We start from the raw sequence: 72,089 nt of genomic DNA, 5'->3' as shown, positions 1-72,089 counted from the left end.
ACTATAGTTCAATGTGAGGGCTCAAAGATGTGGTTCTCTCAGGCCCTTCAGTGCTGGAATTTCATGGGCCCCTTAAGGAATGGGTGCTGCAACAGGCTGCTTGGGAGGCTGTGTAGTGCCTGGGACTGAACCTAGGTCAACCTCATGAAAGTCATATATCATCTTCCTCCCTGAATTCTCTACCTGACCTGGATTAGTATTTTATATTGAACTTTGGGAGAAGTAAGAAAAGTGTTAACTTGGGAACATGGAAACTTGGGAACTCAAGGGTGTACTGTTGACTCTGCGGCTGTGGCGATTTCAGGTAAATAGTGGGATATAAATCTGGAATTTGTTGAAAGATTGAGAAGGAAGACATAAATTTGGGAGATGATAAGTATAGGGATATTAAAGTAATAAAGCTAGATGACATAGAAAATCAAAAGATAAAGAAGTTTTTTTGTTACCTTTTTAACATTGAAGAAGCCGTTTAAATTGTTTTCCCCAGACTTTGGGGTTAGACAACCTAGTATGCCTGGAGCCTGGAGGTGGTCTTATGCCAGGATACTTCATGGGCAAGGTCTCCCGGGTTTTTTAGGCCAAAGGTCTTTCTTTTCTATTTTCCCCATATTTTGCTGTACCTTTGCAAACAACAACAACCGCTGCCACACATACACATCTTTATATTGTATTTTTTATCATTTATTTTAAAAAAGAGCATGCTAAGCCTTCTGCTATTGTAGTAATGACTTTATTGAAGATACAATAATTTTCACAACTATACTTGCTACTGAACTTTTTTTGGTTAATTTTTCTATTCTTCCATTTTATTTTTTAGTTTTTCTTTTTCAAAAGCTTTGCTTTCCCTTCTCTTGAAACAAATGTATTATGACAGCGATGTCAACTAGGCGATGCATTTTTTTAAGTAAAAAAATGAAAAACCCCTCAAAACAAATTATCTTTCTGTAGCCCTTGAGCTGACACTTGCCCTATCTATCATTTCTGAAAACAACAACAATTTATGTCTTGTTGCTTTTTTATTTCTTCTTTCTGTCCTTCCATTCTATTCTGTTCTTTCTTCTCAATATAAAAAACCCAGCACCCAAATCCAGATGGACATTATCTGGGAATTTTGTGGGGGGGGGGAGTAGAGGGTCAGGTTTTAGGTTCGAGGAGCAGTGTAGGTAACAACTTGGGGTCCAGGGGATTGGTTACCTGAAGAGAATGGCAATAAATGTTGCTGGGCTTGTCATTGTGAGAAATAAGAGAGAACAATACAGATGAGAGGAAACTTGCAAAGAAGCCTGAGAGAATGAGAATGAAGGTTGGTGCAGATTCATAAGGTGAAGATATCATTATGGAGCAAAACATGGGATGTGTGATTGGTTTAGTTACTTATTAATCCATTAATCTCCTATAATAGCATTCAGTTATAGTCATTGATAAATTCATTGATTGATTCACTGATTCATTCATTCACTCACTGCCTATCAGTATCCCCTAAAAGGGTGAAAGTATCTGGGAGTTGAGTAACATCAATTACAATACACACACACTTTGTATCTAGAATTGGTTTCTAGTGAAATGGGATGTTCTGGAACTGGAGGAGAGAATTTAAAAAATGAATGTGGAACTTTTGGTACCAGGAAGTAAGAAAGTGAGTGGTTAGGAACACTGGTGGGCAGGGGAGAGACACAGCTTTAGTTCAGAGGGGCTTCTGGAGCTGGTAGAATATCCACTACATCTATGCACTGTGATTGAGATTAGGACTGGCAATTTGATCCACTCATAACCCTTTATTTGTTTGCTAAAGAAAGTTTTACATGGGTCCAAGAGATGTTTACCTTACACACAACCAACCCTATTTCTATTCTTGGCAATGCATATGATCCTCTGAGTAGCATCAAGAGTAAGACCTAAGCACTGCTGATTATGGACCCACTCATCCCCAAATAGAGATAGATATACTGATGAATGCAGATGCAAAGATCCTCAACAAAATCCTGGCAAATAGGATTCAATACCTCATTAAGAAGATCATCCACTACGATCAAGTAGGTTTCATCCCAGGAATGCAAGGATGGTTTAACATCCGTAAATCTATCAACATAATACACAACATCAACAACAAGAAAAATAAAAACCACATGATCATATCAACAGATGCAGAGAAAGCATTTGACAAGGTCCAACACCCATTCTTGATCAAAACTCTCAGCAAGATGGGAATGGAAGGAACCTTTCTCAATATAGTTAAGGCCATCTACCACAAGCCAGTGGCAAATATTATCCTCAATGGAGAAAAACTAAAAGCCTTCCCTCTAAATTCTGGCACAAGACAAGGCTGTACTCTCTCACCACTCCTATTCAACATAGCACTGGAAGTACTTGCTGTAGCGATTAGGCAAGAAAAGGATATCAAGGGAATCCAGATAGGAAAGGAAGAAGTCAAGCTCTCACTGTTTGCAGATGACATGATGCTCTACTTAGAAAACCCTAAAGACTCTACCAAAAAGCTTCTAGAAACAATAGACTCATATAGCAAGGTGGCAGGCTACAAAATCAACACACAAAAATCAATGGCCTTTCTATACACCAATAGTAATAAGGAAGAAATGGACATTAAGAAAACAACCCCATTCACAATAGTGCCACACAAACTCAAATATCTTGGAATCAACTTGACTAAAAAGGTGAAGGACCTATACAAAGAAAACTATAAAACTCTGCTCCAAGAAATAAGAGAGGACACGCGGAAATGGAAACACATACCCTGCTCATGGATTGGCAGGATTAACATCATCAAAATGGCAATACTCCCCAAGGCATTATACAGATTCAATGCTATCCCTCTAAAGATACCCATGACAGTCTTCAAAGAAGTGGATCAGGAACTTTTGAAATTTGTTTGGAACAATAAACACCCTAGAATAGCTAAAGCAGTCATTGGGAAAAAGAATATGGGAGGAATTACTTTCCCCAACTTTAAACTTTACTACAAAGCAATAGTTATCAAAACAGCATGGTATTGGAATAAGGACAGACCCTCAGATCAGTGGAATAGGCTTGAATACTCAGAAAATGTTCCCCAGACATACAATCACCTAATTTTTGATAAAGGAGCAGGAAATCCTAAATGGAGCAAAGAAAGCTTCTTCAACAAGTGGTGTTGGCACAACTGGTTAGCCACTTGCAAAAAATTAAACTTAGACCCCCAGCTAACATCATGTACGAAGGTAAAATCCAAATGGATTAAAGACCTCGATATCAGACCCCAAACCATAAGATATATAGAACAACACATAGGCAAAACTCTCCAGGACATTGAGACTACAGGCATCTTCAAGGAGGAAACTGCACTCTCCAAGCAAGTGAAAGCAGAGATTAACAGATGGGAATATATTAAGTTGAGAAGCTTCTGCACCTCAAAGGAAATAGTGCCCAGGATACAAGAGCCACCCACTGAGTGGGAGAAACTATTCACCCAATACCCATCAGATAAGGGGCTAATCTCTAAAATATACAAGGCACTGACAGAAATTTACAAGAAAAAAACATCTAATCCCATCAAAAAATGGGGAGAAGAAATGAACAGACACTTTGACAAAGAAGAAATACAAATGGCCAAAAGACACATGAAGAAATGCTCCACATCACTAATCATTAGGGAGATGCAAATCAAAACAACAATGAGATACCACCTCACACCACAGAGAATGGCACACATCACAAAGAATGAGAACAAACAGTGCTGGCGGGGATGTGGAGAGAAAGGAACCCTTATCCACTGCTGGTGGGAATGCCGTCTAGTTCAACCTTTATGGAAAGCAATATGGAGATTCCTCCAAAAACTGGAAATCGAGCTCCCATACGATCCAGCTATACCACTCCTAGGAATATACCCTAAGAACACAAAAATACAATACAAAAATCCCTTCCTTACACCTATATTCATTGCAGCACTATTTACCATAGCAAGACTCTGGAAACAACCAAGATGCCCTTCAACAGACGAATGGCTAAAGAAACTGTGGTACATATACACAATGGAATATTATGTAGCTGTCAGGAGAGATGAAGTCATGAAATTTTCCTATACATGGATGTACACAGAATCTATTATGCTGAGTGAAATAAGTCAGAGAGAGAGAGAAAAACGCAGAATGGTCTCACTCATCTATGGGTTTTAAGAAAAATGAAAGACATTCTTGCAATAATAAATTTCAGACACAAAAGAGAAAAGAGCTGGAAGTTCCAGCTCACCTCAGGAAGCTCACCACAAAGAGTGATGAGTTCAGTTAGAGAAATAACTACATTTTGAACTGTCCTAATATTGAGAATGTATGAGGGAAATGCAGAGCCTGTTTAGAGTACAGGCAGGGGTTGGGTGGGGAGGAGGGAGATTTGGGACATGGGTGATGGGAATGTTGCACTGGTGATGGGTGGTGTTCCTTACATGACTGAAACCCAAACACAATCATGTATGTAATCAAGGTGTTTAAATAAAAAAAAAAGAAAAAAAAGAGATAGATATAAACAATCCATTTACTGTTAATAAATCATGAAAATTATTTTAAAATAGCATCCATTACATGACCCCACATATGGTTATTTTTATTTGTCTTAGTTTTGGATCACAGTCGAGATCAGGGTTTATTCCTGTCTCTGCACTTAGGGATCACTCCTGGCAGAGCTAAAGGTCAGGGTCAGGTCAGTCAGGGGCCCAGAATGGTCAGGGGACCACTTGAGGCACCAGGGATTGAATCTTGATTTCTGTGAAGGGTGGTTGAATAGAATGTGTAATGAAATTCACAATATTTTGGACAATGACTTATAGAATTACTTCATTCAGTCTTTTAGAGCCATCGATTCTCAATTATCTGCCATTACTTTTATGCTGTCCAAAGGATAAAAATATTTAAAACTTTAAAGTTCTGCAAATTCTCTCATTTAAAAATTGCTGAGACATATTTAGCTTAATGTGAAGTTTGATTTTTCTGTCAGGAAAGTTATAAGTGAAGTAGTTATAAATGAAGTTATAAATGAAGCATATAAATATACCAGTTGTCCTAAGCCACATAATCATAGTAATTTATGAACACACAACCAAATAACCACAGTTTCCTGTTCAGGGTTATCAGGAATTTGAAATATATTTTGGCAGTAAAGTGACAGGCTATAAAATTAATATTCAATCAATTATGGTATTTTTTTTTTATTTAAACACCTTGATTACATACATGATTGTGTTTGGGTTTCAGTCATCAAAGGAACACCACCCATCACCAGTGCAACATTCCCATCACCCAAGTCCCAAATCTCCCTCCTCCCCACCCAACCCCCGCCTGTACCCTAAACAGGCTCTACATTTCCCTCATACATTCTCAATATTAGGACAGTTCAAAATGTAGTTATTTCTCTAACTGAACTCATCACTCTTTGTGGTGAGCTTCCTGAGGTGAGCTGGAACTTCCAGCTCTTTTCTCTTTTGTGTCTGAAATTTATTATTGCAAGAATGTCTTTCATTTTTCTTAAAACCCATAGATGAGTGAGACCATTCTGCGTTTTTCTCTCTCTCTCTGACTTATTTCACTCAGCATAATAGATTCTGTGTACATCCATGTATAGGAATATTTCATGACTTCATCCCTCCTGACAGCTGCATAATATTCCATTGTGTATATGTACCACAGTTTCTTTAGCCATTCGTCTGTTGAAGGGCATCTTGGTTGTTTCCAGAGTCTTGCTATGGTAAATAGTGCTGCAATAAATATAGGTGTAAGGAAGGGATTTTTGTATTGTATTTTTGTGTTTCTTAGGGTATATTCCTAGGAGTGGTATAGCTGGATCGTATGGGAGCTCGATTTCCAGTTTTTGGAGGAATCTCCATATTGCTTTCCATAAAGGTTGAACTAGACGGCATTCCCACCAGCAGTGGATAAGGGTTCCTTTCTCTCCACATCCCCGCCAGCACTGTTTGTTCTCATTCTTTGTGATGTGTGCCATTCTCTGTGGTGTGAGGTGGTATCTCATTGTTGTTTTGATTTGCATCTCCCTAATGATTAGTGATGTGGAGCATTTCTTCATGTGTCTTTTGGCCATTTGTATTTCTTCTTTGTCAAAGTGTCTGTTCATTTCTTCTCCCCATTTTTTGATGGGATTAGATGTTTTTTTCTTGTAAATTTCTGTCAGTGCCTTGTATATTTTGGAGATTAGCCCTTTGTCTGATGGGTATTGGGTGAATAGATTCTCCCGCTCAGTGGGTGGCTCTTGAATCCTGGTCAGTATTTCCTTTGAGGTGCAGAAGCTTCTCAACTTAATATATTCCCATCTGTTAATCTCTGTTTTCACTTGCTTGGAGAGTGCAGTTTCCTCCTTGAAGATGCCTGAAGTCTCAATGTCCTGGAGAGTTTTGCCTATGTGTTGTTCTATATATCTTATGGTTTGGGGTCGGATATCGAGGTCTTTAATTCATTTGGATTTTACCTTCGTACATGATGTTAGCTGGGGGTCTAAGTTCAATTTTTTGCAAGTGGCTAGCCAGTTGTGCCAACACCACTTGTTGAAGAGGCTTTCTTTGCTCCATTTAGGATTTCCTGCTCCCTTTATCAAAAATTAGGTGATTGTATGTCTGGGGAACATTTTCTGAGTATTCAAGCCTATTCCACTGATCTGAGGGTCTGTCCTTATTCCAATACCATGCTGTTTTGATAACTATTGCTTTGTAGTAAAGTTTAAAGTTGGGGAAAGTAATTCCTCCCATATTCTTTTTCCCAATGATTGCTTTAGCTATTCTAGGGTGTTTATTGTTCCAAACAAATTTCAAAAGTGCCTGATCTACCTCTTTGAAGAATGTCATAGGTATCTTTAGAGGGATAGCGTTGAATCTGTATAACGCCTTGGGGAGTATTGCCATTTTGATGATGTTAATCCTGCCAATCCATGAGCAGGGTATGTGTTTCCATTTCCGCGTGTCCTCTCTTATTTCTTGGAGCAGAGTTTTATAGTTTTCTTTGTATAGGTCTTTCACATTTTTAGTCAAGTTGATTCCAAGATATTTGAGTTTGTGTGGCACTATTGTGAATGGGGTTGTTTTCTTAATGTCTATTTCTTCCTTATTACTATTGGTGTATAGAAAGGCCATTGATTTTTGTGTGTAATTTTGTAGCCTGCCACCTTGCTATATGAATCTATTGTTTCTAGAAGCTTTTTGGTAGAGTCTTTAGGGTTTTCTAAGTAGAGCATCATGTCATCTGCAAACAGTGAGAGCTTGACTTCTTCCCTTTCCTATCTGGATTCCCTTGATATCCTTTTCTTGCCTAATCGCTATAGCAAGTACTTCCAGTGCTATGTTGAATAGGAGTTGTGAGAGAGTACAGCCTTGTCTTGTGCCAGAATTTAGAGGGAAGGCTTTCAGTTTTTCTCCATTGAGGATAGTATTTGCCACTGGCTTGTGGTAGATGGCCTTAACTATATTGAGAAAGGTTCCTTCCATTCCCATCTTGCTGAGAGTTTTGATCAAGAATGGGTGTTGGACCTTGTCAAATGCTTTCTCTGCATCTATTGATATAATCATGTGGTTTTTATTTTTCTTGTTGTTGATGTTGTGTATTATGTTGATAGATTTACGGATGTTAAACCATCCTTGCATTCCTGGGATGAAACCTACTTGATCGTAGTGGATGATCTTCTTTTTTTTTTTTAAATATACTTTTAAATATTACCTTTTATAAATTTTTTTTAACACCACCCCATCACCAGTGCAACATTCCCATCACCAATGTCCCAAGTCTCCCTCCTCCCCACCTGACCCCCGCCTGTACTCTAAACAGGTTCTCAATTTCCCTCATACATTCTCATTATTAGGACAGTTCAAAATGTAGTTATTTATCCAACTAAACTCATCACTCTTTGTGATGAGCTTCCTGAGGTGAGCTGGAACTTCCAGCTCTTTTCTCTTTTGTGTCTGAAAGTTATTATTGCAAGAATGTCTTTCATTTTTCTTAAAACCCATAAATGTGTGAGACCATTCTGCGTTTTTCTCTCTCTCTCTGACTTATTTCACTCAGCATAATAGATTCCGTGTACATCCATGTATAGGAAAATTTCATGACTTCATCTCTCCTGACATCTGCATAATATTCCATTGTGTTTATGTACCACAGTTTCTTTAGCCATTCGTCTGTTGAAGGGCATCTTGGTTGTTTCCAGAGTCTTGCTATGGTAAATAGTGCTGCAATGAATATAGGTGTAAGGAAGGGGTTTTTGTATTGTATTTTTGTGTTCCTAGGGTATATTCCTAGGAGTGGTATAGCTGGATCGTATGAGAGCTCGATTTCCAGTTTTTGGAGAAATCTCCATATCGCTTTCCATAACGGTTGAACTAGACGGCATTCCCACCAGCAGTGGATAAGAGTTCCTTTCTCCCCACATCCCCGCCAACACTGTTTATTCTCATTCTTTGTGATGTGTGCCATTCTCTGTGGTGTGAGGTGGTATCTCATAGTTGTTTTGATTTGCATCTCCCTGATGATTAGTGATGTGGAGCACTTTTTCATGTGTCTTTTGGCCATCTGTATTTCTTCTTTGTCAAAGTGTCTGTTCATTTCTTCTCCCCATTTTTTGATGGGATTAGATGTTTTTTTCTTGTAAATTTCTGTCAGTGCCTTGTATATTTTGGAGATTAGCCCCTTATCTGATGGATATTGGGTGAATAGTTTCTCCCACTCAGTGGGTGGCTCTTGTATCTTGGGCACTATTTCCTTTGAGGTGCAGAAGCTTCTCAGCTTAATATATTCCCATCTGTTAATTTCTGCTTTCACTTGCTTGGAGAGTGCAGTTTCTTCCTTGAAGATGCCTTTAGCCTCAATGTCCTGGAGTGTTTTACCTACGTATTGTTCTATATATCTTATGGTTTTGGGGGCTGATATCGAGGTCTTTAATCCATTTGGATTTTACCTTCGTACATGATGTTAGCTGGGGGTCTAAGTTCAATTTTTTGCAAGTGGCTACCAGTTTTGCCAACACCACTTGTTGAAGAGGCTTTCTTTGTTCCATTTAGGATTTTTTTGCTCCTTTATCAAAAATTAGATGATTGTATGTCTGGGGAACATTCTCTGAGTATTCAAGCTTACACAACATCAATAGCAAGAAAAATAAAAATCACATGATCATATCAATCGACGCAGAGAAAGCATTTGACAAGGTCCAACACCCATTATTGATCAAAACTCTCAGCAAGATGGGAATGGAAGGAACCTTTCTCAATATAGTTAAGGCCATCTACTACAAACCAGAGGCAAATATTGTCCTCAATGGAGAAAAACTGAAAGCCTTTCCTCTAAATTCTGGCACAAGACAAGGCTGTCCTCTCTCACCACTCCTATTCAACATAGCACTGGAAGTACTTGCTGTAGCAATTAGGCAAGAAAAGGATATCAAGGGAATCCAGATAGGAAAGGAAGAAGTCAAGCTCTCACTGTTTGCAGATGACATGATACTCTACTTAGAAAACCCCAAAGACTCTATCAAAAAGCTTCTAGAAACAATAGACTCATATAGCAAGATGGCAGGCTACAAAATTAACACACAAAAATCAATGGCCTTTCTATACACCAATACTAATAAGGAAGAAATGGACATTAAGAAAACAACTCCATTCACTATAGTGTCACACAAACTCAAATATCTTGGAATCAACTTGACTAAAAATGTGAAGGACCTATACAAGGAAAACTATAAAACTCTGCTCCAAGAAATAAGAGAGGACACGCGGAAATGCAAGCATATACCCTGCTCATGGATTGGCAGGATTAACATCATTAAAATGGCAATACTCCCCAAAGCACTGTACAGATTTAATGCGATCCCCCTAAAGATACCCATGACATTCTTCAAAGAAGTGGACCAGGTACTGTTGAAATTTATTTGGAACAATAAACACCCTCGAATAGCTAAAGCAATCATTGGGAAAAAGAATATGGGAGGAATTACTTTCCCCAACTTTAAACTTTACTACAAAGCAATAGTTATCAAAACAGCATGGTATTGGAATAAAGACAGGCCCTCAGATCAGTGGAATAAGCTTGGATGATCTTCTTAATGAGGTATTGAATCCTATTTGCCAGGATTTTGTTGAGGATCTTTGCATCTGCATATATCAGCGATATTGGTCTGTAATTTTCTTTTTTCATAGCATCTCTGTCTGGTTTAGGTATCAAGGTGATGTTGGCTTCATAAAAGCTATTTGGGAGTGTTTCCACTTGTTCAATTTCATGAAAGAGTCTTGCCAGGATTGGTAGTAGTTCCTCTTGGAAAGTTTGATAGAATTCATTAGTGAATCCATCTGGGCCTGGGCTTTTGTTTTTGGGCAGACTTTTGATTACCATTTTTTATTTCATCAATGGTGATGGGGGTGTTTAGATATGCTACATCCTCTTCTTTCAACCGTGGAAGATTATAAGAGTCCAAGAATTTATCCATTTCTTCCAGGTTCTCATTTTTAGTGGCATAGAGTTTTTCAAAGTAGTTTCTGATTACCCTTTGAATCTCTGTCATATCAGTAGTGATCTCTCCTTTTTCATTTCTGATACGAGTTATCAAGTTTCTCTCTCTCTCTTTCTTTGTTAGGTTTGCCAGTGGTCTATCAATCTTGTTTATTTTTTCGAAGAACCAACTTCTGCTTTCGTTGATCTTTCGGATTGTTTTTTTGGGTTTCCACTTCGTTGATTTCTGCTCTCAGCTTTGTTATTTCCTTCTCTTCCTATTTTTGGGTCCTTTTGTTGAGTACTTTCTAGTTCTATTAGCTGTGTCATTAAGCTACTCAGGTAAGCTCCTTCTTCCTTCCTGATGTGTGCTTGCAAAGCTATAAATTTTCCTCTCAGTACTGCTTTTGCTGTGTCCCATAAGTTCTGAGAGTTTGTGTCTTTATTGTCATTTGTTTCCAGGAACCTTTTTATTTCCTCCTTGATTTCATCTCGGACCCACTGGTTATTGAGCATGAGGCTGTTTAACTTCCAGGTGTTAAAGTGTTTCTTCTAAGTCCCTTTGGAGTTCACAAATAATTTCAGAACCTTGTGGTCAGCGAAGGTAGTCTGCAAAACTTCTATCCTCTTGATATTATGGAGGTATGTTTTATGTGCCAGCATGTAGTCTATCCTGGAGAATGTCCCATGTACATTGGAGAAGAATGTGTATCCAGGTTTCTGGGGATGGAGTGTCCTATATATATCCACTAGGCCTCTTTCTTCCATTTCTCTCCTCAGGTCTAGTATATTCTTGTTGAGTTTCAGTCTGGTTGACCTATCCAGTGTTGAAAAAGCAGTGTTGAGGTCCCCCCACAATTATTGTGTTGTTATTGATATTGTTTTTCAGATTTGTCAACAGTTGTTTTAAATATTTTGCTGGCCCCCTCATTTGGTGCATATATGGTTTAGGAGAGTTATTTCTTCCTGCTCTACATACCCCTTGATTAATATAAAATATCCATCTTTGTCCCTTACAACCTTCCTGAGTATAAAGTTTGCATTATCTGATATTAGTATGGCCACTCCAGCTTTTTTTATGGGTGTTGTTTGCTTGGATAACTTTTCTCCAGCCTTTTATTTTGAGTCTATGTTTGTTCTGACTATTCAGGTGCGTTTCTTGTAGGCAAGCAGAAGGTTGGATTGAGTTTTTTGATCCATTTAGCCACTCTGTGTCTCTTAACTGGTGCATTTAGTCCATTGACGTTGAGAGAAAGAATTGTCCTGGGATTTAATGCCATCTTTATATCGAAATTTGGTGTGTCTTTTGGTCAGTCTTGTCTTAGATTAGGTCTTTTCAGTTTTTCTCTTAAGACTGGTTTTGAGTCTGTAAAGTTTCTGAGCTCGTTTTTTGTCTGTGAAACCATGTATTCTTCCATCAAACCGGAAAGTGAGTTTTGCTGGCTACAGTATTCTAGGTGAAGCATTCATTTCATTCAGTCTTGTCACAATATCCCACCACTGCTTTCTGGCATTTAGTGTTTCTGGTGACAGGTCTGCTGTAAATCTCAAGGATGCTTGCTTGAATGTAATTTCCCCTTTTGATCTTGCTGTTTTCAGAATTCTGTCTCTATCTGTGGGATTCGTCATTGTGACTAGGATGTGTCTTGGGGTGGTTTTTCTTGGGTCTCTTTTGGTTGGTACTCTTCGAGCATGCAGGATTTGATAACATATATTCTTTAGCTCTGGGAGTTTCTCTTTAATGATGTTCTTGACCGTTGATTCTTCCTGGAAGATTTTCTTCCTGGGTCTCTGGGACTCCAATGATTCTTAAGTTGTTTCTGTTGATCTTATCATAGACCTCTATTTTCATCTGTTCCCATTCTTTGACTAATTTTTCCATTGTCTGTTCATTTGTTTTAAGTTTTTTTTCCAATCTCTCCTGTTGTATGAATTGTTATGTATCTCATCTTCCACAGCACCAAGTCTATTCTCAGCTTCTGATACCCTGTCCAGAGCTTATCCATTTTGTCATTCACTTCGTTTACTGATTTTTTCATGGCTGGTATTTGACATGTTATTTCAGTTTGGAGTTTGTGATTTCTGTCTTCATATTTTCTTGATTTTTATTAGTGTTCTGTTCTATTCTATTTCAATGGTTTTCTTTGAGTTCTTTGAGTATATTCCATATTGCTACTCTAAAGTCCTTATCCTGAGAGATTGATTAGTTGGTTGGTCGTTAACTGGTCATCAGAATTGTCATCTCATTCTCTATGTCTGATGCTGGCCTGCGTTGTTTTCCACATTGTCACACTTGTATTGTGGGTTTTTCTACGTGTTGTGGTGGTATTCATTGGTTATATGATGCAGGCAACACACTTCTCTGGCTTCCGCCCCTTTCTGGATGGGCCGACTTGCCTCCAAGGTAGGGGAGTTCCTCGTGGATGAAGCCTCACACAGGATCAAATCTTAGGCCAAGCACGCAGCAGAGAAGACAGTCTGGAGAGAAATTCTTGCTTCTGTGATCCAGTACAGTTCTTAGTGTGTTTTTTTTCTTCTTGTGATGGTGTTCTTTTTTTTTAGAAGAGCGCACGGCTGCGTAGCGAAGTGGAGCTAAGTGCCTTCTGGAGCCTCTTTTCAGCCCACTCTCAGGAGGTTTACGCAACAGGATAGCAGAGAGACACACACAGGCAGCACTCACAGTTTTTCACAGTCGGGCCCCACTGGTCAGGCGTAGTTTTCACTCGCTCGCTGGGCAGCTTCAGAATGCTGTATTTTTGGGGTTCACTTCCCAGGACTCTGAGGGAGAGTCACTGGCTCGCTGGGTAGCTTCCGAATGTAGTTTCTTTGGGGTTCGCTTCCCAGGGCTCTGAGGAGAGCTTCCAGAGTTCAGGAAAGACAGAGAAGGGTAGGACAGGGCTCCCTTCCGGTGCTCAGTTTCCTCAGAAGAAGCACAGCCGGGTGGAGACTCTGCAGGCAGAGCAATCAGCACTCTGCCTGGAGACCCCCACATCCAGCCATTTCTTACTCACTCACTGGCTCGCTGGGTAGCTCCTCCGAATGTAGTTTCTTTGGAGTTAGCTTCCCAGGGCTCTGAGGAGAGCTTCCAGAGTTCAGGAAAGACAGAGAAGGGTAGGACAGGGCTCCCTTCTGGTGCTCAGTTCCTCAGAAGAAGCACAGCCCGGTGGAGATTCTGCAGGTAGAGCAATCAGCACTCTGCCTGGAAACCCCCACCTGCAGCCATTTCTCACTCACTCACTGGCTCGCTGGGTAGCTCCCGAATGTAGTTTCTTTGGAGTTAGCTTCCCAGGGCTCTGAGGAGAGCTTCCAGAGTTCAGGAAAGACAGAGAAGAGTAGGACAAGGCTCCCTTCCGGTGCTCAGTTTCCCTCAGAAGAAGCACAGCCCGGTGTAGAGTCTGCAGGTAGAGCAATCAGCACTCCTGCCTGGAAACCCCCACATGCAGCCATTTCTCACTCACTCACTGGCTCGCTGGGTAGCTTCCGAATGTAGTTTCTTTGGGGTTCGCTTCCCAGGGCTCTGAGGAGAGCTTCCAGAGTTCAGGAAAGACAGAGAAGGGTAGGACAGGGCTCCCTTCTGGTGCTCAGTTCCTCAGAAGAAGCACAGCCCGGTGGAGATTCTGCAGGCAGAGCATTCAGCACTCTGCCTGGAAACCCCCACCTGCAGCCATTTCTCACTCACTCACTGGCCCAATTATGGTATTTTTGTATTATGTATTTGAATTTTAAATTATGTATTTTGTATGCATTATGTATGTATTATGCATATGTATGCATTATGTATGTATTATGTATTATGTATGGTAGAACTAGAAATAAGAAAATGGCATTAAAGAGAATGAAAATGCTTTGCAATAAATGTGACAAAAGATTTATATATTAAAACTATAAAATGTTGTAAGACATAGAAGGCAGAGAGAAAATGGAAAGAATATTTCATGTTCATAGGTTTGAAACAAATAGGATCATTAAAAGAGACTAGATTTACTTGATATGACATATTATAAAGATTGAATGAAATACTTCTCAAAATCTTTACAGAATTCTTCATAGAAATGGGAAGAGAAATTTTATATGGAATGATAAAGACCTTAAGTAGCAAGAACAATCCTTTGAAATAGAAACAAAAATTGACTTCTATGCTGTACAGCCCGTTGATAAAGATGAAGTGTGTTTTGGAATGAAAATAGACTCAGATAAGTGAAATAGAATTGAGAATCCTGAAATAAACCTACACATATGGATAACTAATCTATAACTAAGGAACCAAGAATATAATGGATGACAAATTATTATTTCCTTAATAAATAAATACACTACATAGAAGAAAACATTGGTGATATTAATGCTTTTTGCTGTCGGCAGTTGAAAATATACTTGAGGTCCTTCCTTCCTTCCTTCCTTTCCTTCCTCCTTCCTTTCCTTCCTTCTCTCCTTCCTTCCTTCCTTCCTTCCTTCCTTCCTCCTCCCTCCCTCCCTTCCTCACCTTCCTCCCTCCCTCCCTCCCTCCCTTCCTCCCTCCCTCCCTTCCTTCCTCCATTCCTTCCTCCCTTCCTTCCTTCCTCCCTTCCTTCCTTCCCTCCTTCCCTCTCTCCCCTTTTTCCTTCCCTTCCTCCCTCCCTCCCTCCTTCTCTTCCTCCGTCCCCTTCCATAGAGCTTAAGGGAAGTTTCGCCTTAGTTAATACATTTTATTCTCACTTTGTCATTTCAGATGATTTTTGTCTTTTCTGACTAGTATTTGTTGTCATATGGGACACTGGGGGAGTCGAACATGGTCCAATCCTAGGTTAACACATGCAAGGCAGATGCCCTACACTTGCGCCACCACTCTGGCCCCTGTTGTCATAGTCTGTATATTATAGCCCTATGTTTATAACTTTTCATTTTCATAGTTTGTTTATTTTTATTGTTAAAATAGATATTCTTGCATTGGAGCACTGAAAGTAAAAAATGTGATCAGATGTCACTTAAAATACAGAATACCTCCTTCCCTCACTCCCAAAATCTATTAAAGAGAAGTAAGTGAAAAAGTGAAATAAAAAAAGAACCTCTTGAACAATTCCTGTGTATTGTGATTTTAAAAACTACTATCAGGCACAGTTTAAACTAGAAAAGCAAGCTCAAAAGTGTTCTCAGTTGATTAATATAATTTCTTTCCAGAAAATTTCAGTTGTCAACCATATGTTTATAAGTCAAGAGATGTATTTTCCGGCGTATAAGACGACTGGGCGTATAAGATGCCCCCCTAATTTTGCAGTAAAACATAGTTTAGGCCTATATTCGCTGTATCAGACAGAACGTCCTGTGCGTGCAACTGTATGTACCACAGTGAGCCAATCACAACAAGCAAAGGTCCAGAGGTTCTACTGTCATAGGACTTCCTCTCTGACTCTGGCCCATCTGAGCAGGCTTTTGACCAGTGTAGATTCTGGTCCCAGAACATTGTCTAATTTGCATGCATAAAATGCCTGCTTGGATTGGCTGAGCCAGAGAGGCGGTCCGAGCAGCCTGGCAGTGATTGGTGCAGAACAGTGTCTCATTTGCATGCATCAAAAGCCTGCTTGGATTGGCTGAGTTAGAGAGGCTGTCCCGAGCAGTCTGGCAGTGATTGGTGCAGGATCGAGTTGGAAAATTCGTTTTGTGGCAATATTCAGACAATTTTCGTTTAGCGGCATATTGAAACATTTTCGGTTGACTTTTTTTTTTGTTTGTTTGTTTCAAAAGTCGTCTTATACGCCGGAAAATACGGTATCTGTAAATTGGCTCATTTGTTTTTAGAGACTTTTGAGAAGAGAAAAAAGGTTAGGAGGAACTACAAACAATTGCAAGAAGTGTGCTCAGCTTGTGTTGGGACTGTCTCAAGGCCAAGAAATAGTGGTTTTGTCTGTCACCCAGGGACTTAGCTGGTGGAGCCAAATTGACCTGGAGTGTTTTGCCATGGTTTTCCCCTCAGGGATTCTCAACATCAAATCAAAGCCTTTCCTCTATTTCCACTTGGCAAGTTGCCCTTTTCTGATCTTGTCCCCTCTCTGTGATGTTTCTGTTAACCTAACTTCCCTTGAGTTAAATGGTAACAGCGGTGATGGGTTTATACTAAACTCCTAGTAACCAAAAATAATTAGAAAATAACTAGAGTTGGCTTCTCCTGGAGTAATTTATGTCTTCGACTTTTTTGACCTTGTGAATGATGAAGCCACAATTGGACTGATTTTGCAAAATATTTTGACCTCTGGGCTAGCAACCTGTATGGAGTTATCATTCAGCTTTTTGCCTAACAACTTATTTTTTCCTTTGATATTATTCTCTGTTGTAGTTTTGTTTGTCTCCATAGGACGGAGGGTGATACTATTGTCATGCCTTGCTAAGGAGGGTAATAAGAGCACAGAGGGCAGTGCCTACTAATTGGCAGCGGATATTTTTTTTTTTCTATGTCTTAAGTAGAGTCTCTTATGAACTCTATTTTCTGATAACTCTATTTCAGGACTTTTTCAACTTTGGGTGGTTACTTATTGTATTTTTGTACCCTGAACCAATATTCTAAAAGTCCCTCTAAAAGCAGAAATCATATTTTGCCTAATCTTGAATGCCATTCAAAAAATATCTAAGGTGAACCTCAGAGAGCTACTTAGCAAAATATTGTTCATTGTCGCTAACAAATTGTAGCAGACAGAAGAAATACTGACTGGAATGAAATCCAAGTATTTGCTTTTCCCCCCTGAGAAAACAAGATCTTTTTTAAAATTCTAATTTGCAGTTTGAAGTTGTTTCAGTGAAAATACAAGAAGCAGCAGCAAAAAAGACGAAGCAGGCACTTTTGGATATTGTAATTACACCTAAGGTTTGTTTTTATTATAGTTTTCAGGCTTAATCATGCTCTTGATTCCACCAAAATGTCATAGAATCACAGCACTAAGGAAGTCTCAAAAGGTCTTTTAGTTTTCTATCTCTAAGGAGACCATAAGTTTAAATTTTTGCAAACATTTGCTTACCCCTATAGTTTTCGTTTAAAATATCCTGTAAATGAAGGAACACCTAGAGATCAAAACATCTTTTTGAATAAAGTAATATTTTATTTAAACCCCTTTCACTTATGATTGCAACTTCCTGGTTCATCTATCTTCTATTTTTTTTCCTTTCTTCTTCCTTCCCTGGTAATTTTTTTTTCTCAGGATCTCTTTTTTTTCTTTTTTCAAAGGAAAACTTTAATTTTCTCACTGCTCTACTATTTATAGAATGTCTTAGCGTATCCATTCTCTTTTTGTTTGTTTGTTGTGTTTTGTTTTTGGGTCACACTTGGGGGTGCCTCAGGGGTTATTCCTGTCTCTGCTCTTAGGAATCACTCTTGATAGGCCCCGGGAGGAAGCATATGGGATGCAGGGATTGAACTCCTGGCTGGCCATGTGCAAGGCCTCCGTGATGTACAATCATACTACTCGATCTGGCTCCTAGCTATCTATTCTTAAATAGATGCTTCTATTGAGAATATGCTTCCATGATGTGGGCTATGCCACCCCCTTTGCTAAGATACCTATTTCTAGGACAAATACCTGTCTTACTCAAACAGGAATTTAGATTGATGGGGATTTTCTTCATTTCATTTCATTTTCAGGTACCCATATCCTAAATAAATGGCTCAGTTTTTTCTGTGTTACCCTAGAGCTTTCTTACTAGCAATACTTCACAAACTCTCTTCTCTTCTTGTTGTTCCTTTTGCTCACACCCAACACCCCTCATCATCTGGTTTAGACCCGGGGGTGGATTACAGGGTTCTAAAAAAAGGCCAGACCACTCGGATTGTAGCTTTCAGGGTGATCAGTTCAAAGTGTCACTTACTCAGTTCCTGGAATTTGCCAAATGCCACCTTTTTAATGCCTTCAATCGAATTTGTCATTATCATGTGTAATTGCCATGGTTATTTTTAAATCTTTGTTTTCTCTTTGGCCCTCTAGGTTCCTAGGTTATTCATATTGTTCAGTAATATATATTACTATTTCTTCTCAAGGTCAAAGGATTCAATCTTGGAGTATGTGGAGCCAGCAAGATGATTCACGTCTCAGCAGTCATCAAATTCAGCTGAGCTGATTGTGACCACTATGGAGCCTACGTTAGACAAAAGATCCTAGAGAACCAGAACCAATTAGAGAGGATCTGGCCTGGTTAGAATATCCATAAAGCATTGGTTAAGAGACCACCACTATGAAAGGAGAGGATTCTGGTGAGCCATTGAATTCAAGCTTTAAGCCATGGAGGATCCTTAAATTTTTAAATGGCATCATGTAGCTTTGGGGGTCTTCACTGCGGCCTTGGAATAAGGCCAAAGTCCCCAGAGAATAGAGCACTGTAGCCAGAATTAAGTTTCGATACTGCCTGGCGATGCAGCAGTGAGTCTTTGCCAAGGAAGGGCTAAGGTAGGGCCTTAGAAGTGCTTCAAGTTGGAAACATTTTGGTCTTTAAAATAAGTCCTATTTTTCCCCCCTTCATTTTCCTAGTAAGGGGCTTTTCACGTAGCAGAATAGTTGTAACTGACACTCGATTATGCGGTTAAGTGACTATTAAAGAGCAAACCTCTAATACTGTGGCCAACACCCACAATATCCACTCAGTTCAGACCACAGGAAAGCCGTAAAGCACCCATACGAGATAGAAACAAATCCCATTCATTTTATTCTCCTGGTAACATATACAAATTGTGTTTATCCTATATTATTGCCTGTTGAGTATGGAACAGTATTATATCTTATAAAACATCACACATTTTACTTTACCTGAACGATGGGAAGGTGGCATGAACCAGAGTAAGAGCACATGACTTGAATGTGAGTCCCTGGGTTATGTCCTCAGTTTCTTAGCTATGGCTCCAGAACCCCCCAGGCACTGTCCCTCACAATTAAAGAAACCAACAAATCTTTGTTACTAAGCAGATATCACCATTACCTGAGCTGTTGAAAACTAGCTTTGATTTGGCTTGCACCCTGCTGGGGTGTCATAAACCACAATTACTCAAGGCATCCCTGCAACATGGGTCAGATATGAGTTCTCGTTGTGTGGTGTGTGTGTGTGTGGGTGTGTGTGTGTGTGTGTGTTTGGACCTTTTCCTAATATGTTTTATATTGAGGCATCTCAGTTTTTTCTCAAATAGAGATACATGACAGATCAGTGGTCATCTTGTCTGCACTGATGTATGTAGGTTACTGTCTTTGTGGGGCCAAAGCTGCGGTGGCCCTGCAGCCAGAGTTCAGGGACCCTTAGGAGGTACGATGTACCCTGGCTTGAGTGAGGAGAAAGGGAAGTCTGAGCAGCAGATGTGTTGAGGACACCCAGGGAGAGGGAGTTACAAGATATGACGAGACATCATCTGGGATCTAATGCATCAGGGAAACCCAGAGATTAATCTTATCTTGTAGATATCATAAAGAGAATGGTAGCTGGCTTTCAATGGCAATTTTATAAGAGCATTACCCTGTATAGAAAGAGAGGAACGCAGGTGTTAGACTAGAATTGGAAAATTATTCATATGAACTCAATTATTTAATAGTGTAGGTAGTGAATTATATATATGTATATTATTTAAAGTATATATAAAGAGAAAGATCCCCCCCCCCCCCCACCCCCCCCCCCCCCCGTTAAAATTGTTGTCATGTTTATATGTATGATGTGCACATACTTGTTTTTTCTTTGTTTTTGTTTTTGTTTGTTTGTTTTTGGGTCACACTCAGCAGTGCTCAGGGTTGTTACTCCTGGGTCTATGCTCATAAATTGCTACTGGAAGGCTCAGGGAACCATATGGATGCTGGGATTCGAACCACTGTCCTTCTGCATGCAAGGCAAAACACCCTACCTCCGCTGCTATCTCTCCAGCCCCTCACATAATTTTTAACAGAAATATTCCCTAAGCTTACTCAGTGAAGGGCTCTGAAAGTGGTGATTTCCCCAATCACATCATGGTACCAAGATTTAGGTTCTCAATAGGATCATATAATTAGCCATTAAGATCTTGTTTTCTAAATATCATGATACTGTGATTAAGAATAAGACATAAGTGGCCGGAGCAGGCGGGGCCAAGCAGGAAAAAAAGAGAATAAGACATAAGTATGTGTCTTCATCTCCTCCTTCTAAGTATGTAGCTTCTAAAACACTTAGAGTTTCAAGTGAAAAGTAAAATTACAGTCTGGGTCTTTTTCATAGAAAACCTCTTTCATCTCTATCTGATTTTGTATTAATGAGGTGATTTTCTAGAAAGCTCTAAGGATGAGCGCTAGTTGCCAGAGGAATCAAACTATGACTAGAGGGATTTGGCACTTTTAGTTCAAAATCCTCTTAGTAGAACATTTGACCTTACTCTGCTTCCTCTGCCCCTTTTCTTGGGGGGGGGGGTGGGAGGGCACATCAATTTATGCTTAGGGATCATTCTTGAAAATCTTTGGGGACAATATGAGGTGTTGGGGTTTGAACCTGGGTCAGCTGCATGCAAGGCAAATGCCTTATTTATGGCACATTCTCTCCAGCTCACTCAAGTAGATATTCTAGTGCTGAGACTGAGAGGGCACCAGAAAGAGAGGTTCCAGGTCTTTGGGCCACTGGACCCTTGTTCAGCTGCTCCTGACAACCCAGGACACCAGCATATCCTGAAGCAGAACGGAGGCCCCTGCTGCCCACACAGGCTGTTCCACTGAGGACCAGAATGGTTCCCATCATGAACAAAGCCTGGATCTTTGAAAGACAAAAAAGTTAATTTCTCTGCAGGTCACAGCCTCTAAAATCCCCCAATAAAGCTCTGGCCCCAACAAGGCCTTTGTCAAGCCCATTGTCCTCCTAAGTCCTTCGCTTGAGGTCCAAGTGGACCCAGTTACTTACTGTTCCTCTAAAACCACCCATGGCTCAAGTTCTGCCTGTAGAATTAAACCTCTTAGCCTATAACCATCCTACAAAAGCCAAAAATATGATGTGACTCCGACTTAGAATCTTTCCACGCAGAGTTACAGCCATTCGAAAGCCATCACCTGCGCTCTGAAAACGTGGCTCTGTTCGGCTCACACACCGTGTAGGCAGTGACTCCCCAAAGAAAGAGACAGAGCTATTAATCATGTCCCATTTTTCCTTCCTAGTTCATCAGTTATTGGGGCTGGAGAGATAGCATAGTGGTGAGTGTGTTGGCCTTTCAGGTTTGATCCCCTGGAATCCCATATGGTTCCACCAAGAACTATCTGAGTGCAGAGTCAGGTGTCAGCCCCGGACATGACAAGCTGTGACCCCAAATTTTGAAAAAGAATCCAATGCATCAGTCAGTGAGATAGTGAAATATTCAAAGGGTTCAAAATCTCGGAGCTCCCTCTCACCAGTGGGAAATTTCAGGTGGTGAAGAAATGGTCTCTTTCAGGCAAATTGCTGCTGCTACCAAATTCTAGATCAGAAACTGGCCAGTATTCACCTCTCCTGCAAGGCTTTTGGGAAATGCAGCTCCTGGAAAGGATCTTAGGGAGTTCAAGCCTCAGCGCCCTGCCCTGCAACTTGTATTGGTTTCCTGTGGACGCTGTGACAAATGGCCACAGGTGTGACTGGTTTCATATAACAGAAACTGTTTGATTAAGGGTTTGGAGCTCAGAAGCCTGAAATGAATTTTCCCTGAGCTGAAATTGAGATGTGAGCAGGGCTGAGCAGCCCCAGGGCTCTGTCAGGGCTAGCAAAACCTCTCCTCGCCTCTTCCAGCTTCTGGGGCTATGAGTTGTTCCACCTTTTGGGGGCACTCCAGGGGTATACTATTGGGTTTTGGAATGTGAAGGGCTTTTGGTAAACACTGTGACTCCCTCCAGATCTCTAAGCACTGGCCTTAATTCCAGTTTTTTATCTAGATTTCAGGTGAATGCCGCCAAGAGTAGTCCTGTTTTAGTCTATTCTCTCTCTCTCTCTCTCTCTCTCTCTCTCTCTCTCTCTCTCTCTCTCTCTCTCTCTCTCTCTCGTTCTGTTTTTGAACCACACTCAGGAGTGCACTCAGGGCTGTACTACTGACTGACTCGAGGAACCATATGGGATGCCGGGGATGGAACCCGAGTTGGCTGTGTGCAAGGCAAACACCCTACCAATTTGCTGTCTCTCCAGCCTCTGTCTTTGTGTTTTTAACATCCATCTTTTAGTTAAAAAATTTCAACTAACCTTTCTTTCAATCAAGTCTTTCAACCTTCCTTCCTTCCTTCCTTCCTTCCTCCTTCCTTCCTCCTCCTTCCTTCCTTCCTTCCTTCCTTCCTTCCTTCCTTCCTTCCTCTTCCTCCCTCCCTCCCCCTCCCTCCCTCCCTCCCTCCCTCCTCCTCCTCCCTTCCTTCCTTCCTCCCCCCTCCCTCCCTCCCTCCCTCCCTCCCTCCCTCCCTCCCTCCCTCCCTCCCTTCCTTCCCCTTCCTTCCTTCCTTCCTCCCTCCCTCCCTCCCTCCCTCCCTCCCTCCCTCCCTCCCTTTCCTTCCTTCCTCCTTCCTTCCTTCCTTCCTTCCTTCCTTCCTTCCTTCCTTCCTTCCTCCTTCCTTCCTCCCTCCCTCCCTCCCTCCCCTCCCTCCCTTCCCTCCCTCCCTCCCTCCTTCCTTCCTTCCTTTCCTTCCTTCCTTCCTTCCTCCTCCCTCCCTCCCTTCCTTCCTTCCTTCCTTCCTTCCTCCCTCCCCTCCCTCCCATCCTCCCTTCCTTCCTTCCCTTCCTTCCTTCCTTCCTTTCCTTCCTCTCCTTCCTTCCTGCCTGCCTTCCCTTCCTGCCTTCCTTCCTGCCTTCCCTCCTGCCTTCCTTCCATCCTCCCTCCCTCCCTCCCTCCCTTCCTTCCTCCTCCCTCTCTCCCTCCTTTCCTTCCTTTCCTCCTTCCCTCCTTCTCTTACTCCCTCCCTTCCTCCTTCCTTCCCTTCTTCCTTTCCTCCTTCCCTCTCTTTCCCTCCCTCCCTCCTTCCTTCCTTCCTTCCTTCCTTCCTTCCTTCCTTCCTTCCTTCTTCCTTCCCCTCTCTTCCTTCCTTCCTGCCCCTTCCCTTCCTTCCTTCCTGCCTTCCTTCTTGTCCTCCCTCCCTCCCTCCCTTTCTTCCTTCCTCCCTCCCTCCCATCCGTCCTCCTCCCTCCCTCCTTCCCGTCATCCTCCCTCCCTCCCTTCCTTCCTTTCCTCCTTCCCTCCTTCTCTTACTCCCTCCCTCCCTCCTTCCTTCCCTTCCTCCTTTCCTCCCTTCCTCCTTCCCTCCCTCCCTCCTCTCTCCCTCTCTTCTTTCTTTCCTCTTTCTTTCTTTCTTTCTTTCTTTCTTTCTTTCTTTTCTTTCTTTCTTTCTTTCTTTCTTTCTTTTTCTTTCTTTCTTTTCTTTCTTTCTTTCTTTCTTTCTTTCTTTCTTTCTTTCTTTCTTTTCTTTTCTTTCTTTCTTTTCTTTCTTTCTTTCTTCTTTCTTCTTTCTTTCTTTTCTTCTTCTCTTTCTTCTTTCTTTCTTTCTTTCTTTCTTCTTTTCTTTCTTTCTTTTTCTCTTTCTTTCTTTCTTTCTTTCTTTCTTTCTTTCTTTCTTTCTTTCTTTCTTTCTTCTTCTTTCTTCTCTTTCTTTCTTTCTTTCTTTCTTCTCTTTCTTCTTTCTTTTTCTCAATCCTTCCTCCCTTTCTTCCTCCCTTTTTTTGTCACACCCAATGGTGCTCAATGGTCACTCCTGCTTCACTCAAAAATCACTCTTGGTGGTTACTCAGGGGACAAGCTGGGAGATTAAATTTGGGTTCTGCTACATGCAAAGCCAAATGCCCTACCCACTCTACTATTGTTCGGAGCCCCATTAATGAGTTTTCTTATGAAGCCCAGTTCTTTATCTCTTATAAAGATATGCCTATCGAGAAAATAAATGTCAATGCTTTTTAATCTGTGCAGTGATTGTGCTGACAGCAGCAGAGTGAGTTTAACTAAAGGGTATACAAAAGCCTAACCTTATATTAACGAAGAGTGAAGGTGAACGAATGTGCTGACACCCTTTCCTCCCTTCTTTGACTTCATCTTTGCCATGTTCCACCTGAGGCAGGTTGGAGCATTACTGGAAAGGTATGTTTTAGGATGAAAGCATGGTTATTATATCTAATTTTCTGTCCTCTCTCACCTCTAGGTCTTTCAATAAATGTTAGATTTTAGATAGTTTCTATTATTGAAAGTGTAATGTATGATTAGATTTTCTTATGGGGGGCAATGGAAAGGTCTACATGACTACTGACTTTTATCCTTGGTGCTTTTATGTTTTTTTATAGTTAGGAAAAGATTTTATAAAATATACTTTCAGAAAAGCCTTTTAAAAAATAATGGTATTGAACGAGTCACAGAAATATATATGTGCTAGATTATATTTGACTATATATAGTTTTTGACCAAATATAAAAATATAATGAAAATAGAAACAATTCATACTAGTTTTGTGAGCACAAAATAGATATTTATATTTTCAACTCTGCTCCTATATCACACTTGTAACTACTCCTTTGTCAAAAATTATTTTCTGGGTCCAGAAATAGTGAAGGAATTGGAGGGGGGTCCTGCTTGTAAGTTTAGGGTCATGAGTTAGACCCCATGTCCCCACATGCATCAGGACGACCCTGGCAGCTCCCCAGTGCTACAGGCAATTTTTGAACACAGCACAGCTAGATATGTGTGTAGAAGCACCAGAGAGAGGGCTTTGATGCCTGGCCGCCCTACAGCTGAGCTGATGTGTGAGTACCAGGGCCAGAAAGTGCAGCCTCTGGAGCACTTGTGTGAGTACCCAGTAACCCCTGCAAGAACCCTACATAGCAGGTGTATGTCATCCAAACATGTGGCCCCAGTACTTAAAATATTTCTTCACGGGGCCGGAGAGATAGCATGGAGATAAGGCATTGGCCTTGCCTGCAGAAGGTCGATGGTTATAATCCCGGCATCCCATATGGTTCCCAGAGCTTTCCAGGAGTGATTTCTGAGCCTGGAGCCAGGAGTGACCCCTGAGCACTGCCGGGTGTGACCCAAAAACCAAAAACAAACAAACTAACAAACAAAAAAACAAAAACAACAAAATTTCTTTAGGGACTTTTGGAGGAAAAATAGAAGTGCTGAGGTTAAGGGTAGATGGAAGTACTTTGGTTATTGGTGTGGTATTATAATGTTGAACCCCCAAACATAGACATAGGTACTCTGTGAACGAATACTGCTTCCAAAAACAAACAATAAGTCAAGATAGTAAAAAAATCAAAGCAAAACAAAACTGAGAACTATCAACAAATCTTCTAAATTGTGCTAGAGAGGACTCCTAGTATGATAGGGGATTTCTCATTTTGAGTCCCTTACAAGTTTCAGTTTCTGCAGGTCTGAAAAAAAAGAGCTAAAAATGGAGCCCAATGGTTGAGCACATGCTGATGTGTACAAGGTCCTGTCTTTTATCTTTGGCAGCACACACACACACACACACACACACACACACACACATAAATAAGGAAATAAATACTAACATCTTTTGAAAATATGCTGAGTCCTTAAAAAAAGAAATCCTAGATTTCTTGAGTTTTTATTTAATTTTTTTATTGGGATACCATGATTTCCAGGGTTAGTCATGGTTGAGTTTCAGGCATATACTGTTTGAAACATCAGTGCTTTCAGCAGTATTGATTTCCAACTGCCATGGTCCCACTTTCCTGCTCACTGCCTGCTTGCCTCTATGGCAGGGCATTATTTTCCCTTTTGGGCACTGTGGTTTACAGGACTGTTACTGGTGTGGTTTTATGCATATCACTTTATCCCTTTCTAGTACCGACTCCCCCCCCATTGTGGCCATTTTCTCCATCATTGTTGGTTGCTTCCTGTCCTGACCCTCTACTTCCTGACTACTGAAGACCGTTTCTCAGGCTTTGTTTTTCTATGGTCTTTGGGCATTTGTTACTCCCAACTACTATGTTTCTTTATATCCCCCCATATGAAGAAATAATTCTGAGTTGGTCTTTCTCCCTGACTAATAAACTTCATTCAGAACCCTACTTTACAGACCCATGCACCTAGCAGCAATTTGCATGACTTCTCTTTCCTTGTAGCTAAGTAGTATTTCACTGTATAGATACCCCAAAGAGTCTTTATTCAACCATCTGCTTGCTCTTGTACACCTGGCTTGCTTCCAGATCTGGACTTCTGTGACAAACATCTACACTCAGATGTTTCTTTTCTGTGTTGTGTTCTAGGGATCATGGGGTATATTCCAAGAAGTGGAATTGTGTATTATGATGGAAGATCAATCCCTAGTTTTTTGAAGAGCTCCCATATTGTTCTGAGAAAAGCTGGGGCCGATCAAACTTCCTCCCAGTAGTTGAAGTGATTCTACTTCAAGGAAGATTAATTTGTGTTAACTGGCATTACATCTAGAGGAACTTTTCTTCTATACAAGATGGACTCATAAACTAAATGCTGCTTCTCAAGGACTAAGTACCCATTCTCCAATTGCTTACAAGAAGTTAATCATATTTCCTCATAGGACCAAGATACAGATTACTGATTTAGCTGATGTTTATGGAAGTCATACCTTATATTTAAGTTTCATTTTCTTACCTCCAGTTTAGTTTCTGGACAGAACCCATATATTTCTATCCCCCAAGCACAGGGGAGCATCAGTGGTTGTTCAGTTGGTTTTCTATCCTCCCCCTGCACCCAATGATTTGCTTGGAGACTGAACAGAGAACAAGCAAGGGAAAAGGCTCCAAGACCAAGTCCATGGTAGGGGGTGTCAGGTGCAAGTATCCAGAAAGTCCTTATTCAGTGGGGTGACCTGGAGACGCCTTTAGTTGGCTGGCAACATGTCATGATCACATGCCCCAAATGGTTGCCAACTAGGGAAGATTTGGGGAGATTCAGTGACCAGGATCTTTTACCAGATGGCAAAACCCCCTTCCCCCCTTTTTTGCCACCCCAGTCCCCTATGAACCCAAATACCAGACATACAGAGGGAAAGAACAAAGCTCAACATCAACCCTATCTCCATGGCCATGGTCTAAATTTTCATCACATGACCCTTCTAAACTCTTGAGTTATTTTATTGGATGCCCAACCAAACCAACTTGTTTGCATTCTCTCGAGCAGAACAGTTGAAGCTTCCTGCTTGCTTGCTTGATTTTTTTTTTTTTTTGGTGTGGTATTTCAGATATTTTCTGAAAACCATTCTTAGTGTTATGATGAAAGGACAGTTCTTGTGTCTTTGTTTTCTGATTTTCTTTTCTAAACCAGAAAAAAAATTGGAACAATTACAGGGAGGGAGGTGAATCAATAGAAGGATTTCATTTTTAATCCTCCAAATAACTAGAAGTTTCACCCATGTGAGCAGCTCAGTCCAGATAAATAGTCAGCAAAGAGATTCTGGGCCACAACCTGGCATCTGTCTTAAGTATGTGTTGGAGCAGGAAAATAGACACATACGGGAACCCCGCTAAGTACTTAGCAGCATCCTGCTGGCCCACTGATGGGCTAACTGCTGGTTTGGGGCCCAACGCTCAGGTCATCACCCTAAACAGTGTTTACTGGCCGGGCTCTGAGAGTGTCTGCAGCTGCAGCCTCCGTGTCCTCCAATGTTTACCTGAGCGCTCAGCAAGCACCGTGGCTCGGCCTTTCTCTGGCTGTCCTGCTCCCTGGCTCTGTGCATCTCCCGAGCTGCCAGCATCCCAGTCACCTTTCTCTTTCCTCATCACTCCACTTCAGTTTGTTGGCAATAAGATGGGGAAACCCCCCCCCCCAGTATCCAAGACTGCCAACTAGGGCCATCTTATGAGTGATTTAGGGGGATATAATTATCATTGGGTGCCATTGAACTTTTTCTTGGCCACCCCCTGTCACATGTGAACCCGTATTTTTTCTGGGGGAAACCAGGTTTTTCTCATGTCTAGGAAGGCAATGGTGTGGGTGACAGAAGCTGATGAGATGGTAAAGGGCTACTGGCCAATTCTTTTCATCCAGGCTCCAGTGTGGTGGGAGGGAGAGAGAGAGAGAGAGAGAGAGAGAGAGAGAGAGAGAGAGAAGAGAGAGAGAGAGAAGGAGAGAGAGAGAGAGAGAGAGAGAGAGAGAGAGATTTTCCTCATGTTCATAACAAAATTCCAGACATTCCCACTCCCTCAAATTAGCATGTAATTGATGGCTGCCTACTCCCTGGAATAAAAAACTGTAAAATTGCTTTTGTTTGTGGGTGTTCTTTACATGATTGAAACCCAACTACAATCAGATTTGTAATCAAGGTGTTTAAACAAAGATATTTAAAAAAAAGAAAAATAAAGTTGGTTTGCTAATCAAAGGTGACCCTGGGTAATAAAAATGAAAAAAAAAAAAGATTGCTTTTGTTTATAAGGGTGTTTTTGGGGGGACACACCTGACTGTACTCAGGGGCTACTCCTGGCACAATACTTGAGGGCCACTTTAGTGGTGCTGGTGATCAAATCCAGGGTTCTGAATGCAGGCATGGTCTGTGTCCCTGACTCTTCTCTGCAGCCCCTATTCTTTTATTCTATCATGATAAAATTCAACATGCCATTTTTTTTTTTACCAGCACTGACAGGAAAAAGAAAATGTGTGGTAGGTTTGCATTGTGTTTTGAATACCCTGAATTATCTCTCCTAAACAAAGACAAAACAAATACAGTTAATAAGAATAATACAGTTAATAATAATAAATAAGAAGGCCACCTACTTTATCATTTTTTTTTTAGCTGAAAATTTCTAGGATCCCTTGGTGTCCTGTGGGCAGAAGAGGGGGTGGAGGTTGAGAGGGGCAGTCATCAGGTTCTCCTGTGATGTGTGGGGACCCCAGTTGCTCTGGCCCACTTTGATAAGTGGATGATGAGCTGAGGCCCCAGTGCCAGGCCACAATTTCTTTTCTTTTCTTTTTCTTGGGGGGCCCACACCCGTTTGATGCTCAGGGGTTACACCTGATAAGTGCTCGAGAAATTGTCCCCATATGGGATGTCGGGGGATCGAACCACGGTCCTTCCTTGGCTAGCGCTTGCAAGGCAGACACCTTACCTCTAGCGCCACCTCACCGGCCCCCAACAATTTCTTTTCTTAAATATAAATCATAATTGTCTATCATATTAATGTTATCTAATTTCAAATTTTCAAAGCAGGGAAAGCAATCATCATTTTATAAAAAAGAAAAAGCATATGAGTGCTGGAGAAATAGTATAGCGGGTACTTAGATTTCACACAGCCAACCCGGATTCAATCTCTGGCATCCCATATGGACCCCTGAGCCTGCCTAGGGAGTAATTCTTTCTTTTTTTTTCTTTTATTTAAACACCATGGTTACAAACTTGTTCATGAATCAAATTTTTTTTTTTTGGTTTTTGGGCCACACCCAGTTTGTACGCTCAGGGGTTACTCCTGGCTATACGCTCAGAAGTTGCTCCCGGCTTGGGGGACCATATGGGACACCGGGGGATCGAACCGCGGTCCGTCCTAGGCTAGTGCTGGCAAGGCAGGCACCTTACCTTTAGCGCCACCGCCTGGCCCCCCCATGAATCAAATTTTAATCTTACTATGTACACCACCCTTCACTATGAACATTTCCCACCACTCATGTCCCCAGTTTCCCTTCCACTCCTCCACCTGCCTCACTCCCTTCTCCCTACACCTATACCTCACTCCCTTCTCCCTTCTTTCCTCCCCCTTTTCACTTTTAGATACTATGGTTTGCACTATTGTTAATCAAGGCCACTGTGCATATCACGTTATCTCTGTTCAACATCCAGTTATTCAACACTCCATTCACCAGACCAGAGTGATCAGTTCCAGGTATCATTATTTTAGTGGTCCCTTCTCTACCCTTACTGCACTACTCCACTATTTGAGATCACAATTTCTTTCCCTTTATTTATTTTTTTTGCCACACCCATGTGACACTCAGGAGTTACTCCTGGCTATGTACTCAGAAATCGTTCCTGGATTGGGGGACCATGTGGGATGCCAAGGGATCAACCAAGTTTTGTCCTACGCTAGTGTTTGCAAGGCAGATGCCTTACCTCTAGTGCCACTGCTCCAGCCCCTGAGGTCACAATTTCTTGATCCCTTCATCTGTCACTGGATATGAGGTTGTTTCCATATCTTGGCCATTGAAAAAAAAAAAGAAAGCCTACAATGAGCATAGGTATATGTCTGTCTTTTAAAATACATGTTTTGGGGGATGGATGACAGTTTTTCCATGGCAAAAAACCCAAACCAAACGAAACCAAAATAAAACCCATAACAACTGAGGCTAAAAAAATCCCCAAAACTCACTGAGAGGGAGAAAAAATTGCACAGAGTAATCAGATACAGAGCTCATAGTCAAGACAGATAAAGCATTAAAAATAGAACAACTTCATCAAAAAGTGAGAAGTGGGGAGAAACATACCAACAACAAATAGCACATGAGAAAGCATTCATCATCGCTTATTATCAGGGAAAGGCAAGTCAAAATGACAGTGAGACATCTCGCACCAGTGAGAATGGCGTGTACTGAAAAGTCTGGAAACATCTGCAGTGGGTGGGGATGTGCTTTAGAGAACCCCCTCACTCATTGCTGGTGGGAGCGTCCTCTGGTTGCTTCTCTATGGGAAACAATATGGAGGCTTCTCCAGAAACTAAGGTTAGAACTTCTGTGTGATTCAGACTTTCCACTTTTGGGAACAGACTCTCTTTGAAGCATCCCTGTTGGTGCCACACCGGACCTGTTATCACTTGGTAAAGCTCAAAAATCTGGCGATTTTTCTTTTCTGGAGCACACATGCTTTCATGACTACTTGCCATCTAGTGGCCAAGTGAAACATGGGATCTGCTAGCCAGGAAATGGGGGAGCTCAAACTCCATTCTTCATCATCATCAAATTACTTTTAAATTTGACTCAATTTTCACTTTAAAGAAATCTAAGGGAAAGCAACAATTCTCTCTAAATAGCTCTTAAATTATTTTTATGGAAGAAGATACCATTTCTTTGAAATCAACTGGCATTTTCTATGAATCTTCTTCATAGCATCTCTGTAAAGAGTTGTACTTTTATAATACTTGTTTTAAATATGAAGGTGTATATAGGTGAATTCAATTTTATAAAGTCTTAAGGCTTTTCTGTGACAGAATGTGTTTGTCTGAGGACAGGCCCGAGACACACTATCTCTCCTGGAGGCTCTGGCACTAGACTCAAGGAACTACTGAATTTTCCAGCGTATAAAACGACCCTTCAACCCATGAAAAACTTTCTAAAAGTCGGGAGTCGTTTTATATGCTGGTATACGGCATGCTGAAACTTATTCCAGCTTCAGGGACAAGTGATCCGCCCCCCTCTTACTTTTAAGCAGTAACTTAATTTTAAGACTTTTAGGAAGTTTTTCAGGGGTTGAAGGGTCGTCTTATGCAATGGAAAATATGATAGTTGCTTTTTAAATAGGGGCCACATCCAGTGGTAGAGGACGATGCAGCCCAGGCAATGCAAGTGCTGAGTAACACAAGGGCCTCACATATCCAGGGCTTGTGCTCTGTTACTGGTCCAAGGAACTAGTTCCTTTTGGACACCAGCAAATCCTAAACAACATGATTTCATTATAAAGGAAATGCACAAAACTAGGAATAAGGGTGAGATGTCCCAGATCAATCATGTTTGGATTAAAATCTTTCTAGAATTAGATGGTCTGCAGTAGGCCAGGACCTGTAGTGAGCAGATGTGAATAATACTTTTATGGGGACCCAGGAGGGCCAGGAGGTGGGTTCTCTGTGGCCCAGGCCACATACTGTAAACATTTGACTTTGAATGTTTCCTCTGGGGGTTCTCTCCAGTTGGTCATACTCTTAGGTACTTAATACATGGTGGCTTCATATCTTCATGTCAGATCATTTCTCTATCTGGGTCTCGTCAGTAACCACAAGCTCCAATTTTCCCAATTCAAGGCCATTTGTTCCTGTGTCATCAATAGAAGTATTTATTCTCTAGGTTTCCCCAAAATCTCTTCTGCCTAGACTAGTTTTGCTCTACTGGTAGCTTCTTTTTTATTTTTTTGGTTTTTGGGTCACACCCAGCAGCTCAGGGGTTACTCCTGGCTCTATGCTCAAAAATCGCTTCTGGCAGGCTGGGGGGACCATATGGGATGCTGGGATTCGAACCACTGTCCTTTTGCATGCAAGGCAAACACTTTACCTCCATGCTATCTCGCCGGCCCCTACTGGTAGCTTCTTAACTATGATTTTTTTTTTAGATTGAAAGAAGCTTCAAACAGATCCCTGAGACCTAGTGCCCTGCTGGCTTTCACCCCTCTGCCCAGTGCTCACTGCCTCACCTCCAGAGGAGGCACCCGCTTTTCTTTAATATGGAGTGGCTGCTTCTCAGGGAGCCTTAGGGAAAGTCTGGTTGCTGCTGTTTTGTAGACAGGAGCCCCCAAATGACAGGCAGGCTGGGAGAAATGAGGGGTGACTGCATGAGGGAGGTCAGGGCATGACTTGGATTGTGCCTGGATCCCAGAGGACATCCAGGATCAGGGGAGAGTTGGAAGGCCCATCTGAGAGAGCTTAGCACTGTCCCCTGCACTGGATGCCCCGAGGAGTGACTCAGCCTGCAGAAGCCCTGGGTGGCCCAAGCACCCAGATTCACCCTTTCTGTAGATACCACAACTGTGGATGCCGCTTCCACATCAGGCCCACTCTGAGGGTAATGACAGGAATGCCATGTGGGGGCTATATCTTTAAAATTTTTTGAGTGTTCCCCTTTAAGTTATGCAAAATGCTGCCTTAGACTTGCATATTCTTCAAACCACCATTGAGTATCTGAGGCTGTGTCTTAGGGAAGATGTATAGGGAATAGGCCTATACAGAAATAGGCCTTTAATATGGCCTTGTGGATACAGACTTGAACTCTTACACCTTGAAACATCCTGGGATTAGAGAGTCTAGCGAATAGAGAGATGCACATCCAAGGTGCCTCAGCCCTGGTTCCTGCATTTAAGAACCATATCAGTTAAGACTCAAACAATGATCAATAATAAACTAAAGTCAAATGACAGAGGTGGAAACTGTTATACAGAGAAAATTGGAATAAGAACACCACCGCTAGAGTATCTAAGCAGAATTTCAGCTTTGTTGTTAGTTTTGTACTTTGCTTTTTTAAAATTATTTTTAAAATAAATTTAGCTTGTTTAGAGTGAGATGCAGATTTCCAATCTGCACAATTGCTACTATTCATCTAGGCTGTTTCGTGCAAACAACTTGCAAAGCCAGTATTTTCAGTCATTTATATTACTTTGGAATAAGGAGTGCTCCAGCTCTCTCAGCTTCGTGGGGTGCAAACATTATGGGTGTGGCTCGCCCTACTTCCTCTTGTGTGTTACTGCGTGTGTGTGTGTTGCTTCATGGAGAATGTGCTCTCTTCTTTTTTCCCCCACACCATACACATTGAGAAAACAAGCCACAGCAATAGTGAAATTAGAACTTTGCTGAAATTTATTGCAGAAGAACCAGGAAACAGTGCAATAGAGCCTGGTGGGTGGTGCTGAAAATTTGGGTGTGAACAAGAGTCAGGTCCCAATAGGCAAACAAATCAATGCATGGGAGAAAACCAAGTGCTGTTTTGAGTGGGGATGAGTTTAGGACTTGATGCATTAATTGTAATTCTTGCAAAGTGATGAGTTTAACTTGATAAAGTATTTGTATTTCTGGCAAAGATGGAGAATATGAACGTGTGAGATAGAAATTGGAGCCTAGTATCTAGCATGTGGCCTTGGCCAAGCCAGATAGCTTGCCTAGCCCTCCTTCCTTCTTTGTAAGAAAATGCTCCAGGATGGAGACTACGGTCCTCCTTCCCTATAGTGATTGGCCCGGGCCAGTGCAGAGGCCTTGTTAAACCTGCAGGGGGCAGCACCCTCCACGTTGTGGTGGAACAAATGCAGCAGCATCTCTGCTCAGCTCTGGTCTGTCTTTTCCTCAGAGCTTTCAACTTCAAAACTCTAAATACTTAGAGGATTTTGATTTGTGATTTCTCCTTCTTGAATGGATTATAGGATTCACAAAAGCTGTTCCAATACTGTAGCCCTGGATTCTAAAACAGCGACCCTCATACATACGAAACTCTCAATACATGCTGGTTATATTGTGTGTGACTTCATTATTTTTTAACAGCCAGGGGTTTGGGCCATCCTCGGGGGTGCTCCGGGGCTACTCTTAACCTGACCATGCTCAGGAGTGTTGCCTGTAATGCTTAAGAGACCATATGAAGTGCCAGGGGTTGGAAACCTGGGTTGAAGGGTGCAAGGCAAGTACCTTAATCTCTGCACTATCTCTCCAACCCCTAGAATCTATCACCTTACAGCAGTCCTGAATAGCTACATACTGTCTGAATAAGACCAATAAATCCCAAAGCCAATATATGCGTTGTTTGAAAAGCATTAGGTTGTATCTTAGGAGAAAGTTGTCTTAACCAATTGCTGATGCAAAACTCCTTGAAGGGTCACTTTTATTGGAAGAATCACATGTTTTCTGAGGTATTTTTCTTGAGGTATTTTTCTTGAGGTATATTTCTTGGTTTGACAAATCAAGCAATTTTGCAATTTGACAACTTAGCAAGAAATACAAAAGAAGTGATAGAGGTTAGAACATTTACTGTCTGAAAACATCTACAATAAGAAATTTCTAAATTTACTGTTCTTTGTCTTGTTTATATTTTCCTTCTTTCCTAGAAATAAGTTTCTAAGTTATTACTAACAAGACTACTAACAATATTTTTATTTCCCCGTGGAAACTTCAGATTATAGTATCTAAGTAGTGAATGAATTTATATTTGAAATGTATGACTTTTACAACCATTTATGCTACAGTTAAACTAGTGATCTTAGTTTTAAAATTTTTTTTATATGTGTGACAAACTAGGGAATAAACTTTAGCCTAAGCATATACGTTTAATAACTGGAGAACAGATCCACACAGTTGAGCTGGTGGTGGGGGACTGAAAGGGAGGGGTTTTGGGGCCCTTGGGAGAGGGTGGGAGGTAAATTTCGATGTGTATAGTGTGAGGAAAACCTTCATTAACAGTACTGTAAATAACAGAGCCTCAATGAATATATATATGTATATATATTTTAATTTAAAAGAGAAGCTAAAAAACAAAGCAAAACATACAATCAATTTAAAAAGAACTTTTAGGGTGTGGAGGGATTACAGGGTGTGGAGAAATGCTTGGCTTGCTCAGAGCCTACCAAGGTTTGATTCCTGGCACTGCATTTAGCCCCCAGCTCTGTCAGGAATGATCGATCCCTGGACACATAGTGTTGAGCACCACTGAGTGTGGTCCAGAAACTAAAATAAAATAACTTTATAACCCCTCACTTCCAGAATAGGACTTTTATTTTTGGATGGTGTCTGCCGCTCTTGTGATGCCCTGCCAAGCAGGCAGACACTTCCGTGCTCTGGCCTGGAGATGATGTCGCCTCTGCCCAGTGGGCTCAGGGCCAAGGGGCACACCCAGGGGTGAAAAAAAAACCTCACACATTTTCTTCTAGAACAAATGATTCATTCAGGTGACTGTGTGAGAAGAGTCCACCCAGGGTGAACAATGGATAGTGTAGGGTGAGTTTCCCTCTGTTCCCAGGCAGAGGCCTTCTCTCTGGACAGACTCATCTCCACTTTGTCCTAGTATTTCCGCTCTCCAGAAGGAATAAAACCATCTTGTTGGCGCTTGTCTGGAAGCTGTTCCCTTCTTCCAAGACCTAGTCACAAGCCCTTTCGAGAAGCAGAAGAGAATAAGGAGACTGAATACGGTATGTTGTCTTGTGTTGTTGGATTCCACTAAGTATATGGTGCAGCCATCAAAGAATCAGGTCATATTTTACTCCAATTTCTGGAAACTTAGTTTTTTTCTTCCCAGTTTATCTTCTTGTTTGTTTGGTTTGGAAAAAAGTACATAACTTGCTGTTGGGAATAACGATGACTCACACTTTGAGAGCATGACCTACAGCTTCTGTGAGTGACTCCACATGCTCTGTTACTGTTCAGATTCTCATCAGCTCTGAGCGTGGAACCGTGACAGTTGTCATTTGGCTAGAGGAGAAACTGAGATACAAAGTGGTCCAGTAATTTGCCCATGCCCTGCATTTAATCAGAGGAGAAATTGGGCAGCCTGCCCAAAAAGCCTTACCGCAGACCTCACACCCTTACCCAGCCTTGGAGCTAGGATGTGGAACTCAAACGCCTTGTGAATCCTGGAAGAACTCTTTGCTGCTCTCTCCTGTAGGAGATCTGACACTTTGTTAAGCTCCTTTCACAAGAAAATGGAAGACTGATTGGGTGTTTAAAACAGACAACCGATCAAAAAATATTAGGAACAATTTGTGTTGGTGGGGTTGTGGTGAAAAAGGAACTCTCATCCACTGCTAGTGGGAATGTTGTCTAGTTTAACTTATATCAAAAACAGTATGGAGGGTTCTTAGTAAGTTCAGAATTGAGCTGCCTTTTGACCCAGAAGTCTTGCTTTTGGGTATCTATCTCCAGGACAGGAAAACACTGACCCAAAAGTATGGATGCACACCGCACCGCTATTCATTGCAGTACTCAGTACAATAGCTAAAACTAGGAATCAACCTAGATGTCCAACAACAGATGAGTGGATCATAAAGATGTGGTATATATTCAATAGAATACTACATAACTGTAAAGAATGATATAATCATGCAATTTGCTGCAACATGCATGCAACTGGAAGATAGCGTGTTAAGTGAAGTAAGCTAGAAGGAGGATAAATATAGGATGATATTACTTATATGTGATATTTAGAATAACTGCATGAATGAATGCAATGGTTTCAATGAGGGTTTTCTAGAACACTCTTGGTTCCAGAGAATAGTGAGAAGGAAAGAATTTGAGAATTTGAGTGGAGGAGGAGAAAGACAGATGTAAAATAAAGTGGTACAGGGACCAAGGGAACTCAGGTGCATTGATGATGTTAAGAAATGACAGAACTAAATATCCAAGCCACTGAATCAAAAATAATAAAATTATAAGACCCAAACTTTGACAACCAGACTTAAAAGTGTGCCTGTTATGATGGGAGGCTGGGGCAGGGGGAAACCATAGGATGGTTTCTGGGAACATTGCTGGAGGGAGGTTGATACTGGGTGATGGAATTGGTGGTGAAGCATTATATGTTTAAAACTCAAATATAAATAACATTGTAAATCACAATGCTTTAAATAAAATTAATAAAACACATAACAGACTATATATTTAAACACAACTGCTATACATCTACACAGAAAAATAGGTGTTTTAAAAGGAACTTAGAACATTTCCATCACAGGACTGGAGAGGAAGCTCAGAGAAAGCTCTGCATGTAGAAAGCGGGATTTGGTTTTTGGGACTCCCCTGCATGTCGCCCAAGCACCACTAGGAGTGGCGACTCATGAGCAAAGGACTATTTCCCTCAGACTTGTTTCTTTGTGGTCAACACCTTCTTCCCTTCTGGTCCTTGACAACTGGAAACTTGCTTTGTTATTATGTTTATGTCTTTTGTCATTTAAAAATATAAATAGAATCAAAGGCTCACAGTTCTTGCTTTGTGTTTCTTTGTTTATTTTTAAGACACACCTAGTGATGCTCAGGACTTATTCCTGTTGGTGCTCAAGGAACCATATGGGATGCCAGAGATTGAATGCACATTTACAAGCACCTCCCTCCCCTGCTATACCATGGCTCTGGGCTTCACTTGCAGTCCTTGCCTTTGACTTCCTGCCTTGTGTCACAGTCATTGGGCCCTTTTCTTTGCTAAAGAGCTTTCCCATTTCTGTCTAGATGTGTGGCGATTTTATTATCACTTCAACAATTGAGAGACATTTGTTTTTTTTCTCCCTGCCAGGTCTTTGTTTTCATAAACAAATTTATTACTAATGTTTATAAATAACTTTTTATGAGGATATTTTCATTTTTCTCGGAAGCAGTTTTTGAGAGTTTGATTACTGGGTTACATGTAAGAGGACAAAAAACTTTATAAGAAAGATGTCGGGCAAAGGCATGTGGATCCCAAATACACGGAGGATATCTCTAGTTTCATGACTATGTCAGGATATATCGAACTCATTCATCCTTCTCTTAGCTCCTGGATTACTGGGGGAATCACTTTCAAAGTAGCAGTTAAGCACTTCAAGCTCTTACTTCTCTCTTTGGGAGGTGAGTGTGAGACAGAAACCAGGCATGGTAGATCCACCCTCTTTCCTGGTTTTTGAGCTCTGCATAGCTCACATCCTTGGGGATTCTGGGTGCTTTTCAGTCTTCCCTGTATTTGTGAGTGACAGTCTCATTCTATAATTGACTTGCCCACAAATACGTTCTTCAAAATAAACTCTATTAGTAATAGAGATAGCATTTTTGCTCTGCCAATTCTGTGCTGTTTTTCAGTGACTAAGAACATTTTAGAAGGTGGGAGTGGGGGACGTAGTACATTGAATGTCTCCAGCCACAAAGGTTCAGACAAAGTAGAATGCTAAGGATTGCTTTAATAATCACCTTACATTTCACACTTAAGATATACGGCTACTACTTCAAAGAGCAAAGAAAAAATAGATTTGAAGTAGAACAGTGATATGTAAATAATTTCAGTGGGGGGGGGGGAAGACTTTTGAATCTTTATTCAGCAGGCAATTAGGCACTATTCAATTTTCTAAGACTTCTTGGGTTAATTTTTAGGTTTATCAATTTATTGATTACTGTAGATTTCTTTTAGCACATATACAATACTAAAAACAAGCAAGTTGAATTTCTTATAGTAAGACACCTGTATACCTCCTGAACGTATGTGTTCCTTGATATAAAATGGTTCTTTACACTGAAACCATGAATTGGTTTTCATTACTCGGGTAACATTCTTTGCTTTAGGATCATATTCAAATTGTTTTGATCGATAGAAGAAATAAAAGAATCCTAGAAAGAAAGAAAATTATGATTATTTATCATTCACCACTGTAACAATGGTTCCATATTTCACATATTTAGGAATAGAGAATAAAAATAATTGAACATTATAAATAGAAAAAAGTTCAGTGATATAGACATATCCTATTTATTATTGTCTCATGAATACTCTTTAATAATCCCAGGCAGAGGCTAGTAGATAAAACTTGAATTTAAAGGGCTTTACTGCCTATGAAGCCAGACTGTGTGTTCAGAAAGTGAGTCTAGAAAGAAGAATCCTCTGTGGTCTGTGTCCTTATTTCCCTGTTTGTTTTAAGGTTCTGTGTTTGGTTTTGAGATTCTATGTTATATTTCAGGGAATAAGATATGTGTCACTTACAAACACTTTTAGGTTCATGCTGACTCTTTGATCTGAGGTTGCAGCTTTTGAAGATGCAGTAGCTGACTGGTACATTCAGTTGTTTAAGGTTATTTTAAAAATATAGAATCCTGGATTGTATGATAATCTTATGCTGCAGAGTTTTTAATTTTTCACACAATGTCCAAGATACGTGCATTGTAGTTTGAACATCACTGTTCATTTCATTCAAATGGTTAGAACTCTGTGTGTCTCGGGGGGTATTTTTTGGAGAGTATTTGGATCACTAATAAATAAACTAATTTCCCTTTTGCCTTTATTTCATGAATTAATAATAAAATAACAAAATATAATTTAGGGTCTATTGATTCAGGTTGTGATAATGCCCAGAGGGTTAAAGTTTATGATTACCTGTACTCAAAAACAGTAAAATTACATGAAAATGAAATAACTTAGGATCTATTTGTTTTATCTCACAATGAATAAATTCCTCCAAATAACCTATTAGTCTTGGCATTACCTTTATGGAAAAAAGCAGCATCAACTCGGAGACCAATCCCTGGAAAGTGTTTGATCACTCTCTGTGGGTATCCTTTGTCCATTGTTTGGGTCACTTCATCATACCTAGGTAGAGGGATCAGAAAGGGTTTCTGAAAGTGTTTTGGAAAGCTTAATTCTTTGACTGCCCAAGTTGAAATTAAGCATACATGTGCAGAAAAAGTAGGCCTGGTAGAGGAAAGCTAATTGAATCAATAGTTAAAAAAATAGCAGATATTTTGTTGTAGTATCTTTTTAAAATATCTTTTCTTCTTGTTTCTTTTTTATTTAAACACTTTTTATTTAAAAAAGTTATTTATTAAATGTTTTTATTTAAAATTGATTACAAGATTGTTAATAATTCATTTTTTACAGATAAAGTTATTAATGATTGAGTTACAGTCATACAATGTACAATGACCTTCACCAGTACACAATTAACTGCCACCAATGTCCCATTTTCCTCTATCCTCCTTGATGTCCTCTACCCTTTCTGTCTCTGGGCATTCTTTCTTCTCTCTCTCTCTCTTTCTTTCTCTATCTCTCTTCCTTTTTATTTTCCTTTTTAGACACTTTGGTTTTCAGTACAGTACACATTTCCTGCCGCCAGTGTCCTAGTTTCTCTCCCACCTACCCTCTCCTCTTCTAGTATCTTGAAAGCCAAAATTACTGAAGGAAAATAGCCATATAATTTGTCAGAGTGATCTATTATAAAGAGTGTTTAAAGTAAGTACTAAACTTATATTTTTCTGTCATTGGCAATCTATTTGGTCATCTATCTATCTATCTATCTATCTATCTATCTATCTATCTATCTATCTATCTATCTATCTATCTATCTATCTATCTATCTATTACAAGTTGGAAATAGATCAGTGGCATGCTCTTTGATTTGGTGAATGTTATCTGCTTAGGATTCCTTCAAGGTAGTTGCTTTCAGAAGATTGTTAGTTACTTTTATTATTGCCTATTAAAGTGCTGCTGGATAATACTTTTAGGGATATACCATAGGACCACAAAAACACAATACAATAATGCCCTCTACACTCCTATGTTCATAGAAACACTATTTACAATAGCCAGAATCTGGAAACAACTCAGATGCCCAACAACAGATGAGTGGCTAAAGAAACGGTGGTACATCTCTACAATGGAATACTAGGCAGCTGTTAGAAGAAATGAAGTCACTAAATTTGTTTATACATGGACAGATTTGGAGACTATTATGCTAAGTGAAATAAGTCAGAAGGAGAGAGATAAGTACAGAATAGTCTCACTCATCTGTGGGATTTAAGAAAAATAAAAAACACTATAATAGTAACATCCAGAGACAATAGAGATGAGAGCTGGAAGGACCAGCCCATGATAAGAAGCTTATCACAAAGAGTGGTAAATTCAGTTAGAAAAATAACCACACCAACAAATACTATGACAATGATAGGTAAATACAATGCCTAGCTCAAAGAAAAGCAGGGGATCGGGAGAGGAGGGAAATGGGGGAACAATGGTGGTGGAAAAATTGCACTGGTGAGGGCGGGTATGCATTTATGGCTGAAACCCAATTATAACATGTTTGTAAGCATGATGCTTAAATAAAGAACTTATTGCACAAAAAATAAAGTGCTGCTGGTTGTTGATTTTTCACCACAATAAGATAGGATAGTCGTCTATAAACTTACCTCCAGCACCAAATGCCTACGAAGAAGTAGGTTTTTTTAGTGTCATGATCACAGAGAGCTGCATCCACTTTTTTCACATATTTTGGGAAGCCGAGTGTACGAATGGATCTGGGATAATCTGGCAAAACAGCATAGCCTCTGATCATCCAGAAAGCAGCATCTAAGACAGGGAAAAGCCATTATCTTCTGCTCTTTGAGGAGAAACTAATCTTCTCAGAAGTATGAAAATACAGGGCCGGAGAGGTGGTGCTAGAGGTAAGGTGTCTGCCTTGCAAGCGCTAGCCAAGGAAGGACCGTGGTTCAATCCCCCGGAGTCCCATATGGTCCTCCCAAGCCAGGGGCAATTTCTGAGAGCTTAGTCAGGAGTAACCCCTGAACATCAAACGGGTGTGGCCCCTCCAAAAAAAACCCTCAAAAAACAAAAACCCAAAAAAAAGAAATATGAAAATACTAGCTGCTTTATTCTCAGTTTTTGATGTTTTAAGATTTGGTAATCTCATGTTTATTTATTTTCATCACTTTGGATGCTCAGCTCGTGAATATAATAACAAAAATAAAATATGTATCTGTAGTTAATAGTAGACTTACTCATGCCAATTAAATTCACTGCATTGGCTGCTTTTCTAACTCTGATTAAAGAGTCAAGTATGTTTGGATATGTTTACATGACTCTCAGCCTCCAAGTAGTCTCAAAGAAGAGCAGTCTAATCACATCAGTATGTAATATACATTTCCAGGGGACCGGGTGGTCTCTCTCTCTCTCTCTCTCTCTCTCTCTCTCTCTCTCTCACACACACACACACACACACACCCTACTCAGTTTATTTATAAAATATAACATGGTGAGGGGGTGCAGGACAAAGGAGGGTGATTAGGATGCATATCTAGCATGTGCCCAACCCAGTTTCATTTTCTGGCACCACATGTCCCCTAGAGAATCCCCAACTATAATCCTGGAGCACACCAACACCCCCAGATATGGCCCAGTCTTCCCCAGCACCACAAGACCTAACAGGTGTGCTCCTGGGCCCTTTCAATGAGCTGTGGACCCAGTTAGCCAAGAATTAGCAGTGGGGATACCCTCTGATATTCTGAGCACCCCTCAATGAAGAGCAGAGGTCATGAGATTAAATTTTGACTGTCAGTTGCATTTCAAATGTACAATGATTATTTTTGCTATATGTGTCTGCAAAATATTGTTAAGGGGCATACTGATACAAAAATTATTTGATGATATATATATGAAATTCAAGGTACTCTGTTTTGTTCTTTTGATGAATTGGTTAAATTGAGGCACCTCAGTTTACAGCACCATGATATTAGTGTTTTGCTGACACCAAGTTCCTCCTTCAGGCTTGCCACCAATGTTTCTAGGACCTGGCACCATATCCCAAGGTTACCCCCCCCCCCCCCCCCAGCGAAAGCACCCTGTTTCTTATTTGCCAGATTTGGCAGCCTAGTTAAAGAGATACATATACCTTTAATTTGACTGGAAAAATACTTTTCTGCTTTTATTGCATAGGTTTATTTGTTTTGTTTTTTTTTGGGGCGTACACTTGGCAGTATTCAGGACTTTCTCCTGGCTCTGCACTCAGGAATCACTCCTGGTGGTTTGGGAACCAAACGAGATGCTGGGAATCACACCCAGGTTGGCCTTTTGCAAAGCAAGCACCCTACCAGCTATACTATTTCACCAGCTCCTGTAGAATTGTGTAATCTAGGTGGTGTTCATTGTCATAGTGACAAAAAATTAGTCTTGGTGACGGGAACCAAAGGTGAGAGCAGAATGCTGCTTGCTTGGCTCCTGTTGGCAGATCCTATTTCTTACATAAACATATCTCCTGACCAGTAGGGTATCTGGAGAAAGAAGAACATCGTGAGGGCAACGTTACCTTTAAAAACCAGGATGCTATCTTTGGGGTTCTCATATGCAGCTTGAATGTCATTTGGCAGTGATGGCCAGAGTGAAGAGATTAATTCAAATTCAACATCGGTGATATCACGGTACATCCTCCAGAGATGTCTGAATGAAGCAAACAGAGAAACCCACTTTACACATACAACCTAGATCTATTCCAGGAAACACTGCAGATTTAGGTTTGTCTTCTTTTCCTAATTGTTTTCTTTTCCTAATTGTTTTGTAGTTTTTCTTAAGTAACTTAAGAGCACCAAATGAACCTCCAAAAGTTTAGGTGTAAGTTTAGCTTCTAACCTTGCATTACCAAGACCAGGACCTGCCTTTTTGACCGGTCTCTGGTATTAGAGTAACAAATCATCAACTAAATAGTTCCAAGTTTTCAGTGGCTTTGCTTTTTCAAAATCAGTAATACCTAATATTCTAAGGCAACATCAAGCATTCTAAGAACTTCAGTGCTTGTTCGATAGAAGTGCTGTCATTGGCATGCCAAAATATTTTTTCTGGCTGTAAAGTTTTATGTGTCTGTATGAGACTTGAAAAATCCTCATATGACTTTTCCCTTCCTAGACTACAGCCTTCCTTGGTGTCTGACAACATCTGGTCTCAACATCTGCTGTTCAGATCTTGACAGTGATAGCAGATTAGAATTTGATTGCAGGGCTATCTAGTTATTCATGGAAGGAATTTGATCACTGCTGTCATTCTGTTAGGTCACGTGTGTCCTAATGCTTTGATTGGAAAATGTGGTCTTGGGGACCAGAGAGATACTACATCAGGAGAGCTTTGCTCTTGATCAATCTGTGTTCAATCCCAGCACCCCAAATAATTTCCCCAGGAGTGATTCCTGAGTACAGAGCCTGGAGTAAGTCCTGAGCAGCATTGAATGTGGCTCAAAAGAAAACAAAAAAAAAATGAAGACTATACTTTAAGGGATCATTTCTATAGAAAACAAAAAAAAATGTGGCTTTGGTGTGCATAACTGACATACCTTACCATAATTTAAGTCAAATAAATTACACATAGTAAAATATTTTCTCTTGTAGTTAAGACTTCATTGTTGTGTTGCTATCTTCAGGTAGGAAAAAGATCTAATTTTAATCTTTTTCTGCTTTCCAGAGTGTAAAAACTTAGAACTTGGCCAATTTCCAGTTACATGAACTTATACAAAATTCCTGGAATTAACCATTATCTCCTGAAATGCTATAAGGGTAGTCTAAAAGCTCACTAGGATTATTTTAGTGAAGAAAGTCACAGAAAGTAGACTCAAATGCTGTTTCATCTTCTTATGCAATGGAAAATTTAAAAACTTCTTTAAAATATAAAAAAATTATTTAGAAAAATCAAACAAGCAAGCGATATATGCAATGAGTAAAGCATCCTAATAGGACAAGTAGTTATAAAATGAAAGAAAAAAAAACATACACTCTCCCTCAGTACCCTTAAATCCTTGAAAAGAGGATTTATATTTATAGAAAGTTGAAGTGTTTAGGGAGTGGGTTTACCTGCCTTTAAAGAACATGAACTCTCTGCGAAAAGTCGTGACAGCATCAAAGACCATGTTAGGGTCACAGACCTGGGGTACTTGAGGTCTCCTTGGCTTGGCAGGTGACTTAGGTAGACCTTTGATGAAAAAAGCGACAGCATAGTGAATGGTGAGGACATGTGGAAATATACTGGCAGGAACATCTTACCCCATTGAATGCTTTCTTCATGATTATTTCCCAAAGTGATTTTTCAACTTCCTGAAATCTTTCTGTGTAGTTATGTATATGTTTAGATTTATCAACTTGCAGGTCTGGAGAGAGTATAGCAGGCAGAGTGCTTGCCTTGCATATAGCTGACCTGGCTTCCATCCTCAGCATCCCATATGGTCCCCTTAGCACTACCAGGAGTGCTTGAGCACAGAGCCAGGAGTAAGACCTGAGCACTGTTGGATGCGGCTTCCAAATAAGACATAAAAAAAGCAAAAAAGATTTATGAGTTGCTCACCATAGATAGACTGGATTCCATTGATATCATCTTGAGAGAGTGGGTATTTGCTAGGGTCCAGAGAGACATAATTTGGGAACATCAGCGATGTTTGATCATTGGAGTGTGAGAGTCCTAACGAGTGACCAAATTCATGAGCAGCCACAAGAAATAAGTTGAATCCTTAACAATAACAACAAAAACCGGGCAGTCCATGAGCACATGAGATAATTAAAAGCAAAATATTCACAGCTGGGAGTAATAATCAGTCCAAGAAAAAGAATAAGACTTGCAGATAATTCTTTGAACTATGCACCATCATTTTATCTGAGAGTATTTGAACACTAACCATTTAGATTTATTACCCAGAATGAGCAGATGGAAAAAAATAATATATCAGAAATGGACAGTATTTTTTTTAAAGTCACCAATTTTTGGTGTGGCCTCCTATTTTTTGATTCAGTTATAACAGGATTAGCAATTTTATAAGGGCATTTGTGGAAGCAATTTAAAGATATTTGAAGATATTGAATTCTTTTATTAGAGTCATCTTGGAAAACATAAAACATGGAATGTTTGGGTGGGGGAAATTGGACAGTAAAAGCAACAAGTTGCATGGCTGCTATTTTCAGGAGTTCTTCAGAATTAGAAAATATTGCTCGTAAAGAAAATTGGGCTTACCCGTTGTATCCTTGGTCCAATTTTCATCCTCATCAAAGTGAGTGTCTCCACCGAGACCCAGGCCAGGGGGAAAGGCATGACCGAGGACTCCCAAGGGGCCATCAAAGAATCGAGGACACCAGCCATGAACTGAAACACAGGGGTGTGGATGAACCCCGTTGTGTCCCCTGTAACAGAAGTCAGTCATTCACTTTCTCCCACTGAGAACCTAGAAGTGTATGTACCTCGTGTCCGGAAGGCAATCATGATGTCTGCGATCCCCTTGGAAATCCTGGTAAACGTTAGCGGAGTGACTTTGCTCCACACCTCCAACCCTTTTTGGATGGCCTCATCCACGTCCGCTCGTGCCATATCCGGAGTATAGTTGACTATTCTTGAAAATGGACAAAAGATACTAGCTATTGGCTACGCATGCCAGCACATACAACATGCTGAAAAAGAAAAGGCTTATTTCTCTCTAATCAGTCATATGGCAGAATAGCTTTTAATATGTTTTTATTGTTGTTACTATTTTTTTTTTGTTTTGGGGTCACACCTGGCAGTGCTCAGGGCTTACTCCTGGCTCTGTGTTCAGGAATCACTCCTTTTAAATTTGGGGGCCATTTGGGATGTTGAGGATTGAACCTGGGTTGGCCATTTGCTGTACCATTACTTTGGATCCCACATCTTAACTTTTAGTCTCAATTCCTAAATAGGATGAAGGAGAAACTCAAGGGCAGCAGTAGGGGGTCTCCAGTTCACTGTCCCTTACTTATGACAGTCACTTCATTAGCCATCAACCTTCTTTCTTAGGAGGAAGAGGGGCACAACCTGCCCCTCCCAAATCCATTGAGATGGGAAGGCTCTTAGCCCACACTTCTCAAGTATGACTTGCTGGGCTTCACCCAGCATCTGCCCATTTTCTCTTCTATTTGCCCCATCAATGCCTCCACAATTCTGCAATCAGAGTGTGTCCTGGTTCCAAGCTTATATGCAGAGGGCAAAAGACAGATCATGCCAGCCAGAGTCAGCCTATTGACAAAGGTCTGTGACCTTGACTATGGTGGGTCAACGTTTGTCTAATTTTCTCTCTGTTTATGATGACAGTGTCTATGCCACAATCTCCTCTGAGGGAAAATAGATGAATTCCATCAAGTGCCAGGTACATAGGAGGTGTTTGGTAAAACTCTAATGGTTCCCGTTCTTCAGATATAATGTTTGTGTTTGGATTTGGGGCATGGATGGGCAGAAGCATTACCTGTAGGTGAGATTGTATTTGCTCCACCCTGGGAGAGTGTAGCCAAACTGACCCACATCAGGCACCCCACATCTGGGGGTCTTCATGACCTCAAGGGTGCTTGAGTCCAGTTCTCCGGTCACTGGCAGTCCAAAGAATGCTTGCATTTCTTGAATTCTGCCATCTGTGAGAGTGTTCTCACTTTGAGCAAGGTGACTCCCTTGTAGTTCCAGAGAATAGAACTGGTTCAGATATGCCTGACAACAGGGTACAAAGGACAGATAGGGGAGACAGTATAGAGGTTAAGGAACTTGCCTTGTATGCTGCTTACCCTAATTTGATCCCTAATACCAAATTAACTTCCCTGAGCACCCTGAGCACCACCAATAGTGGATCTTCTCTTGTAGATCTCTCTCTCATTCTCCCTTCCTCCCTTCTTCCCTCCCTCTGACCCTCCCTCCCTCCTTATATTTGCAAGTCTACTCTATCCCCACCTCCTGCTCTATCTCTTTACATGGTCATTGTTTCAAGTTATGTTTTTTTTCTCCTGCCTTTCCTTCCCTCATTCTCCACCCATCCACAGAGACAGAGAAAGAAATAACTCCTGAACACCACTGGATGTGGCTTCTGAGCACCATTAGATGTGCCCCCTACCCAAGTAAAAACATTCAGATTGGGGTCAAAGAAGTAGACCAGTGAGTAGGGCATTTATTGTGCATGTAGCTGACATAGCTTCATCTTCATATGATGCCCTAAGCCTCACCAGGAGTGATCCTGAACACAGAGCCAGTAGTAATTCGTGAGCACCATCAGGTTTTGGCTCAAGTACAGGAACCAAAACCAAACCAAACCCAAACCAAAACAAAACCATTCAGACTAAATAAGAGCATATTTTTATAATGAGAGAACAAAACCATCATGATTCTTTGGATAGTAGGGGTATAAAAAAGGGAAGAAGAGGGACCAGAGTGCTGGCGCAGTGGTAGGGCATTTGCTTTGCATGCAGCTGACCTAGGATGGGCCACAGTTTGATCCCTGGTGTCCCATATGGTCCCCCAAGTCAGGAGCGATTTCTAAGTGCATAGCCAGGAGTAACCCCTGAGTGTCACTGAGTGTGGCCTCAAAACAAAAACAAAAACAAAAAACGGGGGGAAGAAGAGAGTAAGAATGAAAGAAAACCAAGAGAGTCACTTGTTATTCCCAATTTTCACTCATTCTTCTCCCTTGCTGAGTTCTCTGTGACCAGAATTGACCAGGCTATGCCACCTGTAAAAGCCCACACCTCTACAGGAAAGAATAAAATGACTTCTCTGTTCAATTCTCCCATAGTTTATATATTTTGGTTGATACTTTCATTTTGGAGCTTCCTTGAAACTAATTCTGGAAGAATAGGTGATTGCTGTGCAAAACAGCAGGACTGACTTCTAAAGAGATGCTCAGGTAGTGTGTGTTTCCAGAGTCAGCCTATTGGTTTCCTCTCTCTCTCTCTCTTTCTCTCTCTCTCTCTCTCTCTCTCTCTCTCTCTCTCTTTTCCTCCATTCCTCCCTCCCTCTCACTCTTCCTCCCTCCTTCTATTTGTAGGTCTACTCTATACCCCACTCCCTGTTCTATCTCTTTACATGGTCATTGCTTCGTTATGTTTTTTTTTCCCCTGCCTTTCCCTCCCTCATTCTCCACCCATCCATAGAGTTCCTTATAGTTTACATGGAAGGCAGCTCTTCTCTCAAGGAAACCAAGAATTTAGGACTTTTCTTTTTTTGTATTTTCAGATCCTAGAAAGCAATGAAGAAAATAAAACTTTTATTTATAGCTGTTAATAACATTTATCGAGACCATACCTGAGCGAATTTCATGCTCTCCTCATTTTCCACCTTTTGGTCTGTAGGAAATGCAGAAGAAAATGGTATAAACAGCAAAGGTAGGAGAAAGAAGCTCTCCATTCCTCTCCACAGCTGAAGGAAGCCTGATTCTGTTTCCACAGAATTGGGAAAATCCTGTGAAACGTGGCATGATTTGGTGTGATTTTCTCTTACTTAATGAACAACAGAAATGTCCCTTTGCCAGAAGCGTGCTGTGTGTACTTTCTTCTCTTTCTAAGCTGGCTCGATTTTGCAATCATCATCTGCTATTGTTTAGCAAATATAGTCATTATTCATTATAACTCTATGTTGCTGAATGACATTTGGGGAGGGCACGGTGGTCCCCAATGTGTTGAGCTGCAGTAGTGGCTCACAGGCTATATATATATCACCTTCCTTTGACAAAGTCCAGCCTTAAACATCCATGTATGTTGTATTTCCTTCTTCCCAGGATATTGAGACACCATAACATCACCTTTCACCTTACAGGTACATGTTGACTTCATAATTCCTGGAGAGTTCCACAATTAAATAGGGTGTTCTTAAGTCTCTTCAGGAGTCTGAAATGAAGAATATTCTGAAATATAGCCCATTGCCCATATAGAGTCCTTGCTAAAAATCTTTGTTTTGTTTTTTTCCTCTTTCCCTGTCTCAGACAACCCCATTCTTGCAGCCTGAGACCATGTTCCAAATCAAATAACTGCTCTAAAGTCTTGACCCAGGCTTTGCTTTAGAAAGAAACTTACCATAAGTAAGATAAAAAAGTAATGTTTTTTAAATTTTAAAATGAACCATCTTATATCTCTCATACTCAAGCAAAACTTCAATATACTTGCCAGAAAAGTTTAAAAAGGACAGTTTTTTTAAAAAAAGTATTTATTATACTTGATATTATTTGAACTGCTTTTGTTTCAAAAATAAATGAGACCTTGGCCAACCATTTATTATAACTAGTGAGCACAACTACCAGATGTTCTGAAATGAAATGTTCATCTTTGCTCATGTAAAACCAACATCATAAGAATGGTTAGAAGAAAATAGAATCAGATATTGACCCCATTGTTCAAAGGAAAAAACTCCATTCTTCCACAGCCTTTTGCATTTATTACATTGATATAGTGGTGCATTATTTGTGCATCTCTTTCACACTTTCCTTAGCACAGCACCTACCTAGAACAGGTGTCATACTTCTCATGATAGTTGAATTAATGAAATGATATACATACTAACTTTTTGGTTTGGTAAAGTAAATTGGGAATAATGTAGTTTTTCATATGACATATTTGAAGAATTTTGTTTTTGTCTGTTTTCAGAGACATTCAGGGCTTGCACCCAGCTCTCTGTTTGCGGGGTAGGGGTTCAGTCCTGGTAGTGTTCAGCACGTCAGTGTGTTGGGAATTGAATATGAGTTTCTGCCATGCAAAACATGTGCTCTAGTCTATTGTTCTATCTTTCAAGAAATTTTATTTAAAAAAAATTGAGACCAATGCGAATTATAGTCTTTCACAGTTATATTTCACGTACATAGTGATAATGAATTAGGGCAATTCCCATCCCCCAGTGTTGACCTCCCTCCACCATAGTTCCCAGCATATATCCCATGCCTCCACCTTTAGCCCCCTGGACTGCCAGTATAACAGGTTCCTTTTGTGCATAATTTGTTATAGTTTAGGTCTCTTGATTCTGTTGTTGTTGACTTTGGTTTGGGTATTTAGGTCTGACCACTTTTTATTTTCATTCAATGCTTTTGAAACCATTTGGCCCCTGGGTCCCATCCACTTTTTTCCCCTCAATTGTAGGAAGACATATAAATATGAGGCAGAACAAGATGATTCATGTTCTATGATTCTGTAAAGAAAAAGGTGGGAGCCCCTGTCTAGAAGCTATAAAAGTAAATAAAATTAAAAGAAGAAAAAGTAAATAAAATTAAAAATAAGAAAAAATATGGGGGGGCAGATGTGGCAAGTTTATTTTTTACATAGGCACAGTAAACATTGGGGAAATTGGAAAGGAAATTCCTTTGGCCTAAGAGATACAGGGTATCTCTACCCTTGAAACATACTGTCATGAGACCGATACAGGCTCTGGACATGTTAGTTGTCAAACCCCAAGGTCTTTCTTTATGGTGCCAGGAAAAGTTCTGCTCTGTCATGATTGTCAAAGTCAGTCTTCTGTAATTAGAGATCTTGGTTTTTGTATAGATCCTAGGATGAAGCCTAGTATAGTCTTTATGATCCCAGGAAAAGTTCTGCTCAGCCTCAGTTGTTGTAGTCAGTCTTCTGTACTCAGTGATCTTGGTTTTGCACAGATCCTAGGATAGAAGGACTTCTGATTTCTTCTCACTGTTAAGTGGTGAGGTAGGGCACCCTGACCTTAGATCAAGTTGTTGCTGTTTCCTTATTGCTAGGGTGTCATATGAACCTACCCTGGCATAAGTTGGTGCCAGAGTGGTATTAGGCCTCTCCTGGAGGGGCTGATTTTTGGTGCAGGTGCAGGGAGCTGTGCCAGTTCTAAGTGTGGGTTCTGGGGTGTGAGGTTGGATGCCGATGTCTGATCACCTGAGTTCTAAGTCAAGTCACCATGACAAATGTTCAGGGTAGAATGTGCCACTGTATTATAAAATTCATGGGTTCTTATTCCTATTAGATAAGAACTTCTTTCTACATAGAATTTACCCATTTAGTGTGCCTATGCAAAAAGAAATGGTACCATTTTATATTATTTGTGCACTTGGGGGTAAAATAACAAAGTATACAATCTCTGTGCCCTGGTTTTGACCTGAGCTCTTATCCCAAGCAAGACTTTTCTACTAGAATTTTTACCAAGAAGAACAAAAACAAGAAAAAAGGGGATAGAGGAGCCTACCTTTACCTACGAAAATAAACACACTAAGAGTTATAACTATTAAGGAAATAAACATACAAAGAAAATGTATATATTCCCATTAAGTCTTTTGAGATAGTCTGAGGAGGGAGAATAAGATCCAGGGCACATTTTTTTGTCCCACACTGTGGTCTTGTAAAGTCTGAGAAATATTTTTCAGCAATAAGGGATCAGGTAGTGTCCTTTTGAGGGAAATTTTATGCATATTTACAACATAACATATGTGAAGTGATAGTTAAAAGGTAAATGTCAATGTTCTAACAATTCTTGCAGATAAAGATGGTTAAAATAGATTAAAATCTGTTCTTTATTTTTACAGTAGCTTTGATGGATTCTGCAGGAGTACCTGGTAGTACTTAGTGGTACTTGGTGGTACTTGATGGTGGTGGATTCCCAGGTAGCTTCCTTGGCTCAGTGTGAGACTGAGCGTGTGGTGCTGCTTGGCTTTGGAGGTGCCAGGGATTACCCACAACACCGTGGTGGTGCTCAGGGGATCTCCAGGGTAATTCTTGGGGGAGCAGTTGTTATTGGGATAAAGACTGTGTTGATCACATGCATGGCATATGTCTCAACCTCTGTACTGTCTCCCTGGTTTCATGGTGGTAGTTTAAGAAATTATAAGCAGATCACATCCATCATTAACAATAAAAGATTTCATCTGAACTAATTTAAAAGATCATTTAAAAACCATAATAAGGTTCTAACTCCTACTTAATTATATATGAGATATAAGAGCTTTTTTTTTTTAAGAATTAATATATTTAAACACCTTGATTTCAAACATGACTGTGGTTGGGTTTCAGTCATGTAAAGACCGTCCCCCTTCACCAGTGCAACATTCCCATCACCAATGTCCCAAGTCTCCCTCCTCTCCACCTCACCCCCGCCTGTACTCTAGACAAGCTTTCAAAAAATGAAAATAGACTGTAGTAGTGAGAGTTATTTTACTATATGAATGCTTATTGTATAATAAGCTGCATTGCATTCAACAGTTACAGATAGGGCATTGTTATGAATTGGCTGTTGGATAATAATAATCCCAAAATTATAATTCCACAAAACCTAAAATTTTGAGAATAAAAGAGTCATCAGCAAATGTATGCATCTAAAGCCTGTTTAATTCTATTTAATGTGTTTTTTTGTTTGGTTTGTGCAGTACACCTGGATTATATATTGAAGTTTCCTTCCTGAGTATTCTAAGAATAAAAGAAACAAAAAGCAATAAATAAGCGTGTTTGCATGATTCTACTCCTAGAGTAGGGAGGCAACAGGAGGGAAGTGGTGCCCTTCATTTTTGCTGGCCGTTTTGGGTCTGTTGACCCTGTTTAACTTGATCATTCTGTGTTGATAAATGTTCTCAGGTGCATGCATAAGTAAATAAGCTTATGTACTGTAGACCCAGAAGCTGAAAACAATCAGGAGGCTATTGTATGGCAGTGTGGGTAGTCGGAGCCAAATCAGAGCAATGCTCTTTTCTACCATTTCTCTCTAGCTCTCATTGTTTTGAAGCTCTGTCACCCCAGACCTTGATGTTTCTATGAGTTCTCCCCCCCCACCCCCTGTCTGTGTCTTCCCTAAGAATACAGAATACAGGGTCATAGACCTACCTAATCTAGCATAAGAACTTTTTTCCAAGTAAGGTACATTAAGAGGTACCTGAGATTGGCACTTCAGAATTTCTTTTGTATATGGGAGTGTGTGTGTGTGTGTGTGTGTGTGTGTGTGTGTGTGTGTGTGTGTGTGTTAATAATAGGGAAGTTGAAGAGACCCAACAACCCATTTTTCTCGAGTAAAAATAGCAATAGTATTTTCTTGTAAAGGCAAGGGGTCTTGTCTATGTGGCTCGAAATCTTTTCCAGTAAAGCATAATGCTAATGGCATGTAATAGATACAATTAAGGTCTGTTTAAAAGCCTTTAGAATAAGTAAGATTTTAGAAGTCAGAAAAGCAAGTGACAAAACAGGGATCACTGAAATGATAGATAAGGTTTACTTTCCCTGTCACCAACAAGAGATGGAGATAGAGTTGAGCAGGTCTCCAAATAGTCTTTTCATTTGATGCCATTTAGTTACAAGGTTAATTAATGGGGTAAGGTAGGGGATATGATACGTTTTTGCTGAGGATGGGAAAAAAAAACATTTTTAAGGGTCTGGTTGTGGATATAGTAATTCCTCTTAAAGTCACAGTTTCCAAGAACCTGTGGGCACCTGCCACATACCAGAATCCATCCAGCCTCTTTATCTGGAGGATGAAGGTTCCAAATGTATTTTTCACTCAGGGAGGCCCAGGGAATACAGCAATGGCAAGCAGCCCAGGAAAGTAGAACTAAAACTCAAAGTGATGAGTAGCCACTTAGATTCAGAATACCAAGTTGAATGCATTTTGGTTTTCCTTTGGTTTTATCAACAGTTAAGCCATCGGTTGATTCTGTCGATCCTAGTAACTCTGCGAACGCGCAGATCAAATGCGTAGTACCGTGGTCCACTGAAGAAGAAGAAGAAGTCTATAAAAAAAAAAAAACACGAGCTATTGAGTGAATTTATAGAAAGTAGAGTGGGGAGTTTGTTCAGATCGGTAGGTGCTCAGGGCTTACTCCTGTCTCTGTGTTTAGGGATCATTTCTGATAGGGTTCAGGGGACCATACATATGGGATGCCAGGAACTGAACCCAGACAGGCTACATGCAAAACAAGCACACAAACTGTGGTACTCTCTCTCTTCATCCCTACTGTTTCTATAAAAATAATCTGCTGTTTTAGTTATAATTTTCCAGTTAAATATTCCCTATTCTTGTCCCAGTATTATAAGTTATATGCAAATCTAGTTAACATTTAAAAATGTACTGGTATCCTTTTTACTTACTGTTCTTATGGAAAACAGCATCAATTTTACTTTCTATCCCTGGAAAAGTGCTTGTTATGCTTTTTGGGTAACCAGGATCCATAGATTGTCTTTGATTATCATATCTGAAAATAGAAAAAAATAGAAAAATAGCTTTTAAGATCAATAGTACAATGATGATTATTTTTATTACATTTCATGCATCCTTATATATTTCTTATTCAGAAGATATATTTTCCATCTCTCCCTTCCTTTGTTTCTACCTCCCTCCCCCTCCCTCCCCTTCCCTCCTTCCCTCCTTCCTTCCTTCCCCCTTCCTTCCTTCCCTCCTTCCTTCCTTCCCTCTTTCCTTCCTTCCTTCCTTCCTTCCTTCCTTCCTTCCTTCCTTCCTTCCTTCCTTCCTTCCTTCCTTCCTTCCTTCCTTCCTTCCTTCCTTCCTTCCTTCCTTCCTTCCTTCCTTCCTTCCTTCCTTCCTTCCTTCCTTCCTTCCTCCATGCTCAAAAATGACCCCAATGGTACTAGGTGTGTGTGAATTCATTTCAATTTCACTCATATGTAAGAATTCATGGAACTTTGCACCCCTCCAAATGATTTATCGGAAATGGTTCTGTTTCATGATACAGCATCTTCCATATCTATGCCCAGACATTTTAATTCTATAAAAATAAAATTTCAAAAGTCTTGTGAAAAATAATGCCTATCAATGTCCAACTAGGCTTTTAAAACCTTTAGCTGACTCATCAATAATTTGTAGACAGGATAAAGAGACAGATGTGACACAATCACATAAAATCATGGTCTAACATACCGCCAGACGTGGCTCTTTACAAAGAAGTAGGTTTTCTCCCCATTTGAAACGGCTGCATCGATTGCTTGAATGTTGTTTGGGAAGCCAAAGTCTGAAATAGGTCTGGGGTAACCTTGCTGAACATCGTAGCCACTCAGTGCCCAGTACTGGTTGCCTGCAACAATTGAAATGATATGTTTGGCCAAGTCTTACGAACAGTTGAGATTTTATGTTTGATAAAGTCCTTTCATTTCTCTGAGATCTGCACAACTTCATAGCTTTAGCATAAATCCATCATAGAAATGGAAGTGCAACCAACTGTCTTGAGAAGAGAAAGGTGTGGAGGTGTTTTTGGTCTTGCACACTGAGCTCTGATAACTAGTGATTGCCTGGAATCTATTTAAAAAATTGTACTTTTCAAGCTAACATGAAGTTGGGCATTGTTTGTGGCTTTTCTCTAGAGACTAAATTGCTCTGGAGGGATCTTAGAAAACTGTATGAGGATAAGGGTAAAAAAAAGCACTACTGTTGGTCTACTAAGATTTTTCTCATGTCGAAACTGAGAAAACAGACTTTAATGTCCAGTTTGTGGCATGACTAGTGGCAAAACAGAAATTCAACCCAGGACAGAAATTCAACTGTCGAAACCTTCTCACCCTTATGAAAAGGACCATGGAGAAGTCCTGCTTCTCTTTTTAGGCAGAATTCAAGCGAAGTGGAAATGTCAGGCAGTTGCAGTTACCTTTAAATAGGAACACGAGGTCAGTGTTGGGATCCTCATAGGCAGCCTGTATGCTGTTGGGCAGGGCTGTCCAGAATAGTGAAATGAAATTGAGGTCCACACTTCGCAGTTGAGGGTGCCGTCGCCAGAAGAACCTGTTGAAAGACAGACAGAGAGAGAGAGAGAGAGAGAGAGAGAGAGAGAGAGAGAGAGAGAGAGAGAGAGAGCGCACAGGCAAATGGGTGAACAGCAGCCTTCTGAGCCCTGAGCTGGGCCACCTCTCCAGGACTGCTAGGAGGAGCATGTGTCAGCATGAGGAATGACCAGGGCACACAAACTGACTGCTGCTCTGTAGCGATATGGCCACTCGAGAAGTCAGGAGCTTAAGTGACTTCAGAACAAGTCTCGAGAGTGGCCATATTTGATTATATTTTATACCCTCCTCTCTTCTTGCATATGGACAAATCTTATTTGATAAGATTCATTCATTATTTCTACAAAGGGATGGGAATATTTAGAATCTTTTAGTCAAAGTTACTAACACAAGGCAACTCATCTTGTGATTATACAAAATGGGCTTCTCTACATTCAATGAAGTGAATTTTCATTTTCTTCGCTGACTTTGGGTTGTGTTGAATAATGTTTTGGTGTTGGGTAAACCCACTACGGAGTCTGCAAGCAGCTAGGCTCCGTGAGACTGTTATTGTCTTCCCTTTTCTGGGGGTTGGGGTCATTCACACAACATCATAATTCCCAGTATGTTGCACATAGGGTCATATGGTCCTGTGGCCCGTGCAACTTAGGGCCCAGCTTTAAGTTATACCAGTAAAAGAAGTCAAAGAAAGGCATGATTCAATCTCATACTTGTCCTTAAAGAAAAGGATTTCTCCACGAAGTGTGGTGATGGCATCAAATCTCAGCCTTGGGTCGCATGCTGAGGGTGTGGTTGGCCCAGTTGGCTGAACCCCGCTGTCTGAAGGGCCTGCAAGAAAGACATTTGCCAGGCTGAGTGGTGGGCAGACTCTCCCAGCTGATCTGTTCACCTCCTCTTTGTTTTTGGTTTCAACCCTTTCCCTCACCTTAACACAATCCCCCTTCAAGGAAGGAGTCAGCCAATGGCAAACTTCCTGCATATGTCATGGCTCAATTTCAAAATGTTTTTCTCTGAGTGTTTTCTCTTTTTAAACAGAGGGTCAGCCTTTTACTGTAGGGCTTTAGAACATGGCGAGCAAGGGTGGCAGTGTTTTCTGGGGAACAGCAGGCAGGGGCAGAAACAGTCAGTGGTTTTGTTCTCGAACATGCTGTTGTTTGAGGGGGAAATCTTCATGGGTGCTGCCTTGTGCTATCTAATGGTCTCCCAATCACTTCTTTCCATCTTATTCTGTGACTCTGTCCTGTTCACTCTACTCAGCTCTGTAGGAAGAGTCCATTTTCATTTCTGTGCTTTCCTAAGGACAATTTAAATATATATTCTCTTTCCCTCCCTCCCTGCTTACAATATAATAGAAGACAAGACATTTTAAAGAAATATATATTTATACTTATAAATATATATATATTAAAATTATTTAATATATTTAACTATTAAATATATATTTAAATTATAGTACATTTCTTTAAAATTTCTTGCATTATCTGGGTAGGTTTTAGTTGATATATATTCATATATTATTTTGTTGGTGGTGGAGTAAGGCCATATCTGGCTATGCTCATGGTTTACTCCTGGCTCTACACTAAGGAATCTCTCCTGGTATTGCTCAAGAGACCATATGGGATGCCATGAATTGAACCTGGGTCAGCTGAATGCAAAACAAATGCCCCAATTGCTGTACTATCACTCCAGCCCCTCGTATAATCTATAACTTAATTTATGCCATTGTAATATGTAGCATCTCTCTTCTTTTTTCATGAAGCACATTTGTGCTTGGCCTTACATGACCCTCCTGTTATGTCCCTAAACTCTGCATGGTACCATGGCCATACCCACTGCACGTTATCTCCGAGATTCTCAGGCACCCACCTGTGCTCCACCATAGATAAGCTGAAATTTTGTGTCTGGCCCTTCACTGGCTTACGTGCGAATATATTTGGGAAATACATCAGGGTGTGGAATTTCTAGATGAACATGGGGCAATCACGCCTTTTTAGAATGTTTTATTTGTGTTTTGGGGAGCCACATCTGGCAGTGTTTAGGGGCTCTATGCTGAGCCAGTCGCTTCTAGCAGTGCTCAGGGTATCCTGCAGTATTGGGGTATAAACCTCCAGCTAGCAGCAGGCAAACAAGTGCCTTAACCCCATCCTGTCTCTCTGGCCCTAGAATGTATAAAATGTGAGAAGCATATAGAAAAGAAGGAGGACCCTCCATTGAAGAACTCTGTTGGGAAGTGTTGGGGTCCATTTCTTCCTGGTCTTTTCCCTAAGGTAACAGAGACTCTCCACCCTGAAAACTCAGTAGAGTTTGAATTTGTGAAGGAACATGCAGAGGGAGAAGTACTCAGAAGGGGAAGGGCCCATCCTCTTCCCACTCTTACCAGCTGCCACATTGCCCTGCAGTCTTATCCCTACTCTTACCGTAGATGGCCTGGATGCCATAGATGTCGTCTTGAGGGAGTACATAGTTGTTGGGATCTCTGAAAGCATAGTTGGGGTACATCAAGGCAACCGGGTCAGTGGAGTGTGAAAGCCCCAGGGAGTGGCCGAATTCATGGGCAGCAACAAGGAACAAGTTGTAATCTGAAATGCAAGCACTTATGTGAATGGGTATGGTTGAAACTTGCAAGAGAGGGGGAAAGAAGATTTCAAGTATGGCAGCTTCTGAGTGGAGCTATGGGCCTGTTCATATTACTATTTCATTCTCTCCTTCGATAGATAGATTGATAGATAGATAGATAGATAATAGATAGATAGGCAGACAGACAGACAGATAGATGTTGACAAAGTAAGATTACTGTTATTTTGCAGTAAGTGTTCTGAGGCACATTTTTGCTCCATGCCCTTGTGAAGTGACCCATGGTTTAGATATTCTTGTCCCTACCTTCATTATTTCTTTCAAATGAACTAAACTATTTGTATGTAGGGGAAGCAGGGGTGATGGGACCACACCTGGCCACGATCATGGACTATTCATGACTCTATCCTCAGGGCTGGCTTCTGTTGGTGCTTAGAGCACATTTGGTTCTGAGGATCAAACCAGTCTTGGCTGCATGTAAAGCAGGCTCTAGAAGCCTTGTACTCTGTCTTTCAGAAGTTATCTTGAGTCTTCTGAAAGGATTGCTTTGCTGCATAGGAGTATGCCCTGGCAACAGTGCCTCCTTGTAAAGGTGGAATGACTAGATGGGAAAGAGATGACTGCTCTTTCCAAAACATGTTACTTTCCCAACAAATCCAACTACTTCTGAAACTTCAAAAAAGATCTCCCTTCATCAAACATAATTAAACCTGGAATTTTCAAAGAAATATAAATTCTAGAGTAGTGTTTGCAGTATTCAACCCACCCACCCCCTTTTTTTTTTTTTGAAAATGGGCCAAAGAATACTTCAGGTTTTGTGAGTCATGTGGATTCTTGTTCAATGCTTTGGCTATGACTTTGCATTATGAAAATTGCTGTCAAAGATGATAATGAAGTGTTGCCTGTTACCCCCAAATTGTAGTTATATCAACAGGGCTTTTAATTAGGTAGAATTTAGCCATTGTCTATCACTTTCTGATTTCTGCTCTAAGAAATAAGGTTGATAATTAGTTTTAGTCGTCTTCCTCCTCCTTTTCCCCCTCCTAAACCTAAATTTACTTAAGTTCCTATTTTTTCAAAAATTTTTAAAATTTACTTTTAAGTTGTGCTATAGTTGGCAGGACTTATTTCTAGCTCTATGCCAAGAGATCACTCTTATGATGCTCAGGGGATCATAGGCAGTGCTGAAAATCAAACCAGAGTTAACCTTGTGCAGGGCATGTACCTTAGTCTCTGTAGTATCTCTTCCACCCTCCCTTGTGACTATTTTTAAGCAGTCACTTGCATAAGTTTTAAATGTTACAATAATGTGTCTATGGGTTTGTATGTGTATGAAGGAGAGGAAATTCAGATATGGAAAAGTTTTATGTGGAAGCTGGTTGTGGAGGTAGCTTTGATTCACTTACTTCTGGAGGTCTTGGTCCATGTTTCTTCTGCATCAAAATGTGCATCTCCCCCAATTCCTCGACCTGGCTGGAATGCGTGAGCAAGGACCCCGTTAGGTCCATCAAATGGAGAATTGTCACCATGATCTAAAATAAAACCAGTTCGGTTAGGGCCTGTCATATTGCAATTTTCCTTAAAAAAGCAAAATTGAGCATGACTTCTTTGAGTCTACTGTTTTTATCTTGTGCAGCTGGAAGAAAATTTATAAACATTCCAGCCACAGTGACTTACAGTTGTGCAGTACCATCAGTGGTGGAGAAGCACATTTTCACGTACCCCCACCCTCACCCCCTATCTCAGAGCTCACCTCTTCGAACAAAAGCAATCCTGATGTCTGCTTCTCCCTCAGAGAGCCTGGTGAAGGTCAGTGAGGTGACTCTACTCCAGACTTGAAAGGCCTTCTCAATGGCCATTTCTACATCGGCCTTCAGCAATTGTGGGCTATAGTTAAGAATCCTTCAAAATGAGAATGTGCAAAGGCACGTTATTGTTTAGAACTGCTATCTGCCCACAGATCGAGCTACCCTGTTGAGAGGGGAGAGGCCTAAATGCTGTAAAGCCACAGAAGCCAACAGACTAAGGGCTGAAGAGAGAAGTGCATCCTGCCTTTGGTGCTACATACCTTTAAACCCAGCTCTCTGATTCCTCAAAGTCATTCAGAAGGATCCCTCACAGTCTTGTTGAAGATTAAAACATATAATGTTCACTACTTAGCACATATTGAGTCATTGTATTATTGCCATCATTATTATCAAAATGCATGACAGGAGGGCTTACATTTCCCCAGCGATAATTCATTCTTTGGGGTCCTAAAGTATCACATTTTATGTACCATAATCTGCACATTCCCCTCCTCAAAAGTGCATCTTATAGAGTGAATGCTATCTGGCGCTGAAGCCTGAGCTCAGGGGAGGAGAGTGTCTAAAAACTATGTGTATCTTATGGCCAGGTGAGCCTTATAAAGCGAATAATAGGAGGTAAATCTTTGAACGACAGTTCGTTTTTAGATTGCTAGAGAAGGAAAGCAAAAATGGGCCCTTCTGAAGTGAAAAGAGCCTGACAGGATCTTGAACAACTGGGTGAGTTCTTACAACTATTCCCCAGCATCTAAGTCCTACAAGGACACATCAGTGATCATTTTCTCTCGCTGACTTCTCTGAAATCCTGGTACCTAGCGTTTCATAAGAGTTGAGTCAACACTGACCCACTGGACAAATTTGGAAATTAGGAGTTTCACCTGTATGTCAGATTTTTGTGCTCCCACTTGGGGTTCCCTGGGGTTAGCATGAATTCATCAGGCACAGCATCGGGCACACCGCAGCGGGGCTTCCTCATCATCTCCATCGTCTCCTCATTCGGCTTCCCTGTCTCATTTAAGCCGAAGAAGCGCTGCATTGCCTTCAGTTTTTCAGCAATGAGTTTGGAGCTGTACTTATCTCTAAATTGGGAGGCACCTATCGGCAACTGATAGAAGTTCTGTAGGTATTTCTAGAGGGAGACAAACAGAGATTGACTGTTCTCTGAGTATCTTGTATTCCCATCTAACTTGTTGCAGGAGTCAAACCAGGACTAGGAGCCCCATAGCTAGGGGAACAAAAATGCAAGAACAATTTGTGAGAACAGAATTGGTGGGAGAGAAATAGAAATTCAGTTAACATTTTTGTAGAGAAATAGGTCTTTCATAAGGGTTGAGGACCAAGGTCTCATATACATTGCTAAGCTATTGTTAAGATAAGAGTCCATCCTCTTCCCTTTTTTAATTTTTTTTATTGAGAAGAATGTGAATTACAAGTCTTTCACAGTTATATTTTAGTTACACAGTGACAGTGAATTAGGTCCATTCCCACCACCAGTGTTGATCTCCCTCCACCATAGTTCTCAGCATGCATTCCATATCTTCACCCTTAGCCCCCTGGACTGCTAGCATACCGAGTTCATTTTGTGTATAGCTTGTTATAGTTTGGGTCTATGCCCTCTTGCTTTTACAAAGAGACAACCACAAGATTTTGTTGGGTTCTTAAGATATGAGTTGCGTAAACGCAGATTCCCAATTCTTCTCTCCCGACTGTCAAGAAGAATTCATCATCCTAGGAAGTGGAGAAGAGCAGGAACTACCTAGGATGTTTATATAGGTCCCATCTTTCTATGTTGCTTCTCAAGGAGAATGGATATTTTCAGAAGAATTCCAAATAACATTTGGAGAAACAACAACATTGCTGATAGTACCATTATATCCATCACATAACTATTGACAAGGGTGCAATTAGGAAATGAAGTTTCTTAAGAATGTAACAAGCCCACCTTAAGTCTTTTCCCTCTTCTTAGGTTGGCTGTGCATGTCTGGCACCTTGTAAGTGATACAGGACAGAAATATTTTGTGTGAGCACAGGCTTTGTGATACTAAAGGTTTATTTTCAGACATTTTGTGATGGGGTTTGGGCTATTCGCATGATGCACAGTATTATTTCTTTCACTCCACTCAGGAATCATTGCTGGATGACTCAGAAGACCATAGGACCCCTGGGATTAAACATGGGTTGACTACATCAAACATGTCATGCCACTGTATTATCTCTCCAGTCACTGGTTTCAGACTTTTAGCTCTGCCATGAATTAATGAGTTCATTGGTACATCACTTTCCTCTCTAAAAGTGGAAATAGCAGTATCCTGCTCACAGGGCTGTTGTTCAGAAAGGAGATAATGTTTATTGGATAGGTTTTTTTTTATTTAAACAACTTTATTACATATATGATTGTGTTTGGGTTTCAGTCATGTAAAGAACACCACCCATCACCAGTGCAACATTCCCATCACCAATGTCCCAAGTCTCCCTCCTTCCCACCCAACCCTTGAATAGGTTTTTATCCTAGGTATCACAGGGTTCTTCAAGACTACAAACGACATATCTTATGCTATTATATTATTTAAGAACTCTATAATTAACCAGGGGTTACTATTACCATTGTAAGATATATCAAAAAGAGCAAAAAAATAACAAGAATTTTCTAAAACTGCAATGCCTAGAAAATTGTGTTATGACTGTGTGATGGCATACCCTGGTATTTATTTAAGATGTGGACTAACCTTCATACTGTGGAACAACAGAAAAAAAGTTATGGATTCTGCCTTTATAGTGCTCCAAGAGTTTATAAATGGTCCCATAATTGGGTATTCAAAATCTGACTACTTCATGAACTTGATCACTGACTCCTTATAACTTCCCATTTCCAGTAGGGGCCATACCCAGTATTGCTGTATCAGGGTGGGCTGCATGCATCCAAGGGTCAAAGTAGTACCTCACACTGCCAGAATGTGTGCTTAATCACTCAATTCACATCCTTGCCCTGATTTCTCATCTAATACACACAGGCTCCCTATGCGCTTGGAATTTTGGTGCCAAAGACATGTTCATTTGTGCTGTAACCAGATATCAGGCTACAGAGAAATTGGAAGGATATGTGTAGTAAAGAAAAATGTTTCACTTGTAATTAAAAACAACTAAGAGGCTTTCCATCTTAGATTCCCTTCTGGGATTTTGAAGAGCCCTGATTTTTGAGGACTCACTTTTTTGCCCACTTAGAACCAATCCTCTGATTCACTCAGAGGAGATATTTGACCTCAAACTGAGCAGAGATTTCTTTCAGGCAGCTTGAATTAAAAAGAGAAAACAACCTACATGAATTTCCCAATAACTAGAAAATAATCAAGCACAGTCAATTTACCTGAACAAGGTTTGCATTTTTCTCTTCTTGGGAATAAGAAAGTACTGGAAAGGCCTTAGAAAGTTGCACGTAGAGCAAGAGCAGGAGTGAGAGTGTCTTCAGGCTGCACAAGGCCATTTCTCCAAGTATGTCCTCTCCTGACCTTCGTCTCTGTCTTCTAGGTCAGTCTTTATCCTTGTGATTACCTGGTGCTTACCAGGGCCTGAGTTCCTCACAGAGCAGTGTCGATCCCTTATAAAGCTGTGTCTTAAACAATTGCTGCATCAGGAATGTGAAGCAATCACAGGTTAATTGCACTCAGACACTTTTGCAATGTTAATATGATTTAGTACACCAAGATGGAAGAGTCTTTCAGCAGGAAAAAACAAAGTTAAATTTTCTACTTATTGCTTTAGGGTTTTTAGTTAAATATTTTCTTTCTTTTTTTTTTTTTTTTTTTTAGTTTTTTTTTTTTTTGGTCACATCCAGTGACACTCAGGGGTTACTCCTGGTTCTGTGCTCAGAAATTGCTCCTGGCTTGGGGGACCATATGGGATGCCGGCGGATTGAACCACAGTCCATCCTGGGTCAGCCCCGTGCAAGGCAATTGCTCTACCACTATGCCACGCTTTGGTCCCTGAGATTTTCTTTTGAAGAAAATGCATCACGTAGTTGTCATAACTGATCATAACACATTTGTTTCAAGATAAGGGAAATCAAAGTTATTGAAAAAAAGAGAAAGAAAAACTAAAAAATGAAATGGAAGAGAGGAAAAAAGAAAAAAGAAAAAGTTCAGTAGTAAGTATATTTGTGAAAATTATTGTATCTCCAATAAAATCATTAATATAATAGCAAAAGGTTTAGTAAGGTCTTTTTTAAAGATAAGAGATAAAAATACAATTAAAAAATGGAGCCGGAGAGGTGGCGCTAGAGATAAGGTGTCTGCCTTGCAAGCGCTAGCCAAGGAAGGACTGCGGTTCGATCCCCCGGTGTCCCATATGGTCCCCCTAAGCCAGGGGCAGTTTCTGAGTGCTTAGCCAGGAGTAACCCATGAGTATCAAATGGGTGTGCCCCCCCCAAAAAAAGGTATGTGTGTGTGGCAGTTGTTGTTTGTATAGGCACAGAAAAATGTGGGAGAAATAGAAAGAAAAATTCTTTGGCCTAAAAACAGGGAGACCTTACCCATGAAGTATCCTGGCATAAGACCAACTACAGGCTCCAGGCATTCTAAGTTGTTTACCCCAAAGTCTTTCTCTGTGGTCCCAGTAAAAGCTCTTCACAATCACAATTATTGCTGTCAGGTTTCTGTAGTTAGAGATCCTGGTTTCTGTACAGATCTCATGTTGACGTCAGGGTGATGCTGAGCATTTTCTGGTTTTATCTCACCATTAAGTGGCAATGCACAGAACCCTGTCCTGAAAGCAGGCTATTGCTGTTACTAAATACTCATGGTATCATAGAAACCCACTCTGGAGTAAGTCAATGCCAGGACAGCAGTAGGGTCTTCCCTGGTAGAAGTCCTATTTCTGTTGCTGGTGTAGAAATCCGTGCTGTTTCCATAGATGAAATTCAAGATTCAGGGGTGAATGGTCAATGTCTGATCTTCTGAAGTCCAAGCCAAGTCACTATGACAAGTGTTCAGGGTGTAAGGCCCCACTGCAATATAAAATTTATGTGTTCCTGTCTCTATCAGATAAGAACTTGTTTGCACACATAAGATTTTCCCATTTTAATGTGCCTATGCAAAAAGGAACAATGCCACATGGTAGTATTGGTGCATATGGAAGTAAAAATAACAAGCTAAACAATCTTGATAACCTGATTCTAACATGAACTCAGAACACTAGAGAAAGTTATCTACTAGAATCCCCTACTAAATAGATTCCCCCCAAATGGAGAAAATTGCCGCTACATAAGAAGATAGACAATAAGAGTTATACCTATTAAGGAAATACATCTAAAGAAATATTCAAAGAAGATAAACATGTCCCCTTTAAGTATTTTGAGATATTCTGTGGGGGGAGGGATAAAAGCCGGAGCACAGCTTTAGCCTGTGATTTGGTTTTGTGGAGTTTAAAAAAATGGTTCCCAGCAGTCACATATCAGGAAATGTCCTCGAGCTGGGAGTTTCTCAGAAACTGAATCTGGTAGCAAGCAACAAGAGAGCAAAGGGAGGTGGGATGGGGGGAAAGGGCCGCAGAGAGCAAATCAGCAGAAAGCAGTGGCAGCTTCTTCTCAGGCTGAGAATTTGGTTTTCACTTTGGGAGTTGGTTGGGGTTGGGGGAATGTTCCGCTTCCTAAGGAGTTAACAACTGAGGGTAAAAAAGGTTAAATGCGGGGAAAGAACAGACTGGGGGTATGAGAATGAAGGACGGAAAAGAATTTGTAAGGTGATAAATGAAGGGAGAAAGGAGGGGTTTTATATATATATAAATATATATATATATAAACAGGGAGAAGGACAATATACAACATGGGCAGACATTATGTATATTACAGATGGACATTAGATAGACATTAAGTTGGCCAACACATACACACATGCACACACATAGACAGAAATTGATGATCAATCCATGGGCACAGTTGAAAAGTTGACCCAGGTGAAATGGGACAGAATGCTTAAAAATATAAATTCCTCAATTTAGATGTAAAAGTTTTCCATTTTCTAGGCCAATCATGATTGGTGATGGTACACTTTACTAAAGAAAGGCTTCATGGGTTAGATTGTGTATAGAGCATTCTTAAAAAAAATCATAATTTTCAAGCCTAGAAAACTAAGTGATATGGTAATGAGCACTGTAAAAGGTGTCTACTCCATGAAATATCTAGCAGGTCTAAGTTCCTTTCCTAAAAGCAAACTAAAACCATGAGCATTATATATAATATAATGGTATTATGGTAAGCTGCCTACAATTGAAAACAGATTACAATAGCATATTTAATAAATGAGCTCTGTAACAGTAGTTCATGGCATGCAGTGGCATATTCCATTGCTATTTGTAGACATATACATTAGATTATATTAGCAGGCATAATCAAATAGAAAATGAATAGATTAGAATTTCTGTTATGATTTTATAACTAGCACTGTCTTTTGAGTCTAATATAATATAGCATTACAATGTGGAACTGGGGTGACCAACATATATCTCCAAGTATCACTGTGAACAAAAATATTAGGGAGTTATTATAGACATAGTAAAATTAAGACATTATAGCTTCTTTTTTTTAACTTTATTTATTTATTGGTTCTGGGACCACACCCAGTGGTGCTCAGGGGTTACTCTTGGTTCTGCACTCAAAAACTGCCCTTGGCAGACTGGGAGACCATATGGGATACCAGGAATCTAACTGGGTCTATCCTGGGTCGACTGCATGCAAGGCAAATGCCATATCGCTGTGCTATCTCTCCGGCCCCAACATTAAAACTGTAATGGGAGTCCATGGCTTCCAAATGCACTCTGCACTTGTTTCTGTGAATAAAAGCATTAGCACATTATTATAGACATCTATAAAGAGCAATTGATTCAATCTAAACAGCTGTACCTGTTCTTGACGGGAATTTAATCCATTGACATTTAAGGAAACTGTTGACAGAAAGGCACAAAAGTTGTGCCATTGTAATGTGTAGAGTTGTTGTTACAATTGGGGATTTGGTTTGTGTAATTGCTCTTTGAGTAGTTCACTTAGGGTCGGTTTATTTAGTACAAATATTGTGAGTTCTTTTTTGTTTGAGAATGTTTTTGACCCTTCCTCCCATTAAATGAGAGTTTTGCTGGGTAGTGGACTCTAGGTTGAAAGTTTCTTTCAGTGGTTTGAATATGTCATTTCACTCTTTTCTTGCCAGGATTGTTTCATATGGAAGATCTGGTTTGATTTTTATGTTGTTTCCTTTATACTTGAGTTTTTCTTTTTATTTCTCCTTAACTGCTTTAAGTACTGAACTCTGTTTTTTTGCCATTTGGATTACTAAATGTCTTGATGTTGTTCTGTTATGATCTATTTTATTTGGCACTCTTTTTGCCTCTTGGATTTGCAAAGAACCCTCTTTCCCAAGGGTGGGTAAGTTCTTTGCTATTATCTTTTTCACTACTTGTTCTTCTCTTTCTTGTTTTCTTCCCCTTCTGGAATTACTATAATTCGGAGATTATTTCTCTTGTCTGTTCATTACGTACCTTACATTTTTTCCAGGGTTTTGTCTTTCCTTCCTTTTTTGACTTCTTTATCACTGCTGGATTTTAATTTGTCTTCAAGTTTGTCTATGCAATTCTTTACCTGTGTAATTCTACTATTATAGCTTGTTAACATGTCTTTTAGTTCCTCCAGTTCCATTTGTATGGATTCTGTCATCTTTTGAAAGAGTTATTTTTTGAGCTGGTTGAATTGTTCATCTATACGCAGTGGTCCTCAAACTAAGGCCCACGGGTCACATGTTGTATTTGTATCTGTTTTGTTTCTTCATTGCAAAATAAGATATATGCAGTGTGCATAAGAATTCGTTCATAAGTTTTGTTTTTACTATAGTCAGACCCTCCAATGTTCTGAGGGACAGTGAACTGGCCCCCTGTTTAAAAAGTTTGAGGACCCCTGATAGGTTCCTTAATTTCTCAGACTAGTGACTCAGACTAGTTCCATTGCTAAACCATTAATGTTCATTTTAGGTCCTCATTTATAAGGTTCAGACATTTGGGTGGACTTGGAGATTTGCCAGGATTTCTATTCATGTCCTCCACAGTAGATGTCTTCTTTAGCTTCCCCATTGATCTTTGCATTTAGTGGTTTGGAGTGCTGGAGTATCAGGGTGTTTAAGAAAGCGATCTATTGAATTACTTGTATGAATGTGGGACATGTGACTCAAGATATATCTTCTTAGAGGTTATTTTTCTAAACTAGCAAGGTTGTATAAGTATGATGAAAATGTTGATTTGTTCAGCTGGCCTTTGAGCTGTATATTTCCTTTTTATTTTTTGTTTTTGGGTCACACCTGGTGATGCTCAGGGGTTACTCCTGGCTATGCACTCAGAAATCGCTCTGGCTTGGGAAACTGTATGGGATGCCAGAGATTGAACTGAGGTTCGTCTTGGGTCAGTCACATGCAAAGTAAATGCCCTACCACTGCATTACTGCTCTGGCCACTTGAGCGATTGTTGTACTATATATTATAAATAATCTACAGTGATTTGAAGTCTACAGGATGATGTATGTAGTTTATATATAAATAAGTTTTTGGATAAGGGACTTGAGCATCTGTGGATTTTTCAACTATGTAGAATCCTATAATTAATTCTCCATAAATACCAAGGGGTGATTAAATTCATTCATATAAAATTATGTATATTCTACAAGTACATGTATTCATGTACATAACTATGTAAACACATGACATGTAGTGTGATCATATATAGAGAATGTCTTTGTTGTAAAAATCTATAGTATGCAGTAAAGTTTAATTCCTTCTTGGTGTCTTGTAGAATTTTGAATACAATCCAAAGAAATGTGCCTTTAGTTCTAACTCAGTTGGGGAAAATATGAAGATTCATGGTGTAGAATTTTGTATCCACTATTAGACATTTCTCATCACTTACCATAAGCAAGGTGATAATGGGTACAAGATTAATGAAAGTGAATAGTGAGGGGTCAGAGGAAATGTTGAGAGCCTAGAGACAGGGAAGACAAGAGAAGGGGGTGAGGGAAAGGTATCAATGAAACTTTATAAAGACGTATGATCAGAGCTAGATCAGGAAGGAGAAGTAATGTGGCATTTCAGAGCTATGCCACCATTTTTTTTAAATTTTTTTTAGTTTTTGGGTCACACCCAGTGACGCTCAGGAATTACTCCTGGCTATGTGCTCAGAAATTGCTCCTGGCAGGCTCAGGGGGTCATATGGGATGCTGGGATTCGAACCACCATCTGTCCTGGGTCAGCTGGTGCTGTGAGCCAAATTTTGTTGCAGATCTTCAGCGCCTGCAAACAGATCCTTCGTGGAGTTTGGGAAAAAATTTCACGGGGAAAGAGTGGGCACACGGAATGGCGAATGACGGAACAATATTGTAGAAATGAATTGAAACCACACAGAATGTATGGGGACTTACGTCTTAAAGGACGAAGACAAATTTATTTTTTGAGCTGGCAGCTTTTAAAAGGTAGAGGCTAGGAAAAGCAGGGTGCAAATTCTTGACATCAAAGAAACTGGGAAAAGAATGGAGGAAAATTAGCATATTAAAGAGCCGATACTGAAGGTGAAAAGGCAGTTTTGTTTTGGGTAAGCAGGTAATCTGAAAATTGCTTTGTTTTGAATAAGCAGAAGGGAAACAGGTAATTTTCAGGGAAGTGGGAAGAGAGAGGAATGTTTTAGAGTTTTGGGGGAAAACTGAAAATTACTTTGTTTTGAGCTAAGTTTATGGAAAAACCTGATCTTGACGCCAAAGTAGCAAAAATTACAGGGAGCTGTTAAGTGGGAGACTTTTGGCGGGATTGTACTGTCCTTTGTTAGGAAGAATTTACTAAGGCCTGATTTCTAATAATGGTTAAAAATAAAGAGAGAGATAGTTACAGCCACTTATGGAATTATGGCCAAACGATCCACGCAAAGGGTCAAGTGATTTTGACTGCTCTAAGCGGGCCTTTTTGGCAAATAATTCCTTTTCAGGAGAGCACTACACCTTGTGGTGTGTGCCTCTCCTGAGTGGGATGTGGCAAGCTGGGTGCAAGGGAAATGCCTTACCACTATGCTATCTCTCTAGCCCCTATGCCACCATTCTTGAGATATGTGGTACCTTCAGTCCCCGGGGGTTTAAGACCTTCCAAGGACATGATCATGTTGGCTGTCCTTGGATATGGCTTGGACAGGAGGTGGCTTCCTTTCCATTAGGAGTTAGTAAAAATAGCTTTTCTTCCTGAATAATTCAGAGAAGTCAGTGTGTTTTACTGAAGCTTATTGTCTTACATTTGTGTTGAAAGTTTTGTAACATGTTTTCTTCTGGACATAATGGCAGATGAGCTAGACCAGTGGTCACCAACACTTTTACACCCTCAGATCAGCACTTATTTACAGACAAGGGGCTGGAATCCATTGATTTACAAAACCTGAGCACTTTGGTGAATTTTTTTTCTCTGAGATTTGTGTAAACAAAATTATGAACAGAATTCTGGGGTCTGGATACTCACTCATAGATCAAGTCTCAGTGTAGTTGGTGGAGTGAGCCACCCAGCTTCTGCATTCCAAATTTGTTTCCTACAGCCGACACTGACAGTATCAGTGTCTCATCACCTTGGTGCTTGATATCCAGGGTTCTCTTGGGTTCTCCCCCCACTCTATCTCAGAAACTTGTTTCTGGGAAAATATCCTATCTCAGTCACTTACACCCTGTGTGAATTTAGGGGCTAACATTAGCCTCAAGTCAATTTCTGACTAGGTAAAAACCATAATGAGGTCGCAA

General features: G+C 40.4%; 2 protein-coding genes across 2 annotated transcripts; both read right to left on the bottom strand.

Moving 5' to 3' along the window:
- Positions 1-39,108: 39,108 nt before the first annotated feature.
- MMP27 (matrix metallopeptidase 27) lies at positions 39,109-49,620 on the bottom strand. Its single transcript, XM_049778566.1, has 10 exons — positions 49,519-49,620; positions 47,702-47,937; positions 46,689-46,837; positions 46,465-46,593; positions 45,805-45,966; positions 45,318-45,435; positions 43,790-43,920; positions 41,898-42,057; positions 40,202-40,305; positions 39,109-39,332 (listed from the first exon to the last, which is right to left on the bottom strand). The coding sequence occupies exons 1-10, from the start codon at positions 49,618-49,620 to the stop codon at positions 39,109-39,111; spliced, it is 1,515 nt and encodes a 504-aa protein (XP_049634523.1).
- Positions 49,621-54,824: 5,204 nt separating this feature from the next.
- MMP8 (matrix metallopeptidase 8) lies at positions 54,825-64,772 on the bottom strand. The gene is made up of 10 exons (XM_049778595.1): positions 64,668-64,772; positions 62,182-62,432; positions 61,252-61,400; positions 60,905-61,030; positions 59,342-59,503; positions 57,635-57,752; positions 56,792-56,925; positions 56,071-56,224; positions 55,284-55,387; positions 54,825-54,925 (listed from the first exon to the last, which is right to left on the bottom strand). The coding sequence occupies exons 2-10, from the start codon at positions 62,337-62,339 to the stop codon at positions 54,825-54,827; spliced, it is 1,206 nt and encodes a 401-aa protein (XP_049634552.1). The 5' UTR covers positions 62,340-62,432; positions 64,668-64,772.
- Positions 64,773-72,089: the final 7,317 nt, after the last annotated feature.

Source organism: Suncus etruscus, chromosome 8, assembly GCF_024139225.1.
Source record: "Suncus etruscus isolate mSunEtr1 chromosome 8, mSunEtr1.pri.cur, whole genome shotgun sequence".
NCBI classification, from domain to species: domain Eukaryota; kingdom Metazoa; phylum Chordata; class Mammalia; order Eulipotyphla; family Soricidae; genus Suncus; species Suncus etruscus.
The sequence above is the reverse complement of the archived record's forward strand: the minus strand, read 5'-3'. Positions and strand labels throughout refer to the sequence as shown.

Bases quoted from the DNA above. Each gene is read 5' to 3' on its own strand.
- MMP8 (XM_049778595.1), bottom strand. From the start codon at position 62,339: ATGCAGCGCTTCTTCGGCTTAAATGAGACAGGGAAGCCGAATGAGGAG. The intron at 61,031-61,251 runs GTGAGCTCTGAG...GTTTTATTTTAG, and splicing joins GATTGCTTTTGTTCGAAGAG to ATCATGGTGACAATTCTCCA. The intron at 59,504-60,904 runs GTAAGTGAATCA...CTTGCATTTCAG, and splicing joins ATGGACCAAGACCTCCAGAA to ATTACAACTTGTTCCTTGTT.
- MMP27 (XM_049778566.1), bottom strand. From the start codon at position 49,620: ATGGAGAGCTTCTTTCTCCTACCTTTGCTGTTTATACCATTTTCTTCT. The intron at 46,594-46,688 runs GTACATACACTT...CCTGTGTTTCAG, and splicing joins GATTGCCTTCCGGACACGAG to TTCATGGCTGGTGTCCTCGA. The intron at 45,436-45,804 runs GTGAGCAACTCA...TTTTCATCAAAG, and splicing joins TGGAATCCAGTCTATCTATG to GTCTACCTAAGTCACCTGCC.